Below are 72,089 nucleotides of genomic sequence, written 5' to 3'. Positions count from 1 at the left end.
CGCGGGCTCCGTTGAGCCCCCCGGGGATTGGGACGGCGCCGGGGGCAGCTACCGCCTGCTGCGGGGCGGGCTGCTGGGCCTCGGGCTCACCGTGTCCCTCTTGTCCCACTGCCTGGTGGCCCTGAACCGCTACCTGCTCATCACCCGGGCGCCCGCCACCTACCAGGCGCTGTACCAGCGGCGCCACACGGCGGGCATGCTGGCGCTGTCCTGGGCGCTAGCCCTGGGCCTCGTGCTGCTGCTCCCGCCCTGGGCGCCGCGTCCGGGCGCCGCGCCCCCGCGCGTCCACTACCCGGCGCTGCTGGCCGCCGGGGCGCTGTTGGCGCAGACGGCGCTGCTGCTGCACTGCTACCTGGGCATCGTGCGCCGCGTGCGCGTCAGCGTCAAGCGGGTCAGCGTCCTCAACTTCCACCTGCTGCACCAGCTGCCCGGCTGCGCCGCCGCCGCCGCCGCCTTCCCGGGCGCCCCGCACGCGCCGGGCCCGGGTGGTGCTCAGCTCCCGGCGCAGGCTCAGCCCCTGCCCGCGGCGTTGCACCCGCGGCGGGCGCAGCGGCGTCTCAGCGGCCTGTCGGTGCTGCTGCTCTGCTGCGTCTTCCTGCTGGCCACGCAGCCGCTGGTGTGGGTGAGCCTGGCCAGCGGCTTCTCGCTGCCCGTGCCCTGGGGCGTGCAGGCGGCCAGTTGGCTCCTGTGCTGTGCCCTGTCCGCGCTCAACCCGCTACTCTACACGTGGAGGAACGAAGAGTTCCGCCGCTCCGTGCGCTCTGTCCTGCCTGGCATCGGCGACGCGGCGGCCGCTGCTGCCGCCGCCACGGCCGTGCCCGCGGTGTCCCAAGCTCAGCTGGGCACTCGCGCCGCCGGCCAGCACTGGTGACCCGGGCAGGGCGCTCGGGAAGCGGAGATGCCCGCCTTCCAATGGCCTTGGTCACCACCGCCTCCTGCCCTTGGAAAGTATCCCCAGCCTGAACGAAGACTCCTGCGGGCGAAGCTCAATAATAAATCGGTGCGAAGATTTCGCCTTCGACCCCAGTGGGATACCTGAACCGAGGTTTCAGTGTACATATGGGCCGCGAAGTCATTTTCGACGGCCACCTGATTTTTACCCTTTGTTTCCGTGTATTAGAGAAATCCTAAAGTCAGAACACCGGAAACTTCAGGAACTTGCACACTGACTTTTCGAAAGAACCGGTTAATTTCTTTTAACAGTTTTGGAAAAAACAGCTTTGTGACCTTGATTACCATTCCCACCTTCATCGTCTTACGATGTATCTAAAGCGCCTTGAGTGCATTAGCCAAAGGGAATAATATTGATGAAGGAAATAATATTTATAAAGCATTTGAGAAAGTAACCTATCTTTAATGATGCTTCTGTTACAATTTAGCCTTTCTATATTGACCTGAAGAATGAAGCCACAGATATGCACACCAGTAAGTTGCCATTAAGACCTCAGGCCCTTTGTTCTTAAAAGGGTTTTTATAAAGTAAAATCATTCCCGGATGAGACAGAATCTTAGCCAGTGAGGAGGGAAACCCTCAGATTTATTATTTTACATTCCCCTTTGCACTTCTAAGACTGAAAATGGACATTAAGTGTTAAAGTGACAGGTTTCCATTGTGTTGATTGATGGTCTGGAATGTTGAAAACAATAAGGGCGCTATCTATTTTAGGTACCAGTGTCAGGTTTTCTGTGGCATGCACATTTGTTGTTACCCTCATTTTGTCATCGATTTACCTGCCTTGTGAGTGTGATTGCGGCTGTGAACTTTCTGTACTATAATGGTTGCTAAGGAGAATAAGTCCTTCTGTTTTCTCTTTAACATTTAAAATATCTCAATGCACCTGATTTAATTAAACACGACTAACACCATGATTGCATAGCTAATATTAACCTCTATTGCATGCTCCTAGATGCTAGAACTTACTGAGCATGTGGTATACTAAAGCAATACCCATTGGACAAGGACATTGTACTTCTTCCAGACACCAGAAGAAGCAGCCATCAATTATATGAAAAGAGACATAGAGACACCTCTGGCTATCAAGAATTCTCGTCTTGACTCAATTTATGAGAAAACTCTCAGGTGGGACTTTATCTTGCAAATGAACCACTCTGCAAAGCCACCTGTGCTTTTTTAGGGTTTAGACAAGCCACACGTTAGAAAGTAATAATTTTTTTATGTAGGTCATATGTATTACCATGACACTTAACATTGATATCATATATGTTAAAGAAGGTATAATGAACTCAGTTATAAAAAGGAACAGTTCAAGTGGGAATCTGTTCTAAAGTGTATAATTTGAGGCTTGCCATTTTCATCTCTTTTAGTAAATTTATTTAGGGATGTTCAATATTTGAAATGCAAAGCTGTGTGAAATCACTATAAAATTAAAATGAGAGAAAAGTAGTAAAATAATCAGTTACCAGCAATTCTGACTGCTGCTCACTACATCCAGTCTGGGGCTGAGCAGCCTCGACTGTGTAATTCAGGAACCAAATTGTTGGCCTCCTGGATGTTTGTAGGCCAGGAGAGTGGGAACACTTGTACATTTGAATAATTATGGGAGTGGCAGGAAACTTTGACATGTTTGCAGAAAAACAAAACAGATGTGTTCATCACCAGTAGTCAGCAGTCATTTTATTAATCTAATCCCTTTGTGCATGCATCATTTCTCTCTTACTAAGGTTTCATCTGCTCCCATTTTTCTGGATTTAAATACTTAATTAAAGTTCAGACAACTCTTCCTCTGTCTGTTTTTTTCTTGTCTCTGGTCTTCTTGAATAGCTCTTTGAGAGCACTGTAACAGATGACACTGTATCCCAAAGCACTGGTGATAAAAGCGACTTCTTGGTTCTGGCTTTATTTGATTCTACATTTAGTTTCTAAATTTATTTCTATCTTCTATAACTAAATAGGATACATATGCCAGCATTGAAAAGAAACAGCTATTATTTCCTTTCTGTAAGTGTAACTGATTTGGGGGAAAGGCTGCAACAACAGAGAACTGAATTTTACTTTTTTTGTGGGGAGGGGGCTGGGGGACACTTGTCTAAGTTCCTTATCGAAAGGTTTTCTTTTATTAGGCCTTTATCCTTGTTTCACACGGTAGATGCTACAAACGATTTTCCCCGCTATTCCTGCAAACAGTTGCCAAGCACATAAACTTAGCTTTTCAAGTATCCAATATCTTGGAGTGTTTCTGGCTAACACAGAACCGCCTTTGCTGGCTCAGTGCCATGTGGGAGACCTACTTCAGGTTGTATTTACTGGTAATTAACTCCAGAGGACTGATTCACTTTTAATTTAGAAGTAGAAATGACGTGTCTAAAAATGCCTTATTCAGGCAAGAGCTGGGAGTTGGAGTTACTGCTTTTACAAATTAAGTTAATGAAGATTGTGTTCTGTTTAAATGAAACTACATATTATCCACTCAGGAATGCAAAGTCCTAATTGCTGTTGTGGGCTGTCCTGCTTCGCTTTTTCTACTTTTTTTCTTTAGGTATATGCCTGTTAAGACATATAGCACACTCCCCACCCACCCATCCTTGCACTTTAATGGCTAAATTCTAGGATGTAATAGGTATTACTCCTAGTGCTTTCCTGCTTCCAAAATGAAAATATGTGCTTAAACAATAATTCTGTTTTGTACACAGGCATCCACGGATGTTTTTCTTTGTTTGTTTGTTTGTTTTTTTAATACTATAGAGCTTTAACTCTCTGATAGAGAAAACCCTTGAAAAGATCTGCTTACCAAAGAAACGTGGGTCTGCTCTGGCCTCCTGGTTCAATGCAAATCTGTTCTGACAACAGCTGAATTGGCCAGCTTCATTGTTTTCCACGTGGCCTTTATTCCATTCTCCCAGGGACTCAGACACTGCTCATCTGGCTCAATGGCAGTCCAGGGAGCTGACCTGACAAAAGGCGTCAGTGGCATAAACTTAAATTCAAGAACGCTGAGAAAAATTGTAGATGTCCCTCACTTTCAAAAGCCTGCCCTTAATGTTTCTGGGGTGTTGGGGGTAAGAATGGATCTCTGGGTAGGAGCTCTTGGCTTGCAGAAACAAGGCTGGGGGGACCCTTTCTTTCTGCCTTTCCTCTCCTAATCAGTATGCTGAGTGAGGGGACCCCCTGTGTGGACTCAGCCCAGGTCCTATCTCTGCACACCTCTGCCTCTCAACCAGCCATCTTGCCCAACTCCAGGATCTATGACACGATACAGGGAGTAGAGCAGAAGTGACCTCAAGCCATTTAGAAAGGGAATTCTGGGGGTCTGGGTACCAGGGCAAGGCACAGGCTCTGCCTGGGGGAGGGCACATTTCCTTGGCTCCCCTTTCTATGTGGTAAAGGAATTAGCCAGAGGAGGGTGGGAGCAGGTTCTTTAAAGCACAGGACCCAGACTGGGACCCTCAGTATCTCTAACCTAAGGGCAATTCTGCTTTCATATACTTCCTCCTTGGGTATCCTTTCCTAGCTCCTCCCACCTTAAACAGGTGCAGCATACACAGTTTCTCCAGGTACTTAATCACATCAAGCCTATTGCTGTCAGTAAGGAGGATGGTGGGGAGGGAGAGGGAAGGGTACCAATGAAACCAGGGAGGTCAGATGTTGATGGTTATTGAAAGGGCATAATGGGTAACTGGGATGTTTTGCACAGTTCTCTTTACTGTGTGTATCTTTGAAATTTTTCATAATGAAAAGTTTAAAGAAAAGTGAAGCCAAGGAAGAAGTAAGGAAGAAAGAGAAAAAGTCGGGAAAGAACAATAATTAAGGTACCTAAGGTTATGTGGCAACTTAAAAGGAGGAGCTGGGATTCAAAGTTTTGTCTGAATCCAGAGTGTGAGAGAGCATGCAAGCATGACAGCGCATAACTACTGTGCTGTCAGATACGATCAGAGTTTTTAATCAAGTGTGGCTCCCTCTCTGTGATGCGCTGTTGTTGTTCAATCACCCAGCTGCGTTCGACTCTTTTCGATCCCATGGACTGCAGCATGTCAGGCCTCTCTGTTCCTCACTATCTCCTGAAGTTTACCCAAGTTCATGTACATTGCATCACTGATTCCAGGATGTGACCATTCTCTAATCCCCCCGCCTCTCCTACTTGTACCTGTCACTATAGCCTACTTGTTCTCTGCACTGCCTTCTAAACGTGGCCCATGTTGTGTCTGTAACTTGTTCATTCAAGGACCTTGCTAGTGTCCCCTCGCATCTCATCACTTACCCAACCCTCATCCTTCCTTCCTGGAAGGTTCCCTTTGTTTCTCCCCATCGTCAGAGCTCCTAGTCATAATCTCTGCCCCTACAGACCTCCCACACCTCTCTGATCTTACCACATACTCCCTTGTATTACCTCTGCCATTATGTCTGTGACATCTCTGAAACTAGATAGGAAAGTTTTTTTTTTTTTGGTTTATTTTTTATTTCTTCATTTTTTAGAGCAAATACTGCCTTTTATCTTTTGCTGTTGTTGTTATTGTTCAGTCACTCAGTTGTGTCCAACTGTTTGTGACCTCCTTGTCCAGGCCTCCCTGTCCTTCCCCACCTCCTGGAGCTTGCCCAGACTCATGTCCATTGAGTCAGTGATGCCATCTAACCATCTTATCCCCTGTTGTCCCCTTTTCTTCCCATCTTTCCCAGCATCAGGGTCTTTTCTAATGAGTCAGTTCTTCCCATCAGGTGGCCAAAGTATTAGAGCTTCAGCTTCAGCATCAGTCCTTCCAATGAGTATTCAGGACTGATTTCCTTTAGGATGGACTGGTTGGATCTCCTAGCAGTCCAAGGGACTCTCTTGTAGTTGGTTTCTATGAAAGGAAACTCCTGCTGGTGTGGAGCAGACAGAGGTGAGAGCAGTCCTCAGGCTTCCTCAAACATCAGGACTCGAGTGGTGGGACTATTTCCATATTATGGTCAGAACATACTGGGGTCTGAAAGTGGCCAGGAAATAGCACCCCCTCTTCACTCACTGAGTTTTGGACCATGTGATACATAAGAACATGTATGTAAATGGTGACCCACAGTATCACCTGTATATTGATGAAGTTTCGTTTAGAGGACGTAACTAAATGTAAAGCCTGAGATGGGCTTACTAATGCCCTCCCTACCGTCTAGTCCTTGGAAGAAGCAAGTCAACTGGCTCTCACTGGTCCAGGTGAGAAGGAGGAAGACAGCACATCTCTTGGGCTCAAGACCTTGTTAAACTAGTTCTACTCTGAGAACTTGGCTGGTGGCTGTTGCCTATCCCCTTCACCTGCAAGGGATAGATGAACAGATGGGGCCATACTAGCAAAGGTGCCTTCTCTGGAGATCAGACGAATGAGAAAAAGGCATTCTCTTCTAGAAGACACTGAGAGAGGGTGCAGTCAGGAGGCACAGGCAGGCTTCCAGCGTGTATGTGTGTGTGTTAGCTGCTCAGTTGTGTCTGACTCTTTGAGACCCCCATGGGCAGTAGCTCACCAGGCTCCTTTGTCCATGGAATTCTCCAGGCAAGAATCCTGGAGTGGGTAGCCATTTCCTTCTCCACGGGATCTTCCTGATCCAGGGATTGAACCTGGATCTTCTCATTTCAGGTGGATTCTTCACCCGAGCCACCAAGGAAGCCCTGGCTTCCGGTAGATAAGCCATGGAGCTGTTCTTCTATCCAGATTTATCTGTTAAAGGAAATGCCTTACAGTTTCTGGGAATAGGTAAACTGACCATTGTGTTAGGAGTGTAAACCTAATATCACTGAAACTAGACCCTAAATGCAAATTTGAGCTATAAACAAATGTAGTATCCAGATCCAGGAAAGAATAAATTGTGCCATATTCTGAAGTACAATTGAAGGAGATCCTCGGTGTGGAGAAGAGAAGAATATATGAAAAAATAAAATTGCTTTCAAATATCTGAAAGGCTGTCAAATAAAATAATTCTGCCAGCTTCCATTTCTTGGTAACATACCATGTGTCAAGTACTATGTCATGCACTTTACATATATTACCTTTTCTGATTTTCAAACAACCCTATAAGGCAGTTATGATGACTCCAATATTGTAGTTGCAAATGCTGATTCTTTAAGAGTTAGACTTGCCTAACTTTACGCAACTGACAAGAGAAAGAGAGGACCACTGAATTCAAGTCCAGCTAATTCCAGATCTTGGCATTGCAAACACAACATCCAGCCGCAGATAAGGGAGGAAATGGGTGAAGGGTGTGGTTCTATGAGCAAAATTTGGCTCAGTGGGTGGGAGATAGATTTCAGCTTAATTTGAGACAGAACTTCGTCTCAATATGCGCTTAAAATAGAACAGGCTGTCTTAGGAAATTGCGACTTTCCTAATACTTGAGGAATTCAAGTACGGTGTGGAGGACTAGCTCTGGAAAGAATGTCTATTATGTGGGAAGTTTTATCAAATCAACTCCGAAATGCCTTTGAAACTGAATTTCTAAGATTATATAATATTTCTTCTTCTGCTTGGAGGTGACAAAATCTTTCTCGCTCTGAGCTTATAACATTTCAAATAATTAGTCCAAAGGACTCTGTTTGGCAAAAACCTTACCCACATCAGCCAACAGAGAAGCCAGCCTAGGTGACCAAGGGTGTTTCTCTCTGGACGTGAATATGCCACATTCTTGGTGATTTTGCATCATTTCTGCAGCTATTTTTGTTCATTTCCTTTTTGTTCCCACCTCATTCCCAAACTTTTTTTTTTTTTTAAATGGAAAGTGGGCTGAAAGAAGTGCATTGTATTTAAAATTTCTCAGGCTAAATATCAGGGCCTTACACGCCACCTAACTCACTTAAAAAGTTTCATAAACACAATACTTTGAAAGACCTTGAGAAGACTATTTGGATGAGAAATAAGCTATTATTGGCTACTGGGTAAAAGCTGCCTTTGTTGAAAGTTCCTGGCTGAGTTTTTCGCCTGTAATGAAGTCCCCAGCAGATCCGAACCAAAGTCTGCTTGTGTGTTCAGATTTGGTGCTGCGCTGTGACAGTCTGACTTCTGTCAAGGTTCTGACACAATGCAAGATGAATTGAAGCACTAAAAGCTACCAATATAAAAACTGAGTAAAGAGCTATTTTGGATTTGTTGGAGACAAATAACAGACCAATAAACCTAAAAAATAAACCTAAAATTTATAGATGCTGTGCTTTCTAATTCACTTGAACAAAAATGTGAAACTCCTCAATTTATAAGCACTGAAACTTCCTGGTGTTGGAATATGGAAACAATGCCACATGCTTTCTTGATTTACTGGAAGTGAATATGGCTTTCTTTAATCTTTGTCATTGTTATTATTGTCATTACCATCATTATGAGTACCATAAAAATTTTAGTCACTAATAGCTCAATGCAGAACACTGAGTTAAATGCATTAAATTTTGCTATTTAACAAAGTACCCTGGAATAGTGACTTTAAACAATAATCATTAATTTGCTCATGAATCTGAGAGTCAGAAATTTGGATGGAATTATCTGAGTGGTTCTTCTGCAGGTTTCAGCTAAACCCAGTCTGCAGTCAGTGGTGGTCCATGGTTCACACACCTGCCTGACATTTGATCAGCTCTTGGCTGGGCTAGCAGTTGGATAACTGCATTAGTCTTGGCTCATTCCTGTGATGGTGGTCTCAGCATCAAGTTTCTGCTTCTACATTGGCTAATGTACATTGATCAAAGCAAGTTATAGGACAAACCCTGCCTCAAAGAGGGGAGGAATGTAATCATCTTTTCATGGGGCTATCTTCGAAGTCACCTTGCAAGATTGTGGAAGGAAAGGAGTTCTGGCTATTTTTGCAATGGACTGAATATATTAATATATCATCCTTGTGCATAAGGTTCTGACAATCTCATTATGGAGATAGAACGTGAATAGGAGCAAACAACAAGTTGCCCCATATAAATATATACACCGTTAAATAGAATAGAGTAGGGAGTGAACTCAGGATGGCTTCACCAATGATTTGGAAGGGTATAGGAGAAGAAACTGAAGGGCGCTCAGTTCTGGCTGACTCTTTGTAACCCCATGGACTAGTTCTTGAGGCCAGATTACTGGAGTGGGTAGCTTTTTCCCTTCTCCAGCGGATCTTCCCAACCCAGGAATCTAACCAGGTCTCCCGAATTGCAGGCAGATTTTTTACTAACTGAGCTATTCTGCTTTATTGACTATGCCAAAGCCTTTGACTGTGTGGATCACAACAAACTGTCAAAAATTCTTAAAGAGATGGAAACACCAGACCACCTGACCTGCCTCCTGAGAAAGCTGTATGCAAGTCAAGAAGCAACAGTTAGAACTGGACCTGAAACAACAGACTGGTTCCAAATTGGGAAAGGAGTCCATCAAGGCTGTATATTGTCACCTTGCTTATTTAACTTATAGGCAGAGTGCATCATGTGAAATGCCAGGCTGGATGGAGTGTAAGCTGGAATCAAGATTGTCGGGAGAAATATCAATAACCTCAGATATGCAGATGACACCACACTTATGGCAGAAAGCAAATAAGAACCAAAGAGCCTCTTGATGAAAGTGAAAGAGGAGAGTGAAAAAGTTGGCTTAAAGCTCAACATTCAGAAAACTAAGATTATGGCATCTGGTCCCATCACTTCATGGCAAATAGATAGGGAAACAATGGAAACAGTGACAGACTTTATTTTTGGGGCTCTAAAATCACTGCAGATGGTGATTGCAGCCACGAAAGTAAAAGACGCTGCTCCTTGGCAGTAAAATTATGACCAACCTAGACAGCATATTAAGAAGCAAAGACATTCCTTTGGCAACAAAGGCCTGTCTAGTCAAAGCTATGGTTTTTCCAGTAGTCATGTATGGATGTGAGAGTTGGACTATAAAGAAAGCTGAGCACTAAAGAATTGATGCTTTTGAACTGTGGTGTTGGAGAAGACTCTTGATAGTCCCTTGGACTGCGAGGAGATCCAACCAGTCCATCCTAAAGGAAATCAGTCTTGAATATTCAGGACATGAGTCTGAGTAAGCTCCAGGAGTTGGTGATGGACAGGGAAGCCTGGCGTGCTGCAGTCCATGGGGTCACAAAGAGTCGGACACGACTGAGTGACTGAACTGAACTGAGGAGAGGAAGTGAAGTGAAGCTGCTCAGTCGTGTCCGACTCTTTGCAACCCCATGGACTGTAGCCTATCAGGCTCCTCTGTCCACGGGATTTTCCAGGCAAGAGTGCTGGAGTGGATTGCCATTTAAGGGCATTGTAAACACAGAGAGAGGTAGGAGCAAAGACAATGTATTAAGTTTTCACTGTTTTCATTACAAAATTCTGTGTCTTAAAGCAACACATATTTTTTATTTTCCAGTTCTGTAGGTTAGAAGTTCATACGATCTCACCAAACTAAAAGCAAAATGTTGGCAGGCTGTGTTCCCTTCTGGAGGTTGTAACGGATAATCTATTTCCTGCTCACTTAGATTGTGGCAGAATTCATCTCTGTGAGGGTGTAGAATGGAGGTCCACATTTTCTTGGAGCTTCCCTGGTGGCTCAGACAGTAAAGAATCTGCCTACAATGGTGGAGACCGGGGTTCAGTCCCTGGGTTGGAAAGATCCCCTGGAGAAGGAAATGACAACCCACTCCAGTATTCTTGCCTGGGAAATCCCATGGAGGCAAGAGCCTGGTGGACTACAGTCCATGGGGTCGGAAAGAATAGGACACAACTGAGTGACTGACCCTTTGTAAACTGAGGATGAGTCCCAGCCTGTTGCCCTCCCTGACTCATGGTCTCCTCCCTTCAGCTTCAAAGCCATCAGTGGGGAGTGGGGTGAATCCACTCATGTCTTCTGTCTTTCAGCCTTCTTGCACTTTTTAAGGATTTACGAGATTAGATTGGATCAATTCAATCTAATCTAATCCAGATAATCCAGGATTATTTCATCTCAAGGTCATTAACTTTAACCTTAGCACAAAGTCCCTTTTGTTACAGTAGGTAACATCATCCTAGGTTCTGGGAATTAGGACATGATGTCTTGGAGGGAGGCATTATTCTCCCTACCACAGACAGGGCAGCAGGGCTGTTTGACTGCAAAGAAAAAGTTAACATGAAGAAAAGAAGGAGGTAAGATTAAGTAGGAAGGGAAGATGATATTGATCCAAACATATTTTATGATTGGAGTTTTTAGGCTTAAACCTAAACATAAAGCTCACTCCTAGTGATTCTGAAACTTTTATCCATATCTTTATTAATCAAGAAATGTATACCAAATTTTTATTTTTAGTGATTGTATGGGTGGCTCAGTGGTAAAGAATCCACCTGCCAATGCAGCAGACCCGAGTTCGATTCCTGCGTCAGGAAGATCCCCTGGAGAAGGGAATGGCAACCCATGCCAGTACTCTTGGCTGGGAAAATCCCATGTCCAGAGAAGCCTGATGGGCTACAGTCCATAGGGTCACAAAAGAGTCGGACACGACTTAGTGACTAGACAACAACAATCACAAAACAATACTTTTTAAAATGTAAAATAATACCACAAATATACTTAAAAAGCTACACCTCCTTTCCCCACCTCAGCCTATCTGCTATTCAGGGCCACTGTTGTCTTCTACTCCTCCTCTCCCAATCACAAAACAGGATTCTCTCTCTGAGATCCCTCCTCTGTGTTGACAACATTTCTATAACATTTGTTGACCCAGGAAGCTGTCTGACCTTGAAGCACATCACCATCTCCAAGATATTATGTAAGCTGTATTTGTTGGCAGGAGCCTGTAGCTCATTTTTATATGACTTGACCTTTTTACAAATATAGTAAAAAAAAAAAAAAACAACTATACTTATACAATGTCAATTTCTTATTAACTAATTGGATAGGATTTCATGGAACACTATGTCTCTGACTAGACTCACAGTCCAATTTTCATTTTGTTTTCTTTGGACTGAGTTTCCCACACCCCAGTTTGAGTCTGCAGTGTCATTACTAAAAGTACGGAGGACCATCCTTGTTCTCAAGAATAGCAACAAGAAGCCCCCAAAAGGCTCTTTGAACTTCTAAATTGAGGTGGAGATGAAAGGAGAAGTGCTCTTTGTCTTAAAGACTATCTTCTTTCTTCATGAAAGAAGTCAGTCTTAATGCTGAAAAATGTAAGAACAAGACACCTCAGTTGCAGAGATGAACATCTAAAAGCATAAAAGAATGGTAATATGCTGTAGCTAAAAATAGACCCCTACCTTGATGCATTTGCACCATGTGGGTTGTTGGCAGTGTGGCCAGCCTTCATCTGTAAAGAGACAACGTCAGAGCCTGCAGTCAAAAATCAGATACAGTTGATTTTAATGTGCTTTGCTTCTAAGTGGGACACATTCCAGTGATTTCTTCTTCTGACTCTCCTCACACAGATTATCAGAGGCATAATTATTACCTTTCTGGTTCCAATCATTTATCACATGGCTACTCTGCAAACAATACAGTTGTGGTCCTTGCCTTTAGGGGTCTTAGGTCCAGTAGGGGAAGGAAACACAAAGCAAGTAATTACACACATTACTCATTCATTACAGTTGGGATAAGTGACAACAAGCAAAAATGGTCAGTGCTATGTACATTTATAAAGGAAAGCACTAAATTAGTTTTCTAAAATGATCAGTGCTCTCTGTAGCCTCCTGAACTTCATCAACTGTATCCTTTGTTTAGAAGTCAGGTGATTCCTTTCCTCAGATCAGATCAGATCAGTCGCTCAGTCGTGTCCGACTCTTTGCGACCCCATGAATCGCAGCACACCAGGCCTCCCTGTCCATCACCAACTCCCGGAGTTCACTCAGACTCAACGTCCATCGAGTCAGTGATGCCATCCAGCCATCTCATCCTCTGTCGTCCCCTTCTCTTCTTGCCCCCAATCCCTCCCAGCATCAGAGTCTTTTCCAATGAGTCAACTCTTTGCATGAGGTGGCCAAAGTACTGGAGTTTCAGCTTTAGCATCATTCCTTCCAAAGAAATCCCAGGGCTGATCTCCTTCAGAATGGACTGGTTGGATCTCCTTGCAGTCCAAGGGACTCTCAAGAGTCTTCTCCAACACCACAGTTCAAAAGCATCAATTCTTCGGCACTCAGCCTTCTTCACAGTCCAACCGTCACATCCATACATGACCACAGGAAAAACCATAGCCTTGACTAGATGGACCTTTGTTGGCAAAGTAACGTCTCTGCTTTTGAATATGCTATCTAGGTTGGTCATAACTTTCCTTCCAAGGAGTAAGCGTCTTTTAATTTCATGGCTGCAGTCACCATCTGCGGTGATTTTGGAGCCCCCAAAAATAAAGTCTGACACTGTTTCCACTGTTTCCCCATCTATTTCCCATGAAGTGATGGGACCGGATGCCATGATCTTCGTTTTCTGAATGTTGAGCTTTAAGCCAACTTTTTCACTCTCCACTTTCACTTGATCAAGAGGCTTTTTAGTTCCTCTTCACTTTCTGCCATAAGGGTGGTGTCATCAGCATGTCTGAGGTTATTGATATTTCTCCCGGCAATCTTGATTCCAGCTTGTGTTTCTTTCAGTCCAGCGTTCCTACTACCTTCGTTTTTCTGGCTTTTGGAAATTGTCTTTACTTCCTAAAACTGAACCTCCCTACATGCTCTTAGGGTACTTCTCTAGTGGCTCAGATGGCAAAGCATCTGCCTGCAATGCAGGAGACCTGACTTTGATCCCTGGGTGGGGAAGATCCCCTGGAGAAGTGAATGGCTACCCACTCCAATATTCTTGCCTGGGAAATCCCATGGACAGAGGAGCTTTGTGGGCTAGAGTCCATGAGGTTGTAAAGAGTCACACATAACTAAGCTAATAACATTTTCACTTCATTACATGCTCTCATAGCACTCTGTGATTGATCTGTAGCTCATATCTTGCATATATTTAGCAATTGTTTTATTTATTTATTGGCCTATATGTCCCTGTAGGCCATGAGCTTCTCGAAGGCAAGACTGTGTCTTATTCAGTGACATATTTCCTACTACATAATACACACCAGATAAATGCTGAGAGAGTGAAAGAGAGTCAGTTGACATTGGGACGCTGATCTCTTCGGTGAAGCCATTTATCAGTTAAGTTCCCTCTTTCCCTTTCTCACGTGTTTCTTCAATGTGGATCCTTCAAGTTAGCTCTTCAACATGTTCAAGCTCACTCCTCTGTAAAGAAATCCTCCCTTGATTAGCTATCTCATCCAGACACTGCCTTATTTCTCTTCTTATCTTTATAGCCCAGCTTCTTGAGAGAAGTATTTTCTCTTGCTGTCTCTACTTTCCTTTGTTCACCCAGTCCTCTGCCCCTCATTTTACCACACTCTCCAGCTTATCAGTGACAATGATCTCTTATCTAACTGACTTTACAACACAGTCATTCTTTGTTGCCATTCTTGCTGCCCCATCTTGGTCTCCATGGTGGGCTCCTCTTTCTCTGCCCTCTACTCCTCAAAGGCCAGTTTTCCTAGTATTTTCAGTCCTGGCTCTTTTCTATTCTCAATGCACATAATCTCTCTAAGGGATATTATCTGTTCCAGTGATTCAAACAACCAGCTGTATTCTGCTGATCCAGCCCAGATGTCTCTCCTGAACTTACATCTCTATTAACTCTTGATTGAATATACATACATGGATGTTCTTTAAACTCAATTCTTTAAACTCAAATTGTCCAAATCTGAACTAATGAACATTCCAAATTGGGGAAGGAGTATGTCAAGTCTGCATATTGTCAGCCTGCTTATTTAACTTATATGCAGAGTACATCATTCAAAATGCTGGGCTGGATGAAGCACAAGCTGGAGTCAAGATTGCCAGGAGAAAGATCAATAACCTCAGAAATGCAGTTGATACCACCCTTACGGCAGAAAGTGAAGAGGAACTAAAAAGTCTCTTGATGAAGGTGAAACAGGAGAGTGAAAAAGTTGGTCTAAAACTCAACATTCAAAAAACAAAGATCATGGCATCTGGTCCCATCACTTCATGGCAAATAGATAGGGAAACAATGGAAACAGTGACAGACTTTATTTTCTTAGGTTCCAGAATTACTGCAGATGGTGACTGCAGCCATGAAATTAAGAGACAGAGACATTACTTTGCCAACAAAGGTCCGTCTAGTCAAAGCTATGGTTTTTCTAGTCATAGTCATGTATGGATGTGAGAGTTGGGACTATAAAGAAAGCTGAGTGCTGAAGAATTGATGCTTTTGAACTGTGGTGTTGAAGACTCTTGAGAGTCCCTTGGACAGTAAGGGGATCCAACCAGTCAGTCCCAAAGGAAATCAATCCTGAATATTCATTGGAAGGACTGATACTGAAGCTGAAACTCCAATACTTTGGCCACATGATGCGAAGAACTGATTCATTTGAAGACCCTGATGCTGGGAAAGATTGAAGGCAGGAGAAGGGGATGACAGACGATGAGATGGTTGGATGGCATCACTGACTCAATGGACATGAGTTTGGGTAAACTCCAGGAGATGGTGATGGACAGGGAAGTCTGGCATGCTTCAGTCCATGGGGTTGCAAAGAGTCAGACATGACTGAGCAACTGAACTGAACTGAACTTCCCAAACTAGCCTTCCTATGCTTTCTACCTTGGTAAATAGTATCACAGTTAACTGACTCCTCATTATTCTTCACCTTTTACTTCTGTCACTACAAGCAATCCTCAGGATTTATCCCCTGCCCCCACCCTCCAGAATTCTCTCTTTTTTATTTTATTATGGTTTCCAGCCCCGAGGAAGTATCCATCTGATCTTGCATGTTGACCATCTTTTCTGGCAGAGGCTTTAACATCTTAATCATTAAATTTCAGTTCCAGTATTGCTTTGTCTCTTGGCAGCGTGTTGCTTTTTCTTGCCTTTTCTATAATTTTTTGTTTAAAGTTTTAAGACAGAGATGCTGAGGCAGAGAGTTTTACGCCTGGAAATGGGCACGTCTTCCCTTCTGCTGGGACTTTCGTGTGGGGATTTGAATTAATCTAGTTAGGAATTAAGGATTCAGGTTCACTTTTGCTATAGTTACCCTTGCATTAAGCTTCAAATGCCTCTAGGGATCCCTTGTGTTTCTGGTGGGACTAGTATGTCGGCGGGTTTTCACAATGTCTGCCCCAACCTCTGCTTTAGGTTTTCCCTTTGCACTGTATCAAAGAGGGCCTGTTTCTATGCTCCTGGAACGTTCCCAATGGTATCTTACTGTTCCTTATTATTCAGTGTTTTCCAACCTTGGAGGGGAGGTGAAGGGAGGTTTTTGTTCCTCTGATTCAGTTTCAGTCTCAGCAGGCACCATGCCCCTGGTCTTGGGACACTTCCTTTCCAGGGCTCCTACCCCTCCCACAGTTGCAGTTCTAGCTACATCATGTATTCCTTCCCTTCTCCCTGGAGTAGAGTTTTCCTACAACCTTCTCCAGCCGCAATGTATTTTCACCAGAGCTCTAAGAGCAACAGTCCCTCTCACCTCTTTGGACCCCAGGAAATGTCACAGCTATTTTTCTCCACTCCTTTACCTTTGCTTGCTGTCTCTTTCCTGGCTTCTGTTCTGCAGGCTTTCAATATGCTCAGGTCCTTCACAGCCTAACTGATTCATTAAATAGTTTATCTTCTATGAATCTACTTCCACAGTCCTCTCCTACTCCTCAGTCTTTTCCAGTCTGGCCTCCACTGTTCTTCAGATGTTGCTCTTGTCAAAGTTTCTATGGTCAGGATTGGGCCCTGTAGACCACGATCCTCAGAGACCAGATGACTGGATGCACCATGTGCAGATCATCTCTGCAAAATAATGACCGGGAAGTAGGAAAACAAATGCCAAAACACTAACCAAGCCAACCATGAACAAACATTACAGTCAATGATTTATAGTGGAGCTCTCAGAAAGTAGCATTGACATATACACACCATCATGTGGAAAAGAGATAGCTAGTGGGAAGCTGCTATGTAGCACAGGGAGCAGGGAGCTCAGCTCAGTGCTCTGTGATGACCTAGAGGAGTGGAATGAGGGGTAAGAGGGAGGCTCAAGAGGGAGGGGGGATATATATATATAGTTGTGACTGATGCACATTGTTGTAGAAACTGACACGACATTGTATCAATAAAGTATAACAGTGGAGAGAAAGTGATTTTGAAGTTTTCCCATTTCACACTGTAAAGTGGCCTATGTATCATTCATTTTAAAGGTTAAGAAGTTAAGAAATCAAAGCTCAGTGAGGTTGTCAAGAAGTTAGTAATTTCAAATTCGTGTTCGCTGACTGTAAACTCAGTGCTCTGAAACTTCAGTGAAATATCAGGGAAAGATCTGTCAAGTTTTTTTCACTTCTGGCTTCATTGTGTGATGTAAGAACACATTGGTTAATTTGTATGGACAGATTGTTTTCTCACTAAAACAACTAAAGGCTTCATAGCATTTTGGATAGGTCTAAGCCGGGAAAAGAAAATAATTCTGAGATTTGAACTCTGGATGAACTTCACATATTTTTAGCAAGCCTTTGTGGGTATTTAGTGGAGCCCGTTACTGTTTTTGATTAAGACTGGAATTTCAATTGTGCTTTGGATTTTCAAAATGTATTTCCATAATTTTGTCCTCCTCTCCCCTTCTCTCCCCACTGCTCCCCACCTTCGGCACAATAACTCCTTCAGGTACACGCTAGGGGTTACTCGACCAGGATCACATACCAGGCTGTGGCATCAGCTGACCTGGCGGTAATGCCAATTGGCCGGCCATCCCTCTGAAAGCTTCCCACACAGATTAGTTTCAGATGTAGCAATGTAAGTATGGGCTCTGGTTGGAGGGAAGTTGTAAATAAAAGTGACAGCCTGTAATTTCCTTGTGTCTTTTGTTTTGGAATTTGCAAGTAGATTATTTGAGCTATTAGTGGGACTCCTTAGACCTGTCCCTTTGAGGAAGAAACCCAGTTGACTTCCTTTTTACTGACTTCAAGGGTAGCTGTACTCTCCTTAACAATTACATGCATTTTTTTCCAACTGTGTTGTTTGTCACAGGTCCTATCTTATATACAACCTTAGCAGTAAAGTGCCTCTATTAATCTTCACACTTTAGGAAAAGAAAATTTGTGCATTTTACTGGTGTATAAACATAAGCATTAGCTTGCAACTTTGCAGGATGCAGAAGGTTAGGCAGATCCTCTGTGTAGAGGAAGAGTCTCTCTGTGCTAAACAGCAGCTTCCCACTAGCTATCTATTTCACACATGGTAGTGTATATATGGGACTTCTCAGGTGGTGCTAGTGGGAAAGAATCCACTTGTCAGTGCAGGAGACATAAGAGATGTGGGCTTGATCCCTGGGTTGGGAAGATCTTCTGGAGGAGGAAATGGCAACCCACTCCAGTATTCTTGCTTGGGAAATCCCATGGACAGAGGAGCCTGGCAGGCTTCAGTCTATAGGGTCACAAACAGTCAGATATGAATGAAGTGACTCAGCATGCACGCATGCACACATTTGTATGAGTACCAATAAAAAGAGTAATTCTTGGATGTAAATGTAACATGATAGATTCAAGATCTATATGAGGAAAATTACAAAACTCTGATAAAAAAAATTTAAAAAGATCTAAGTAAATGGAAAGATAGTCCACTCTCATGGATGTGAAAACTCAAGATGTCAGTTCTTCCCAGCTTGGTCTATAGATTCAATGCAATCCCAGTTGAAATCCCAGCAAGTGGTTTTGTGAATACTGACAACTAATTGTCAGGTTTACATGAAAATGCAAAAGACTCAGAATAGCCAACACAACATTGAAGCAGAAGAACAAAGTTGGACAACAGGTATAAACAAACATATGAAAAGAGATTCAGCAGCATGTCATTAGGAAATTACAAATTAAAACAGTGAGCTACCACTACACACTTATTAAAATGGCCCAAATCCAATCACGGACAATACCAAATGCTGACAAGTATGTAGAGCAATGGGAACTCTGATTCATTGCTGGTGTGACTACAAAATAGCACAGTCACTTTAGAAGACAGTTTGGTGATTTCTCAAAACACTAAGCAAATGCTTACCATATGATCCAGCAATCATACTCCTTGGTATTTACCTAAATGAGTTGGAAAATTATTTCCCCTCAGAAACCTGCATGTGAATGTTTAAGCAGCTTTCTTCATGATTTCCATAAACTGGAAGCCAGTAAGATGTCCCTCAGTAGGGGGGTTGATAAATAAACTGTGGTATATCCATACAATGGAATACTTGCTAAGTTGCTTCAGTCGTGTCCAACTCTGTGCGACGCCATAGATGGCAGCCCACCAGGCTCCCCCGTCCCTGGGATTCTCCAGGCAAGAACACTGGAGTGGGTTGCCATTTCCTTCTCCAACAATGGAATACTACTCAGCATTAAATAGAAATGAACTATCAAACCACAAAAAGATGGGAGGAAACTTAAGTGCATATGGCTAAGTGAAAGAAGCCAATCCCAGTAGGTGTAGTCCAAATACATGACATTTTTGAAAAGGCAAAATGATGGGCACGGTAAAATGCTCAATGTTTGCCAGTGGTTCACAGGAAAAGAGAAGGAATGATCAGGTAGAGTGCAGGGCATTTTTAGGAAAGTTAAATTATTCTGTAAGGTATTGTAATGGTAGGTACAAGTCACGATACTTTTGTCAAAATCCATTGAACTGTACAGTACCAAAACAAACTTTGATATAAACTCTGGACTATAGTTAATAATATTGGCTCATCAATTGTAATACATTTACTAGAGCTATATAAGAGAATAATAATAGGGGAAATTGTGTGTGTGTTTTTGTGTGTGTGTGTGTGTGTGCAGGCATAGAGGCCATATGAGAACTCAGTGTACATTTTGATCAATTTTTATGCAAACCTGAAACCTCTAAACAATAAAGTGCATTGATTAAAAAATTTTGAATTGAGAGTTGGCAGAGGACAAGACCAGGTGATTGGGAGGTGAACAAAGTTTGCGCTGCTGTGCTGTGCTTAGTTGCTCAGTTGTGTCCGGCTCTTTGCAACCCCATGGACTGATGTAGCCTGCCAGGCTCCTCTGTCCATGGGATTCTCCAGGCAAGAATACTGGGGTGGGTTGCCAGGCCCTTCTTCAGGAGATCTTCCCAACTTAGGGATCAAACACAAGTCTTCCACATTGTAGGTGGATTCTTTATTGTTTGCATTATCTAGAGGTTAATTAGCTCTGGAACTTTCTTGGAAACCAAAACACATGGGATTTGAATATGCTTTTCAAAATCTCATTGCAGATGGAAACTTTGGACACCTGGAGAAAGTATGACTAGAAGATGCTTTCTGAAGGAAGACAGAGTATTTGTAGAAGTGATGCATTCAGCTGACACTAACTCCTCTTTCCTCATAATCTCAGGTGATTGAGATGGCTAGTACTTGTGCCCAGGAAGTTGACCTGGCTGCCACCCACAGCCACCACAATTAATGCACCTCACCCTAGTGACTAATGACATTTCTCTAGTCCGGGGAGACTCCTTCCCCTGCAGGTACCACAATGCTGTTGGGCTCCTTTGAAGCTGGCCTCTGTCCTAATCCCCTCTTTTTAAACCCAGTACAAATTTCCCTAGAACTGGGGCAGAATGTTAAGATAACTCTAGTCAAGGGTGTTCCCAAGAGCCCCTGTCTTTTCTGAAATTCAACCACATTCCAGGAAATTCTTGTTATTGCCATCTTTTCCTCCCATCACCCATCCTCCAAAGTTTGGGTTTGTGCCTCCAGTACAAAGAGGATGCTATTTTTCTAGTAGCATTGAGGGATAGTTCATGTGAATTCACAGAAATTGCCCTTGGCCATTGAACTTTCTCATTTTACCTTTCTAGATGCTTCTGAGTCTCCCTTTCTCTCTATTATTTTTTGCTTCTGAGATTCTTTAAGATCCTGTTATGGATTTATTAGCCTTCAATTAACTTACACTCTTTTTGAATCAATGGCTCCCACTGTGCAGTTATAAACTCATTCAGCAATACAAATGGAAGTGTCATGATCTGGCTTTGATAAGCTTGGTTTACCTCTATGAATGTACCAAGCTAGGACTATCTTTCTATTTTGGACTTTCTCATGGGAGAATTTCTGATCCCTAAAAACCTGCCAGGGGTAAATTTAGAGGTGATCTATAGCAATATGACCAATGCTCCTAAAAACACAATTGATATTATGGACATATTTCCCACAGACTAGGAACCAGTATGTACAATACTGTGTTTATAAACTCACATATTTGTTTGAAATTCAAATATGCCTACAGAACCATGAAAGTATGAAGATGTAGGGTGACTTTTACGTGGCTGCAGATAGAATCGAACAATTAAGTGAAGCAGAAACAACCCAAACCCCGAGGCATGAGAGAGAAACATGAGGAAAGATGATGTAGAATAGTCATCAGAAGGAAAAGAGAAGGAGAGAGAGGTCTGGTGGTCCCAATAAAGCAGGCCAAGATTGCAGGGCCATGACGATCTGGAGACCAGGCTACCAGTCAGGTCCCAGGAGAGAAAAAGTACGAAAAAGAAGTGCTGTAAAAGCTGGGTAGCTTCTATATTAACCACCAGACTTTGTGTGAAGTATCTAGGCATCATGACTACATAATCTGAGGAAACCTCAGTCCTTAGGCTTATGGATTCTAGATTCGTGTTTCAGACTAATCTCGGGTGTTGCCTCCTAGATGCTGTGCTCCTCCTTTTCTTCACCCCTGCATGCTAGCCCTCACCCTTTCCTGAACCCCAGCTACCCACTGTTATCTCATGTCATAGCGAATATGTGTTTGCCTCTGTTTAAGAGGAAGAAAAAATGCTAAAGACAAATAGAATATAAATAGTTTCCCCTCTTTCATAAATCAGAGATTTGAAATGCAGACACATGGGCACGAAAATACTGCGCTGAAGAAAGACAGTAGGATTGCTTTGGTTCTGTGATTCTCTGGGCCCTTTCTCCAGAGATGGGGGAGATGATCCTGAGCCCCCTGTTTGTTTGGACATTAAAGATCCAGGGATATCTGCTGGACAGACTGTACTGGATTCTAGAACAAGACTGTCGAGGAAGCAAAGTTCTCACTTTAAAATAACATCTCTCTGGACAAGTGTCTCTCGACAGGGTGAAGGGCCTTGCATATTGGAATGAGACAAAAGGTAACTATGGGATTTTGAACTTTATTTCAAAAGAGAGCTTGTGGGTTCCAGGAAGTTGCTTGTTTAGTTTTCTTAAAATATTTTTGAAAGAAAACAATGGATAGTTTTTTATAAATTGATCAAGTTTTTACCAGGTTCTCAGTTACTATTCTCACTCGTGGGTAGTGTCTGGCATAATTGATTGATTAAAATTAGTGATTGCTGTGGGCTCTGGGCTCAAACTGTTTTTTCTTTCTCAATCACTTTTAATTATGCATAGAAACATTTCAATTAAGGTAATTGAAATGCTATTATAATCTGTGAAATCCTGAGCAAATTATTTGCATTTCTAAGTCCATTTCCTTCTTGTAAATTGGGGCTAAAGGAAATTTGAGGTGAGAAATAAATAAGCTCTTAAAGTGAAAACCTTAGAATGAACGAGGCAGTCAATAAATGTTAGTGACTTCCTTCCCCCATCTCAGATGTTTTAGTGAGCTTCTTGAATCCTTTCTCTTCGTAAAGACTTGTAAATAAGGATGACTTGAGGAATGTTTCCTACCAATCTGTTCTCATAAGAGAGAAAGATTTATTCCTTCAATGTTCACAGAGTGCTTTTCATGTGAAGGTGGATGCCGGCTGGTAGGGGAACGACGAAAGTCTACACTGCACATCCCACATCCTGAAGAAGCTTCTAGTGCCATGGAGAGTGGAGAGCAGGACATGATAGGCATTCTGTAAATAAGCAAATAATGTACACTCTGGGAGCCTGTGTGGGAAAAGTAGGGTTGTTTCTGGTTGGAGTGAGCATCATTTGGGGACAGAATGGAGCCAGAGTTGACTGAGTGCTAACCAAGTGCCAACAGGGTGAGACGACCTTGTACATGTTGTCATATGTAATCCACGTGGTAATCCTGTGAAGCATGGACTCACAGATCCATTTTATGGGTCAGAAAACTGAGGCTCTGAGATGATAAGGAACTTACCTGAAATTACCCAGTGAGTGAATGGTAGAGTTGGGACGCTAAGCCAGTTTTATTTTATCTGTTTGCTGTTTTCTCTAATCCATACTGCTTCAAGATACTGGGACAGATGATCATTCCATATCCATTCTTCATAGTGGATATGATAGGGATGCTAGAGGGGTCTTGCCTTCATAGGTGAGAAAAGAACAGGAGAAAATCATGGACAGGACAAGATAATCTCACTCCTGGTCATGGAATCTTCTCAAGGCACCACTGCCACGACGGAGACCCACCAAATAACTGGATCTATAATGCCTCTTAGTGGAGCAATCTAGAGCTTAAATAGGAAATGCCACCGATGAATTAAAAACAGAAAAGCAACATGAGGACACTTCCACCTGGCACGGTCACCTGAGAGCCCAGTCACACTTCTGGCTCTGCCATCCATGTCCTGCTGCTCAGAGAAGCCTCATGTGATTGTCCCCATGTATCTTGGCCACCCACTCTTTATAATCCTTTAGGCTTCTAGTGAAAGGGGCATTTAGGTTATTGTTTGTATGTGTTGTTTTTTTAAGAAATCGGGTTGGCTTTTCTCCTTGTTTAGACAGAGAGTCTCTCTGGACAATTTGGAGTATCTCCAGGAACACTAACCTTCTCTCAAGGGGGTTGCCCTGAAAAAGGAGAAATGCTTGCTCTTCAAAAATGACTCCTTAGGGAGGCTGTCAGCTGCTTCATTTTTGCACAGTCAGGGAAGTTTCATCCTCAGATAAGGGATTTGAGAAGAGTTGGCTGTGATTGCCTGAAAAACTCCCCAAGGACAAACGTCCAGAAGACAGTTGCCCCCACTACCCAGGGGCCAAGGTCTCCTTGTTTATTCCTCCTAGTAACTTTTCCTGCTTTCCTCTTCTATCTGTACCCATCTTATACCCGGTTTGGAGTCTGGAAGGAATCACAGCCCCTGGAACAACATCTGGAATGATCTATAGGGAATCAGTTTATAATGTGCCTTTTTCTTTCAGTCATTCATTAGTTCATTCATTATTTATTTATTCATCTGAGCAGAATTTTCTATTGTTAAGCAACACTTGTTACAGGATATCCTGTTTTTCTAACTACAAGTGGTGGAGAGGATGCTGACTTCCTTTGTTTTGTTCCTCTGAAGACCCTCTAAAGCAGGGTTTCTAAAGAATTACGTAGCTTGATAAACGGCACTTCTATTCTTCATCCGGTTGTCGGAGACTTCTTTCATTGAAAGTGAACCAGTTTTCCAGCTTAGACTTCCTTAAGGATCTGTGAACATTCAGACACAGAGAACCCAAAGCCTGTGCTCTGTGACAACCTAGAGGGGTGGGATGGAGGGGGAGGTGGGAGGGAGGTTCAAGAGAGAAGGGACTGATGGCTGATTCATGTTGATATATGGCAGAAACCAACACAATATTGTAAAGTAATTATCCTCCAACTAAAAAGAAAATTAAAATTAAAAAAAAGAGTATACGGCAAAAGACAACCAGTGGGTTTAGGCTCTTGTATGCTGGCTAGAATCCAAGTCCGTCCAGCACCCAACTAGGAATGGAGCCTTCCGCTCTGGCAAAGGCACACTCCCGAGGGTTGTGGTTTGGTCTGAAGATACAAGCCACTGGGTGTGTCTTTCTCATTCCCCACATCTCCATTAGTAAAATGGTAGCACCTTGTGGGGTTTACATGTTAACAAGAGTTTTGTTCTTAACTGTGTCCGATATGCATTGTCATGCGTCTCAAATGGTAAAGAATCTCCCTGCAGTGCAGGAGGCCTAGGTTCAATCCCTAGATCAGGAAGGTCCCCTGGAGAGGGGAATGGCTACCCACTCCAGTACTCTTGCCTGGATAATCCCATGGACAGAGGAACCTGGTAGGCTACAGTCCATGGGGTCACAGAGTCAGACACAACTGAGCGACTAACACTTTCACACTTTCAATGCATCGTCAGGGAGGATGGCAATATAAAGACGGTAAAGAACCTCATTATTAATGGTGTATCATATGTAAAAAGAACATCTGCTTATACCCTGAGGATATACTATGGAGATTTTTATACTCATTTATCAAACCAAATGTCAGCCAGAATACCATTTTGAAACAGAAGTGACTCAGTGCAGTGAGCAGGCCCCAGGCTAGATTTTGTGCTATTTGATGTCTCCCATCATTTTTGCCTTTTCCTCTCCCCAACTTTGACAGTCCCCTGTCTTCCCCCCTGGCACATCTCTCTTTCCTCTTCCATATCAAATCTCCTGTATCCAGAAATTATCCAAAACTTACTACCTTTTGGGGATAGAAATGATTCAATTTGATATTTCCCTGATGCGACTTTGAATGCAATAAAACAAAAAAATGAAGGCTTAAAATGCAGACTTTCCTATATGTGGGTACTGGATGGGAAGTTCTTTAACTGATGAGAGCTTCCTGGAGTCCCTGGCATGAAGTAGGTTTGGTAATCTAACCTCTGTTATTTGACTTCTCAGCAACATTTGACATATTAACAACTCCCTCTTTTATAAAACTCTCTCCTGTCTTGGGTTTTCTGTTACCATAATCAAAACAGTTTTTTTTTTTTTTTTTGCTGCACCTCATGGCATGTGGGATCTTAGTTCCCCAACTAGGAAGCAAACCTTCACCCACTGCCTTGGAAACAGAGTCTTAGCCACTTGACTCTCAGGGAAGTCCCTACTATCATACGTTATGGCTTCCCCCTTTCATTGTCTGAAGCATCTCAGATTCCTTTGATGGGTCCATCTCTAATCAAACTCTCCTCAGAGTCAGTCTCAGACCCTTTTTGTTCTTTCTCTCTGCTCTCCTCTAGGTTGGCTTGTCCATACTCATGGCTTTAAAAATCATCTTTGTGTAGATGACTGATTACATTTTTATATCCAGCCCCCTGAACTTTAGACTCATTCATTTACCAACTTAAGATAGCTAAATAAAAAACCTGGCCTTTTAACCTCTGAAACTTGTTTCACTGCTTTCCCAGTGTTCCTTGTCTAAATAAGTGATACAGCCCCAAAGCTATGACTTATGCTAGAAATTTTTAGAACCATCTTTGATTCCTCTCTTTTCCTCACTCCTTGTGTCCACTGCATCATCAAATCCTGTCAATTTTTTTACCAAGGTATATCTGAAACCCGTCAGCTTCTATTCACCTCCAGGGACACCATCCTGACTCATGCATCGTTATATCTCCCCATGGACCTCCCTGATGGTTCAGCAGTAAAGAACCTGCCTGCCAATGCAGGAGACAAGGGTTTGATCCCTGGGTCAGGAAGATCCCCTGGAGAAGGAAATGGCAACCCACTTCAGTATTCTTGCCTGGGAAATCCCATGGACAGAGGAACCTTGTGGGCTAGAGTCCATGGGGTCCCAAAGAATCAGGTATGACTTAGCAACTAAGCAACAACAACAGTCTCTCCCCTAGAATCCTGGAATAGCTCCCTAACCAATATCTCTGCCTCTTTTCTTGCCCTCTTCCCCATCTCACCAAATTATTATTCAACGAAACATGAAAACGTAGTTGTTAACAGTGAATACTCAGATGCGATTGTTTCCAGTGTACGGCAAAGTGATTCAGTTATATATTACATATATCTATTCTTTTTCAATTTCTTTTCCCATTTATGTTATTACATAATATTGAGTAGAGTCCCCTGTGTTATACAGTAGGTTCTTGTTGGTTATCCATTTTAAATATGGCAATGAGTACATGTTAATTCCAAGGTCCCTAACTATTCCTTCCCCATGGTAACCCTAAGTTCATTCTCTAAGTGTGTAAGTTTATTTCTGTTTTATAAAGAAGTTCATTTGTATCATCTCTTTTTAGATGTACTCCAATATAAAATAAAAAGTTAAAAAAGAGTGGATACTCAGGAATGGTATGATTTGGGTTTGAATCCTGGCTCTGCAGCTTACAAACTACAGGAACTCGGGCAATTTATTATTTTTTTTCTGTGCTGCAGTTGCTTCAGTTATAAAAGGATGATCCTAATAGCACCTACTGTACAGAGTTATGATGATTGAATCTTTTCCCCTTTTGAAGTGAGTAGAATTCTTATTGTTGTTCAGTCACTAAGTCATGTCCGACTCTGATCTGATGGACTGCAGTATGCCAGGCTGCGCTGTCCTTCACTATCTCCCAGAGTTTGCTCAGATTCATGTGTATTGAGAACTCATTAATATGTCAGTAAAATATGTCCCCCACACCCCCACCCATTCTTAAGATCCTTCAGCGGCTTCCTATGTACTTGATATAAAATTCAAGCTCCAGTGCACCCTGGCCCTGGCTCCACTCTGACCTCCTCTCAGTGCACTCTCTCCCTCCCTCACTGTGACCCAGACGCACAGTCTTCTCTGGGATCTCAGGCATGCCATGCTTTTTTTGCGACCTCAAGGGAATTTTCATTTCCCTCTGCCTAGAAACTTCAAGTGCCTGACTCCTTCCCCTACTTCAGGCCCAATCTCCGTGACACATCTTCTCAGCAGCTTCCTCTCGCCATGCTATTTAAGGTGGATTCCTTATCCACCTTATACCAAACACTTATTACAGTATTTGGTAATTTTATTTGTTTTTGTTTTCTCCCACCTCACCAACGTAAGCAGCTCTGTGAAGGCAGAACCATGACTTTCAAGTTCATTGTTGGATCAGTAGTGCCTGGCACATAGTAAGTGCTCAATAGTTACTGAATGAATGAAATGAACAACTGCTAAGCCAACACTGACCTTCAGTAGGAAGTCAGGTGTAAGCCAGAACCCAGGTTCTGCAGGATATATCAGATGATATACCTCTAAGTACTGGCCTCCCAACTTGCTTTGTTGTTCAATAAAGAAAACACTGCAGTGGAACTTCGTCAGCTAGTGAAGAAGGAGTCCCAGATATGGAGCCAGAGCTCTGGGCTCAGTCCAGGATCTGATATTAACTGGCTCTGTGACCTTGAACTGGCTCTATACATGCTCTATACATCTCAGAAACCCAGCCTCTTATTGGAGAATGAGAGTGATTGGAATGAACAACTCTTAAGATTCCTTCTAGCATACATATTCTGTTTTGGATGTCACGTTTTCTGCAGAGAACAGAAAACTGGTGCAGCATTTAGCATTCAAGGGGGAGATAAATCACACGCTGAGATTTAGAGAATCAAAGAATCATGAGTGAGTGCTTGGAAAGTTTCTCTTTGGGAGTATCTTATAATAAGTTGGTGCAACTTCATCCACTTGATAGTTATTTATTCATTACTGTGTATCCCCTGAGTCGTGCTCATTGTACCCTGTCTGGAAGCAGCTCCTCTCCATTTTCTTTGTTTCCATAGCTCACACACCCACCCACCCACCCACACCCACAAGCACACACACACACGTACACACACTCACTGACTCATGTACACACCCATCTTCTTTATTGCTAAGCTTTTTTCATTTTTGCCATCTAGCAAAATCTCTCTTCCATCACCTTATGAAGAAGAAACATCCCTAATTCCATCAGATAGAGACCACCAGCTCTACCTCCACCCAGAAAGGGAAGGCAGAGTCTCCATGTTTTCAACCAGCTCACCTGAAAGCCTTTGTGGGAGCCCTAGGTCTTGCCCAGGGCCTCCACAAATGTCTCCAGTCACTGCTTCTTCCCCATGCACTCAGTCACTTTTCCACAAGAACAACTATTTTCACAAGAACTATTTTTGACTGAATGAATAATTAATATTAATGCAATATTATTAAGATTAATATTGAAAGAATATAATTTTAATATATTTTTATAATATAATAGTACAATGTTTTATCTACTTTTAGGGATAATGGGATCTTCCAGGTTTTGTACAAAGGTAAGCTTCCATAAGTAAGGATCCATAAGGAGTTAAGTAGATCTACTTAAAAATTTCCTGTATACAATATTTTAAGTATACAATATTGCATTGTTTAAATATAGTCTCCATGCTGTACATTAGATCCTCAGAACTTACTCATTAAAAACAGATAAGCCTCTCTGTATCATCTTTTATTGCTTAAATTCTACCAGTTTTTGAAGGACACATTCACTTGCTGCCTCCACCCTAACTTTTCTTCATCCCTTTGTTAGGAAGCACTCTGCCCTTTCTTTGGGCTCCTGTAACATTTCATTCATTCATTTATTCATCTAGTCAACAAATATATACTATGTGTAGACAATAATCTCTGCTCTCATGATGGTTATAATCTAGTGGGGGATACAAAAATGAATACATATATATTATGTTATGCTCAGTTGTGTCTGACTCTTTGCCACCCCATGGACTGTAGCCTGCCAGGTCAGTTCAGTCCAGTTCAGTCGCTCATTCATGTCCGACTCTTTGTGACCCCATGAATCGCAGCACGCCAGGCCTCCCTGTCCATCACCAACTCCCGAAGTTCACCCAGACTCACATCCATCGAGTCAGTGATACCATCCAGCCATCTCATCCTCTGTCGTCCCCTTCTCCTCCTGCCCCCAATCCCTCCCAGCATCAGACTCTTTTCCAATGAGTCAACTCTTCGCATGAGGTGGCCAAAGTACTGGAGTTTCAGCTTTAGCATCATTCCTTCCAAAGAAATCCCAGGATGGACTGGTTGGATCTCCTTGCAGTCCAAGGGACTCTCAAGAATCTTCTCCAACACCACAGTTCAAAAGCATCAATTCTTTGGTGCTCAGCCTTCTTCACAGTCCAACTCTCACATCCATACATGACCACAGGAAAAACCATAGCCTGGACTAGACGAACTTTTGTTGGTAAAGTAATGTCTCTGCTTTTGAATATGCTATCTAGGTTGGTCATAACTTTCCTTCCAAGGAGTAAGCGTCTTTTAATTTCATGGCTGCAATCACCATCTGCAGTGATTTTGGAGCCCCCCAAAATAAAGTCTGACACTGTTTCCACTGTTTCCCCATCTATTTCCCATGAAGTGATGGGACCAGATGCCATGATCTTCGTTTTCTGAATGTTGAGCTTTAAGCCAACTTTTTCACTCTCCACTTTCACTTTCATCAAGAGGCTTTTTAGTTCCTCTTCACTTTCTGCCATAAGGGTGGTGTCATCTGCATATCTGAGGTTATTGATATTTCTCATGGCAATCTTGATTCCAGCTTGTGTTTCTTCCAGTCCAGCGTTTCTCATTATGTACTCTGCATATAAGTTAAATAAGCAGGTTTCCTATTTGGAACCAGTCTGTTGTTCCCTGTCCAGTTCTAACTGTTGCTTCCTGACCTGCATACAGATTTCTCAAGAGGCAGATCAGGTGCTCTGGTATTCCCATCTCTTTCAGAATTTTCCACAGTTTATTGTGATCCATACAGTCAAAGGCTTTGGCATAGTCAATAAAGCAGAAATAGATGTTTTTCTGGAACTCTCTTGCTTTTCCCATGATCCAGTGGATGTTGGCAATTTGATCTCTGGTTCCTCTGCCTTTTCTAAAACCAGCTTGAACATCAGGAAGTTCATGGTTCACGTATTGCTGAAGCCTGGCTTGGAGAATTTTGAGCATTACTTTACTAGCGTGTGAGATGAGTGCAATTGTGCGGTAGTTTGAGCATTCTTTGGCATTGCCTTTCTTTGGGATCAGATGGAGATAAATGTCATGGGAAAAAGGAGATACGAAAAGGGTATAGAGAGGTCCAGTGTTGGGGTGAGAATGGTGTCAATTTTGAGTAGAATGGCTAATGGGGAGATGATCTTCAACCAGAGACCTGCTGGAAGTAGGGGAGTAAGCCAGGAGGGTGCTCCAGAGGAGGAAATGACAAGTGGAAGGTCGTGCCAGGAGAGGTGTGAATGACAGAGTCTAACAGGTGAAGAGAGCAGATGCGTGATGGTGGGGGGATGGGCTGCATATCCTATAGCTATTTAAGGATTTGGCTTTTACTCAGAGAGTGATCAGAAGCCATTAACAGGGTTTGAGGAGAGAAGTGATGTTATCTGACTTAAATTTTGAAAGGATTGTTTTGGCTGCAAGGCTTCAAATAGGCTGGGATGAAAGTAAGAGTACTGTCAAAAGGATAAGACATTAGTGGTAATGGTGGAAGTGATGAGATCCAGTTAAATTCTGCAAATGTTTTGAAAGTAGATAGGTAGGAAAATACACTCAGATGTGGAGTATTAGAGAAAGATAGGAAAGATGGCAACCCACTCCAGTGTTCTTGCTTGGAGAATCCCAGAGACAGGGGAGCCTGGTTGGCTGCCGTCTATGGGGTCGCACAGAGTCGGACACGACTGAAGCGACTTAGCAGCAGCAGCAGCAGTAGCAGGAAAGATAGGGAAGGGAGTAGGTTTGGGGAAGATTAGAAGTTTAGTTGTGGACATGTTACTACAGAGGTTTCTCAGTGGTATTTAGGTCTAGATTTGGAGTAGGGAGTTGTATTTATGAGACTGGAGCAATTGGAGAAGTCCAGGCCGAAGATGTAAAAAGTCATTTGTGTATACTGCTACTGCTACTGCTAAGTCACTTCAGTCGTGTCCGACTCTGTGCGACCCCATAGATGGCAGCCCACCAGGCTCCCCTGTCTCTGGGATTCTCCAGGCAAGAACACTGGAGTGGGTTGCCATTTCCTTCTCCAGTGCATGAAAGTGAAAACTGAAAGTGAAGTCGCTCAGTAGTGTCCAACTCCTAGCGACCCCATGGACTGCAGCCTACCAGGCTCCTCCGTCCATGGGATTTTCCAGGCAAGAGTACTGGAGTGGGTTGCCATTGCATTCTCCCATTTGTGTATAAGTGATGTTTAAAGATCAAGACACTATCAGAAATTGATGCTTTTATCTGTGGCCCCTTTAAGCATGCTTTCTATATTTTATTATTAGTTGTAAATTTTCTCTCATCCATCATTAGATTATTTTCTTGGGGATAGATCCTCTGTGTGAACTCTCACAGAGCCTAGCCCAGAACCTAGCTCCAGGCAGATCTTAGTAAATGATTTCAGTTAATAGTGCAAGACAGCATGATTAGGAGTTTAAATTGTGGTAGAGTTAATGCTAAAGATTTCAACAAATGATGTGCTGAACATGGTCTGGGACGGTCTGGCCCAGAACATAATAATATAAGGAAAGCAAAGGAACCGGATAACAGGAGCAGAGACGGGAGAAAAGATCTAAGGGTTAGGGGAACATGAAAATGAGACTTGTTCTGGTTCTACAAAGATTATGTTAATTTAAGCAGAGACACCAAATCTGGAATTTGGAGACAGAGGATGAGATGGTTGGATGGCATCATCGATTCAATGGACATGAGTTTGAGCAAACTCCAGGAGATAGTGAAGGACAGGGAAGTCTAGCGTGCTGCAGTTCTTAGAGCTGCAAAGAGTCAGACACAACTGAGCATCTGAACAGCAACAATCAAAGACTGAACATTTGGCCCCCTTCCTCAAATTCATATGCTGAGAAGTAATCCCCAGTGTGATGGTATTTGGAAGTGGGACTTTGGAAGGTGATTAGGTCAGGAGAGTAAAGTCTTCAAGAATGGATTAGTGCCCTTGTAGAAGAGACTCCAGAGCTCCCGTGCCCTCTTTCCGCCATGTGTGGACACAGTGAGAAGGCAGCCATCTCTGAACCAGAAGGCGGGTTCCCAGACACCAGATCTGCTAGAACATTGACTGTGGACTTCCCAGCTTCCAGAATTGTGAGGAATAAATGTCTGCTGTTGAAACCACCCAGTCTATGGTATTTTTGTTAGAGCAGTTGAATGGACTAAAGTGATAAGAATAAGAGGAGGATTGAGGAAGGGGATGGCTTAAAGTGGTGATTCTCAAATGTGATCCTTCTTGGAGGGCTTGTTATTAATAACACACAAATTGCTGGCCCCATTCCCAGAATTTCTGACTTGGTTGGTCTGGAGCAGGGAGGACAATCTGTAATTCTAACAAATTTCTAGTGCTATTGTTGTTGCTCCTTTGAAGTCTGCATTTTGAGACTCACTGGCTTAGAAATAAGACAGTCTTTCTTTTCTTTTCCTTTTTAAAAAGTCAATAATATGATTATTAATCACCTGTAAAAGAGCAATAACTAGAAAATTATCTTTTCATAAGTCATTAAACCTAATTTTTATACACAGTGGGGTTATAACAGGGCAATGTTAGTTGGTTCATTTTATATTCAGTTTCCAAAGAAGTTAACTGACATTTAATAGTTTGGTAATTGATCTATGTCATCTTATATTGTTGGTATAACCTTTGATGAAGAAAAGGAAAGTATTTCTGAAAGCTCAAGGCACCTTCAGTCCCCCCCGCCACCAGTTTTACTGAGATATAATTGACATACAGCAGTGACTGTATTTAGGTTGTACAGCATAAATTACATATATTGTGAATAATTCCTACAAAAAGTTTAGTAAACATTCATCATCTTATGTAGACACAAAATTTTTTTTTCTTGTGATGAGAACTCTTAGGAGTTACTTAACAATTTTCACATATATCATATATTGATAGCTATAATCATCCTGTACATTATGTCCCTAGAAATATTTATAACTGGAAATTTGTATCTTTTACCACTTTTATCTAATTTCTTCTCCCTTCATCATCTTCAATGTTTAATTTCTGTCACTTGGGAATGAAAACTAGGTCATTGTAAATTCATGAAAGTTTTCATAAGATTATATCAAAAGTCTCCAGGGATAGCTCATGTAACTGGAAAACATGGGCATTTTAAAATAAGTTGGCAACATATACTTTGCAAAAACATACATAACAAAATCATATTATGATTTGTTAAGTACTCTTAGTACTCTTGCCTGGAAAATCCCATGGGCGGAGAAGCCTGGTGGGCTGTAGTCCATGGGGTCGCTAAGAGTAGGACACGACTTAGTGACTTCACTTTCACTTTTCACTTTCATGCATTGGAGAAGGAAATGGCAACCCACTCCAGTGTTCTTGCCTGGAGAATCCCAGGGACGGGGGAGCCTGGTGGGCTGCCGTCTATGGGGTCGCACAGAGTCGGACATGACTAAAGCGACAGCAGCAGCAGCTTCTCGAACTTTTGGCCTTTTAGGTTTTTATTTCAGTCTTACAGATTGCGTCACTTTTTAAACAAGTCAATTATTTTTGCTGGCTGTACTCAGTACCACCTCCAACTCTCAACAGACTTTCCTTTAAGCACTGGGACAAGACATGGCATACCTGGCAGCAACATACATCCTGAGATGTGAGGTTATAGAATTGCAGAGCTTGAAGAGAATACAGATTATTATCGAGTCCAAGGCCCTTCCTTTACATATTTATTTATTTAATAATTATTTATTGAGATCGTGATATGTTCCCAATGCTAAGATAGATGTTGGGGATATAACAATTATAGTAGTAACCATGCCATTTAATATTTATACTTCCTGTGTACTACACATATTCCGAAGTTTTACATCTTTTACTTTTTCAATAACCACAAGAAGCCGATGCAGTAGTACTCTATCTCTGAAAGTCAGGGGTAGTCAAACTATGTCCTATGGCCTATTTTTGTAGGGCCCATGAGTTAAGAATGGTTTTTACATTTTTTCAGTTCAGTTCAGTCGCTCAGTCATGTCTGACTCCGCGACCCCACGAATTGCAGCACACCAGGCCTCCTGTCCATCACCAACTCCCAGAGTTCACCCAAACCTATGTCCATTGAGTTGGTGATGCCATGCAGCCATCTCATCCTCTGTCATTCCCTTTTCCTCCTGCCCATAATCCCTCCCAGCATCAGAGTCTTTTCCAATGACTCAACTCTTCGCATGAGGTGGCCAAAGTATTGGAGTTTCAGCTTTAGTATCAGTCCTTCCAAAGAACACCCAGGACTGATCTCCTTTAGAATGGACTGGTTGGATCTCCTTGCAGTCCAAAGGACTCTCAAGAGTCTTCTCCAACACCACAGTTCAAAAGCATCAATTCTTCGGCGCTCAGCTTTCTTCACAGTCCAACTCTCACATCCATACATGACCACAGGAAAAACCATAGCCTTGACTAGATGGACCTTTGTTGGCAAAGGAGTGTCCCTACTTTTGAATATGCTATCTAGGTTGGTGATAACTTTCCTTCCAAGGAGTAAGCGTCTTTTAATTTCATGGCTGCAGTCACCATCTGCAGTGATTTTGGAGCCCAAAATATAAAGTCTGACACTGTTTCCACTGTTTCCCCATCTATTTCCCATGAAGTGGTGGGACCAGATACCATGATCTTCATTTTCTGAATGTTGAGCTTTAAGCCAACTTTTTCACTCTCCACTTTCACCTTCATCGTGAGGCTCTTAAGTTCCTTTTCACTTTCTGCCATAAGGGTGGTGTCATCTGCATATCTGAGGTTATTGATATTTCTCCTGGCAATCTTGATTCCAGCTTGTGCTTCATCCAGCCCAGCGTTTCTCATGATGTACTCTGCATATAAGTTAAATAAGCAGGGTGACAATATACAGCCTTGACATACTCCTTTCCCTATTTGGAACCAGTCTGTTGTTCCATGTCCAGTTCTAACTGTTGCTTCCTCACCTGCATATGGGTTTCTCAAGAGGCAGGTCAGGTAGTCTGGTATTCCCATCTCTTTCAGAATTTTCCACAGTTTATTGTGATCCACACAGTCAAAGGCTTTGGCATAGTCAATAAAGCAGAAATAGATGTTTTTCTGGAACTCTCTTACTTTTCCCATGATCCAGCGGATGTTGACAATTTGACCTCTGGTTCCTCTGCCTTTTCTAAAACCAGCTTGAACATCTGGAAGTTCACAGTTCACGTATTGCTGAAGCCTGGCTTGGAGAATTTTGAGCATTACTTTACTAGCGTGTGAGATGAGTGCAATTGTGCGGTAGTTTGAGCATTCTTTGGCATTGCCTTTCTTTTGGATTGGAATGAAAACTGACCTTTTCCAGTCCTGTGGCCACTGCTGAGTTTTCCAAATTTTCTGGCATATTGAGTACAGCACTTTCACAGTGTCATCTTCCAGGATTTGAAATTGCTCAACTGGAATTCCCTCACCTCCACTAGCTTTGTTCATAGTGATGCTTTCTAAGGCCCACTTAACTTCCCATTCCAGGATGTCTAGCTCTAGGTGAGTGATCACACCATCGTGATTATTTTGGTCGTGAAGATCTTTTTTGTACATTTTTTAGAACACTATACATACATTTTTTAGAACACTGTAAATAAAAGTGAGATGGAAGAATAAAATGCTACAGAAACTGTATTTGGCTTTGCAAAACCTAAAGCATTTACCATCTGGCCCTTTATCGAGAACTTTTACCGAGTCCTGTTAGAGATAAGGATCCTGAGTCAAAAGGAAGTGCATTGTACACAGCCAGTCTGTCTCTGGGGAAGACAAACTATTTCTGAATTGGTCACAATTAAGGCCCAGAGAGGTTAAAGAGACTTTTCCAAGTTGTATGGTCAGTTACTGGCAGTGCTGGGACTTTATGCCAAGATTTTCAGTTCAGTGTCATTTCTGATACATTTCTTAATACTTCCTTAGACTAGACCTTATAAATCATCAGTTTTCAACATTTCAAATACTTTAATTTCTTCTCTGATTTACCCAATGCAAAGTTATCTAATGAGGAGAACTCCAAGACAACTCAAACTCATTTTGGGATAGATTTAGTGCTTAGACATTCGTCAACAGATATCTGGACAGCTGATGTCCTTCATCTGAACGTTATCTTATGTTCTGGCCAGGCTTGTGCTGCTATGAAGAAGATGTAGCTCTAACTGCCTGGTTAAGTCTGAAAGCTTTTCCATGCTGACATCTTGTATTTTCTTCTCTCTCTTTTTCCTTCTATTGACTCTGCTACCACATGGTTCTGTAACAAGTTTTAGTTTCCATTTCTTAGGTTAAAATTATTTCTTGTGATAAGCTGAAAACTGTAAATAGAATGGATGATATACTTTGACGAGCTTCAAAGTAAACGTGGGGGACAGAGAGATGCTTAGGGCAGTACTCCATTACCAAAAGGAGTCTCTATACCAAAAACGTAAGTTCTTCATGTGCCTTAAAGAGAAATCAGCCAGGTCACATGTCTCTGCCCACATCTGGCATTACAATATCCTTGTTCATTGCTAAGGGAAATGCCATTTCATTTGGGCTCAGGAAACAGGATGCAATCATCAGTAACTGATTAGTACAGATACTCACTTTAGATATGGGTAGCCAAGAATCAAAACCATGGGAGGAGAAACTAGCATCATGAAGGAGAAGCTTCAAAATGGGGAAAAAATAGAGAATTTAATAAAATTCTGTTTATCTTCAGAAAGACTTGAGAAGCTCTTAGACTTACAAAATAAGAGTAATTTCTATGAAAAAAGAGACAATTAGAGATCACAAAGGAGTTTTAGGAAATTAATAACTTGATTTGGAAAATATCCCATACCTCTCCTTAAAAAAGTTGAATACAGTAGCTGACAACTGAATTTGCAGTGAAGAACAGGTCTAGCCAGTAGAAATACAACACAAGCCACATATACAATTTAAATTTTTCCAGTAGCCATCTTATGAAAGTGAAAAATAGGTGCAATTAACTTTAATGATATGTTTTATTTAACTCAAAATATTATCATTTCAAATGTAATTGATATCAAAAATTATTTACATAATATTTGCATTCTTGTTTCTTTTCAAAATGTTTGAGTGCCTGGTGTGTGTGTTATATTTACAGCACATCTCATTCAGGACCAGTCATGTTTCCAGCACCTGCAGCTGGTGGTTACCATATTAGCATAGATCTAGGAGGTGGAATTGAGGGAATTATCCCAGAACAGAGTAAAAATGGGAGAGAAAAATTAAGCACCAAGAGGGAGAGATATTCAACCAGGGATGAAAGAAGACAGGAAGAGTTAGAAGCTGCTGTAGAAGTTTAAGTGAGACATGAAGTTTGTTGACAGAAGAGGATGGCAGATGTGTAGTTCTTAGTTTCTGTCTTGAGCATTTTGTGAGCAAAAGTTCTTTGTTTTGAGGGTATACAACACAGAACATAGCCCCAGATTTGAACTAGAGATACAGTCCAGTGTTCTGCTAAGCCAGTCTTTCTAGTACCACATGGTAAGACATCTTTTGGACACAGGAAACCTTCCTTCTTACTATCATTTACTGCAATCTGAAAAATAACTTGGATATTTTATAAGTTATACTAGCAAAGAAAAGGGAGAGAAACTTGTCTTACTGTGACGACACAGTTATTTTTGTCAGTTTGCAAAGAGCATGAAAGCAAAGCACCAGAAACAGCAGTGACTGATGAAGGGAGAGCTCAGAACTTGATTCCAATGTTCTTTTATCAGGCACTGGGAATTCCCCCCTTCTCCTGCTCTCCCGTCTAGCACTTTTCAGGCAGTAAGTGCTTCCAGCATCTTTTAAACTATGGAAAATATGAAGCCTGAAGACCAAAATAATAATGTTCATTTCAGTTCTTTACATAGTGCCTGCTTCTCAGAAACTAGTTAAGGTTAAAAGAGGTCGATTCTTTAAAGTTCAGGGATAGGACAATCCTACCTTTGTTCTTTTTAAAAGCAAAGCACTGGTAAATTTGTGTTTATTATCTGAATGTTCTTTATAATCAGAATGTACAGAGGTGCAAACCAACACGTGCCTAATGTTATACAGTTTAGCACATGCTTTTCATATATAATCTCATCTAGTCTTCATAATTGTCCTACAAAGTAGGAGTTACCATCAGTTTTTTAAAAGGTAAAGAAGTATATTTTGGAAGACTCACTAACATGAGGTAATGTATATGAAGTGCTTAACAGAATGACTGGCACATAATACATATTGAAAACTATCTAATAATACTAATGGTAATGATAATTAATAATACTAATAATAATGATATTAACTTGCTCAATGTCACATAAGTGGTCGAGATTTGAACTCAGGAATTCCTGATAATTTTATGAGCAAATTAACTTGTCAAAGTGAATCTATCTTTATTCATTTTTTAAAAAAGTATACAAGTAATGTACTTACACAGAGTTTGATAGAGAAAAATAAGTCACTCACCCATAATTCTACCATTTCAATATAATAGGTATTATCATACAAAATGATTTTAGATTTATGAAGGCTCCTTTTAAAAAGCATTACTGATGCTTTAATTTGTTTTCTTCTTCCTAGAACCTTTATATATATATATTTTTTTTTCAGAGTAGGAAAAAAAAAACCACACTGGTTTTCCTCTTTTTCTTTCAATGGCATTAAAGTGTCTACATTGCACATCTAATAATTCTAAGTAGGAACTACTTTGGATATTAACCCTCCTTTAGACATTGGTTTGCAAATATTTCTCCTATTTCATAAGTTGCCTTTTCACTTGGCTGATTGTTTTCTTTGCATGCAGAAGCCTTTCGGATTGGTGTGCTCAGTTGCTCACTCAGTTGTCTGACTCTTTGCAGCCCATTGGAACCGTAGCCCACCAGGCTCTTCTGCCAATGGAATTTTCCAGGCAAGAATACTGGAGTGGGTTGCCATGCTCTCCTCCAGGGGATCTATCTGACCTAGGAATGGAAGCCGCATCTCTTGTGTCTCCTGCATTGGCAAGCGGATTCTTTATCACTAGCAGCACCTGGGAAATCCTTTAGATTGATGCTGTACTTTTTTTTTTCCTTTCCTGTTCCACTGATCTGTGAGTCTGTTTTTATTCCACTACCACGCTTTTTTTGGTTATTGTAGTTGTGTAATATAGTTTGAAATCAAGAGGTGTGATGCCTCTTTTTTCTCAAGTTTGCTTTGGCAATTTGGGGTCTTTTGTTGTTTCGTCTGAATTTTAGGATTTCCCCCCCTTTTTTTAGAGAAAAATGCTGTTGGAGTTTTGATAGAGATCACCTAAATCTCTGGATCTCTTTGGGTAGTACAGACATTTTAACAATATTTATCCTTCCAATCCATGAATATGGAATGTCTTTCCATTTCTTTGTGTCCTCTTCAATTTGTTTCATCAATGTCTTATAATTTTCAGTGTACAGGTCTTTTACAATAGCAAAACCCAAATGAACTGATTTAAAAGTGGGCAAATGATATGAATAGACATTTTCCCAAAGATTTTCCAAACAGATATATAGAAAGGTGCTCAACATCACTAATGATTAGATAAATGCAAATCAAATCCACAAGGAGATATTACCTGACACTTGTTAGGATGGCTATTCTCAAAAAGACAAGAGAGATGTGTAGCTGACAGTATGGAAAAAAAGAAGTCTTCTAGACTGTTGATGAGAATGTAAATTGGTTCAGCCACTATAGGAAACAGCATGGAGATTTTTAAGAATAAATGAAAAATAGAATAAACATATGGCCTAGCAATCCCACTATTGGGTATATATCCAAAGGAATTCAAACCAGGATCAGAGATATTGGACTCCCTTGCTCATTATAACATTATTCACAATAGCCACAATTTGAAACAACCTGCAACCTAAGTGTCTGTTCACAAACGAATAAGATAATATGGTATATATACATACTGGAATGTTATTCAGCCATAAAAAGGAAAGAAATCCTACCATTTGTGACAACAAGGATAAACCTAGAAGACTTTGTACTCCTGCTCAGTCACTTAGTCATTTCTGGCAAGAATACTGAAGTGGGTTTTCATTTCCTCTTCCAGGGGATCTTCCTCACCCAGGGATCGAAACTGCATCTCTTGTGTTGCCTGCATTGGCAGGCAGATTCTTTACCACCAAGCCATCTAAGAATCCCCAGAAGACATCATGTTAAGTAAGTCAGACAGAGAAAGACAAATACTGTATGATTTTACTTATATACAGAATCTAAAAAAGTCAAACTCATAGAACCATAGTAGAATAGTGGTTACCAGGGACTGGAGGGTGGGAAAAATGAGGAAATGTTGATCAAAGGGTATAGACTTTCACTTATAAAAGGAATAAATCCTGAGGACATAATGTACAGCATACTGCTACTGCTAAGTCACTTCAGTTGTGTCCGACTCTGTGTGACCCCATAGACGGCAGCCCACCAGGCTCCCCCATCCCTGGGATTCTCCAGGCAAGAACACCGGAGTGGGTTGCCATTTCCTTCTCCAGGGCATGAAAGTGAAAAGTGAAAGTGAAGTCGCTCAGTCGTGTCCGACTCTTAGCGACCCCATGGACTGCAGCCTACCAGGCTCCTCCTTCCATGGGATTTTCCAGGCAAGAGTACTGGAGTGGGGTGCCATTGCCTTCTCCAAATGTACAGCATAGTGACCAGTTAATAATACCGTATTTTGTACTTGGAATTTGCTAATGGAGTAGATCTTAAGTATTCTCACCATAGCAAATAAACAAATAAATAAAAATGGTACTTTGTGAAGTGGTAAATATGTTAATTAATTTAATTTTGGTAATTATGAATACATATGCCAAACTATCACATTGTATACCTTAAATATATATAATTTTTGTCAATTATACCTCAATAAAGCCAGAAAATTTTTTTAAAAAATTATAAAACATGGCTCCTCTCCCCCCCTGCCCCAAAATGAGAATTAATATTGTGGATCAGTAATGGTTCAGGGAAAAGTTTGTAATTATAAAGATAAAATGTAAAAATGGTAGTAGTTGTGGTTACAGAAACACCTAAAACTTAAGTTAATTGAACTGTGAAATTAATTTATCTGGCAGAGTTGAATACATTTTATAATGGACAAGTTATCCTTTCCATCTGTTCTTTGTTTAGAATCATATTGCCACAATGGGTGTTGGGAAGAGATGTTTATCAGTTTTTTTGCCCTCTTACACACCATCTCAAGGTAAGCAAAAGTTCACTCATACCTTTTACTTCCTACCCCCTACCCCCAAGTCATCTCTTAGAATTGATTGAAAATAACTTTATCTAATTTTTAACAATAAGCATTAAAAATACAATTAGAAATTTAATGAAAATGTGACTTTTCTAACCTCTATTAGTTGGTTTTCTAAACTCCAGGAGCTTTTAGCTCATCAAAGACAATAAACCTGCTCATGAGACTTCCCAGAAAAATACATAATTTAATAAGCACTATACAACTGCCATCTTTCCTCAATATTTCTTCTTATACTTCTGCAACAGCTTCCCATAAAATTATTTTGTCTCCTTTCTCTCTATCCCAAATTCATCTTCCATACAACCATTGGAATGATTTTTCAATAACACACATTTGATCATATTATTCTCCAACCCTTGCCTCTAATATCCTTCAATGGCTCCCTGTCACCTTTAGAGTGAGTCTGAACTCTTTGTCATGGCATACAGGGTCCTCCATGGTCTAGATTCTGCCTATTTTCTCAGCCTTATACCTTTTTATTTCACATTGTACAATCACAATGGATACAGCCTGACATTCCTAAAATGTGCTGTTATCTTTTCACACCTCTTTGCCTTTGTATCTGCTATTCCCTTCCCCTAGAACACTATTCAAGGGTTAAGTTTCTCATCCTTTGTACATAAGCTATGCCTTGCCTGCTGGTTACATGCCCACTATGCTATGTATTCACCAAACCCCACCTCCTTGTCCCTCTGGAATCAGGTAGACTGCTTTCCCAGGTTTCCTCAAAGTTAGATATGGCCATGTGAGTTCTGATGAAAGAAATGTGGGTAAAAGTGAGTTCCAGACCTGACCCTGAAAGCCTTCTGAATAATACTCTCTGCTCTCCTTAGTTTCTCCTTTTCTGATCAGATGCAAGGGATCCAGTGGAGGACTCTGAGGTCCTAGGGAACAGCAGAACCCCTAGATTGAAGGCGCCTGCTTGCTGGTTGGGCCATCTGACTAGGAACACCAATGAGGACTTACATCTGAGCAGAGAGTAAACTTTTACTGTGTGAAGTCCCTGAATGGGGAAGATAGGTAGTAAATAATACAAAAAATTGTAGTGTAATTTCAGGCAATGATAGTGCTGTTATGCAAGATAAATCTGGGTAAGAGGATGGAGAATTAAGGATGTGGGGTCCTTTCTTTGTCATGCGATCAGGGAAGGCCTTTCTGGGGATGTTATTTTAAGCACTGGGTTGAATGAAGTGACAGAGAGGTCACATGAAGTCTAGGGAAACAGAAAGTGTTAAGTATCTGATGTAGAAAATAGTGTGGCTATTTATACCTGGAATATCAATAGCATAAGGAAGAGGAAGACAGCCAGTGTGGCTGGAGTGGAGGAAGAGAGAGAGAGGAAGAGAAGCAAGAGGGAATTCAGGAGGGAGGAAGAGCCTTGGGTCATGCAGAGCCTTGAAGAGCCTGGGATTCTGCTCTCAAGGAAATAAGAAGTCACGGGAGGATTGTGAGCATTTGAATGGCGCTTTAAAATGATCCTTTGCCAACAAAGGTCCGTCTAGTCAAGGCTATGGTTTTTCCTGTGGTCATGTATGGATGTGAGAGTTGGACTGTGAAGAAGGCTGAGTGCCGAAGAATTGATGCTTTTGAACTGTGGTGTTGGAGAAGACTCTTGAGAGTCCCTTGAACTGCAAGGAGATCCAACCAGTCCATTCTGAAGGAGATCAGCCCTGGGATTTCTTTGGAAGGAATGATGCTAAAGCTGAAACTCCAGTACTTTGGCCACCTCATGCGAAGAATTGACTCATTGGAAAAGACTGATGCTGGGAGGGACTGGGGGCAGGAGGAGAAGGGGATGACAGAAGATGAGATGGCTGGATGGCATCACTGACTCGATGGACGTGAGTCTGAGTGAACTCCGGGAGTTGGTGATGGACAGGGAGGCCTGGCGTGCTGCGATTCACGGGGTCACAAAGAGTCGGACACGACTGGGAGACTGAACTGAACTGAACTTAAAATGATCACTCTGGCTGCTGGGTTGAGAATAGCCCATGTCTTGGATTTCTGCAGATAAGACTCCCACCTGCTCCCATGTGGGGGCCGCCATAGGCTTTATCTGCAGTCCCTTCCGAGCGGTGAAGCCAAAGGTCCGTGTGCAATGTTGCTTCATTTCTGTCCCTTCTTATTTCTTTCCTTACCTCACTTCCCTAATTTTCCTGCCAATTTCACTGATTATTTGTAAAGGGCTTTAAAAAGTACTTTATCGAGAGTTTTTAGATATTATTTAGGAGGCAGGTTTTGCAGTTTCTGGTCAACTACCCTGCCAGAAACCCTGACTGCTTCTACTTGTCAGTGAAGTAAGAAGCAAAGTCTTAGAACAGTTTTGTGGTTGCCAAAGGGAAGAGGAGGTGGGAGAGGGAAGGGTTGTGAATTTGAGAATAGCAGATGCAAAACTATAATATATAGAATGGATAAATAGCAAGGTCCTTCTGCATAGCACAGGGAACCATATTCAATATTGAAAAACCTTGAAAAAGAATATGAATAACTGAATCACTTTACTGTATAACAGAAATTAGCACAACGGTGTAAATCAGCTACGTGCTGTGTGGTGCTTAGTCGCTCAGTCGTGTCTGACTTTTTGTGACCCCATGAGCTGTAGCACGCCAGGTCCTCTGTCCATGGGGATTTGCCAGGCAAGAATACTGGAGTGTGTTGCCATGCCCTCCTCCAGGGGATCATCCTGACCCAGGGATCAAACCAGGGACTCCTGCCTTGCAGGTGGATTCTTTACCAGCTGAGCTACTAGGGAAGCCCAAATCAGCTATACTTCAATAAAATTTAAAAAGAAGTAAAGTCTTTAATTGGGAATGAGAATGGGAGTACTGATGAGATGAAAGAGGAGACCGCTTGCTTAGAGAGTGGGAGAGTCAGTTCACTAGGAAATTCAGGGTTTTTGTTTTTGATAAGGTCAAAAGGGATTGGGTGAGGATCAGTCATTGTGTTCAGGATTGTAGCAATGGAAAGTCTAAAAGACATAGTCTTTTCCCATAAATGTAGGCTAGTTGGAGAAACAGTGAGTAGTATCATAGGAAATAGTTAAAAGGCCTTATTTCATTCTTTCACCCATTTGTTAACTTGATGACAATGAATTAATGATTATTTTAAAGCAGAAGACTAAGACACAGTCCCAGCTTAGATTCTAACAGGGCAAGGAAAAAAGATGAATTCCCTAATAGAGGTATGTACACCAAGGCGACGATTCCCAGGTGGCTCGGTGGTAAAGAATCCGCCTGCAATTCAGGAGATGCAGTTTGATACCTGGATCAGGAAGATCCCCTGAAGAAGGAAATGGCAATCCATTTCAGTATTCTTGCCTGTGAAATTCCATGGACAGAGGAGCCTGGTGGGCTACAGTCCACTGGGTCGCAAGAAAGTCAGATATGACTTAGGGACCCAAACAAAAACAGCAAACACCATCAAGGAGGCAGCATCCCAGTTTGTCTGAAGGAGGGAGTGTGTGTGGTCAAGAACAGTGCAGGCAGCAATGCTGACCCTTGAGGGGTGAGCGGGAGGCTCCAGGCACACAACTGCAATGGGCAAAGAAATGCATGCAGAGCAACAAAAGACACAATGAAGAACTGAAAGCACAGTGTAACTCAGATACGGAATTATCATTGGAGTTTTGTGTAGTTAGGGAAGACTGCATAAAAGAATGAGATTAGAAGAATGGAAGGATTTCAAAGACAGAATTAATGTGGAGGAGACTTTAGTCTGGGAAAAGCATTTCCATCAAGGTGGGAATATTGTTGACATATGTTGAGGTTGTTAGGAGAAATACACGGTGTGGGCTGTCATCATCATAAACACTGTATATGCTACAATACCTAGTCTCCTCCTGCAGAATGTAAGGGTGATGCACTGGGAAAAGGCTAGATAGGGTGGTAGGACTTCTAAATTATAGAAGATCTTGCCCAAGTCCAGGGTCCACCTCTGATGGTCAGTTGCTTTTGCATGAGTCTGAAAGGAGAAATTTCTCCCTTTCTCTACTTTTGCCAAGTAAAGCCTTTGCACATTTCTGTACCCAGTCTGGTTTCTTCAGGTATTTAAGAACATCTAGTAATGGACAAATATCCCTCAGGAGGGAAGCTAGGTGGCACTATGTCACTGCCCAGCCACTGATCTTTCAAAGCCTAGGGCATCCTTGGTTTTAAAGGTTTTAATGAATACAAAACTATTAGTGGAGCTTTGAGACAGATGGTCTGGAAGCCTTCTAGAGAAAGAAAATGTGTTCCTTTCATGAATGTTTATGTAATGAACCCCTGTGATTTAGACCAGAATTAGCTAGCTGATCTGCCTAAATTCTGCTATGAATGACATAATTCTATTTGTAGATGAAGATCACATTATATTTTTCTATTTGAGAAATTATTGTGTTCTGTAAGTAAAGCATTATAGGGATCAAAGACATATCACTATCTTCTTCTAAGCTTTAATAGAGAAGAAAAAGCCCTTTTTGTTAATAAGAATTCAAAAGATGAAGTTGAGAAGTAAAGCTGCCTACTTTTGCCCTTTAGTAGTAGAATTAGAACTCCCACCAAGAGTTAATGACAGCTAAATAAGTATTTGCCTGGATAACCTGCTGCTGCTTTGATTTCCTCAAAGTTTTTCTTCCTGGGAAAAGTAGCATTGAGAGCTAGATTAATTTAATAACACTTTGTACCTGATGTAGCCAGTCAGCAGGCTTCAAAATATAAGGTGCTTACCTCTACAGCACAGTGAAACAGAAAATGTGTCTAGACATCCTCCATTAATAGAACATGTTGGTCTAAGACATAAATTTGCTGTGGAAGAAGTATGGCAGAGAGCACAGAACAAGTTTATCTAAGGTAGACTTCTTTTCCAGGGGCTTTGTAGTTTATATTAAATCTTGGTCTTCCTCCACTATCTTTCTCTCTTTCTCTTTTCTTCTCTTTTTCTTTTTGGCCTCGTGCATTTGCCTTGCAGGATCTTAGTTCTCAGACTAGGGATCAAACCAAGGTCACTGCAGTGAAAGAGCCAAGTCCTAACCACTGGACTTCCATGGCATTCATACCCCATCTTGCTCTTGACTTCTACTTAATATTGTATGCAATTATTATTGCCTGCAATGCAGGAGAGTTGCAGGAATCGCAGGTTTGATCCCTGGATCGGGAAGATCCCCTGAAGGAGGGCATGGAAACCCATTCTGGTATTCTTGCCTGGAGAATCCCAAGGATAGAGGATCCTGGTGGGTTACAGTCCATTGGGTCGCAAAGGATCGGACTTACTGAAGTGAACTATCGTTATCTGTATGTTGCCTGAATTAAAATTACATGAAACATTTAACTACAATCCTACCTAATGTTTCAGGATTCCCTGGTGGCTCAAATGGTAAAGAATCCGCCTGCAATGCAGGAGTCCCAAGTTCTATCCCTGGGTCTGTAAGATCCCCTGGAGAAGGGAATGGCATCCCACTCCAGTATTCTTGCCTGGGAAAGTCCATGAACAGAGGAACCTGGCAGGCTACAGTCCATGGGGTCAAGGACTTTTAACTGAGTCAGACTGAGTAGCTAACACTTTCACTTTCACCTAATACTTCAGTTTCAGAGTCACCCTTTGTAGGAAGTTAGGGGGCAGTATAGACCACGGATGATAGTGTGTTTTGGGTCAGTAGAAGCCAGCGGAGGTGGAGTATAAACTCAAATCAGCATACTTTCTGACTTGCCCTGCATCATATATATATACTACCCTCATGAATAGCTGCATTTTTTTTTTTTTACATTTCTAACGCTGTATTAAAATACATGCATTTGGCCCCTAGTACTATGAATAGGTTCAAGTGTCCAGTTCAAAAGTAATAGTATGAATAGTTATTAAAAACTCAGTAAGATGTCAGGACACATTAAAAAAAAATGCAGTTAGTGAAATAAATATGGTAGAGAAATATTCTGTGAGATAATCATGTTTTTAACTAACCTGATTTTGATGAACAAGAAAGGTGAAAAAAAGAGACAGAATGCTTTCTACTGTGCGTTTGTGTGCATATTTCAATTATCATGGGTTAAAATCCATCGACCGTGGTTTCAAAAAGTCCCCAATGTTTCTCCGCAGAATATGTTTAAGCAATGTAAACAAAGCTAAACAAAACGACCCCTTCCACCCAAACAAACACTAAATTCGGTTCTTTGTAAAAAGGATTGTTTCCATGTTTAATAAGACTTTTATTGTCAAAATATTTCTTTTCCCTTCAATCATTTTCTTTCTCTATTTTAGCCCACAAGGGAGAAAATTTCTTTACTTCACATAGTCATGAGAGTCACAGAGATTTGAACAAGCCTGCAAACCCTGTGGCTTTATAATAATATAAAATCATAGCAATAATTCCAAATTAAAACAGCAAACACATACAGAGCACTTAACTATGTGCTATGACCTTGGAGTACAGAATGAAGCAGGGCAAAGGCTAATAGAGTTTTGCCAAGAGAACGCACTGGTCATAGCAAACACCCTCTTCCAACAACACAAGAGAAGACTCTACACATGGACATCACCAGATGGCCAACACCAAAATCAGACTGATTATATTCTTTGCAACCAAAGATGGAGAAGCTGTATAGAGTCAGCAAAAACAAGACTGGGAGCTGATTGTGGCTCAGATCATAAACTCCTTTTGCTAAATTCAGACTTAAATTGAAGAAAGTGGGGAAAACCACTAGACCATTCAGGTTTAGACCTAAATCAAATTCCTTATGATTATACAGTGGAAGTGAGAAATAGATTTAAGGAACTAGATCTGATAGACAGAGTGCCTGATGAACTATGTATGGAGGTTTGTGACATTGTACAGAAGACAGGGATCAAGACCATCCTCAAGAAAAAGAAATGCAAAAAAGCAAAATGGCTGTCTGAGGAAACTTTACAAATAGCTGTGAACAGAAGAGAAATGAAAAGCAAAGGAGAAAAGGAAAGATATACCCATCTGAATGCAGAGTTCCAGAGAATAGCAAGGAGAGATAAGAAAGCTTTTCTCAGTGATCAATGCAAAGAAATAGTGGAAAACAATAGAATGGGAAAAACTAGAGATCTCTTCAAGAAAATTAGAGATACCAAGGGAACATTTCATGCAAAGATGGGCTCAATAAAGGACAGAAACGGTATGGACCTAACAGAAGCAGAAGGTAAGAAGAGGTGGTGACAACACACAGAAGAACTGTACAAAAAAGATCTTCATGACCCAGATAATCATGATGGTGTGATCACTCACCTAGAGCCAGACATCCTGGAATGTGAAGTCAAGTGGGCCTTAGGAAGCATCACTATGAACAAAGCTAGTAGAGGTGATGGAATTCCAGTTGAGCTCTTTCAAATCCTAAAAGATGATGCTGTGAAAGTGCTACACTCAAAATGCCAGCAAATTTGGAAAACAGCAGTGGCCACAGGACTGGAAAAGGTCAGTTTTCATTCCAATCCCAAAGAAAGGCAATGCCAAAGAATGCTCAAACTATTGCACAATTGTACTCATCTCACACTCTAGTAAAGTAATGCTCAAAATTCACCAAGCCAGGCTTCAGCAATATGTGAAACATGAACTTCCAGATGTTCAAGCTGGTTTTAGAAAAGGCAGAGGAACCAGCGGAGAAGTCAATGGCACCCCACTCCAGTACTCTTGCCTGGAAAGTCCCATGGATGGAGGAGCCTGGTAGGCTGCAGTCCATGGGGTCGTGAAGAGTCAGACATGACTGAATGACTTCACTTTCACTTTCAGGCATTGGAGAAGGAAATGGCAACCCATTCCAGTGTTCTTGCCTGGAGAATCCCAGGGACGGGGGAACCTGGTGGGCTGCCATCTATGGGGTCGCACAGAGTCGGACACAACTGAAGTGACTTAGCAGCAGCAGAGGAACCAGAAAAACATCTATTTCTGCCTTTGACTGTGCCAAAGCCTTTGACTGTGTGGATCACAATAAACTGTGGGAAATTCTGAAAGAGATGCGAATACCAGACCACCTGACCTGCCTCTTGAGAAACCTGTATGCAGGTCAGGAAGCAACAGTTAGAACTGGACCTGGAACAACAGACTGGTTCCAAATTGGGAAAGGAGTATGTCAAGGCTGTATATTGTCACCCTGCTTATTTAACTTATATGCAGAGTATATCATGAGAAATGCTGGGCTGGCTGGATGAAGCACAAGCTAGAATCAAGATTGCTGGGAGAAATATCAATAACCCTAAACATACAGATGATACCACTCTTATGGCAGAAAGTGAAGAAGAACTAAAGAGCCTCTTGAAGAAAGTGAAAGAGGAGAGTGAAAAAACTAGCTTAAAGCTCAACATTCAGAAAACTAAGATCATGGCATCTGGTCCTGTCGCTTCATGGCAAATTGATGGGGAAACGGTGGAAACAGTTTCAGACTTTATTTTTTTGGGCTCCAAAATCACTGCAGATGGTGATGGCAGCCATGAAATTAAAAGACGCTTATTCCTTGGAAGGAAAGTTATGACCAACCTAGACAGCATATTAAAAACCAGAGGCATTCCTTTGTCAACAAAGGTCTGTCTAGTCAAAGCTATGGTTTTTCCAGTAGTCACTTATGGATGTGAGAGCTGGGCTATAAAGAAAGCTGAGCGCCGAAGAATTGATGCTTTTGAACTGTGGTGTTGGAGAAGACTCTTGAGAGTCCTTTGGACAGCAAGGAGATCTTAGCAGCCCATCCTAAAGGAGATCAGTCCTGGGTGTTCATTGGAAGGACTGATGTTGAAGCTGAAACTCCAATACTTTGGCTTCCTGATGTGAAGAGCTGACTCATTTGAAAAGACCCTGATGTTGGGAAAGACTGAAGGCAGGAGGAGAAGGGGATGACAGAGGATGAGATGGTTGGATGGCATCACCGTCTCAATGGACATGAGTTTGGGTAAACTCTGGGAGTTGGTAATGATCGGGGAGGCCTGGTGTGCTGTGGTTCACGGGGTTGCAAAGAGTCAGACATGACTGAGCGATTGAACTGAACTTAGGGTCTGTATTAAGCTCTTTTATGTATTAATCAAATGAATCCTCATAACAATTCCAGGAAGTAAATTGTCAACTCAGTAAAATTCAAAGCAATTTTCTTATATTATGCAAAGATTACTGGAGTCTTCTGAATGTTCTGGAATTATTCTTAATCTGAAGTCTTCCTTTCAGATCTGCCTTGAAGAAAATGTTCTAAGGATTTCTGCTTCTCCTCAATGTCCCAATTTCCCCAAACAGAAAGCTGTTTGGAGACTTGAGAAGAGCATCTTATCCCTAGTTTTTCAGGTTAGCCATAAGATTACAAGATTACAGGTAGGGATTTATTGTCCTTCTCAGCAGCGTTATTGAAAAATGCATCACATTCTATTGGCTGGGAAAAGGAGGTTTGTTCTGTTTTTATTTTAAAAAAATGCAGAATTGTGCAATTTATTAAAGCCAAAGTCAAGGAATTCTTTCTTTCTCAGCAGACCAAAGGCAGGAAATGCTCTGACAACTTCCTGCTATCCCAAGAGTCCTGTTGGAAGCTTAGATTGTGTCTGTGAATTGCCCCCTTTGCATGTTCCTGAGGGTTAAGGGATGTGTTTAATGTCAGCCAAACTGCTCATCTTCTGCAGAAATAGGGGTAAAGCCAGCACCAACCTTATTAGGGCCATTAACTCTTTCCTCACCTTCAGCATGACCTTGGTTTCCTGTTTTGACAACCCAGTACAGTACATTCTCTTCCAATTTGGCAGAAGCGATGCCAAGATTGTTGTCAATTAGCTTTATTAGATGCTTGTGTCCTTTGGAGGATTGTTTCTGTATTTATTTCTAACATGGAGATTCTGGGTTTGAGATGGGCTGAAAATGTTCAGCCTCTGCAGTGTCCCGGGGCACACTCTGTCTGGTGTCAAAAGAGGGACCTGAAGCCCTGGGTCCATGTTGTCCCAGCTTCACTGGTCATGGGCTCTGGGACGTATGACAGTAAGTCAGTATCTTGGGGCCTCGGTTTGCTCAACTACTTTATGGGGTTATGACATGACAAAACTATGACAAACCTAGGTGGTGGTGGTGGTTTAGTCACTCAGTCATGTCTAACTCTTTGTGACCCCATGGACGGTAGCACACCAGGCTCCTCTGTCCATGGGATTTTCCAGGCAGGAATACTGGAATGGCTTGCCATCCCCTTCTCCAGGGGATCTTCCCAACCCAGAGATCAAACCCAGGTCTTCCGCATTGCAAGCAGAGTCTTTACTGACTGAGCCATCAGGGATTATATTAACTATCAAAACAATATTAATATTAATAATAATAACTGACAGTTACTGAGTGGTTTTTCAAGAGCCTTGATGGTGTCTCTCAGTTAATTCTAAAAGCAGCACTGGGAGGCAGGGACTATTATGACCCTGTCTCAAAGAGTTGACTGAGATGGGACAGGTGGGATTAGTACTTTCTCTTATTTGTAGTCGTGTAGTCAGTAGGTGGTGGGCACCACACTTGAGGCACTCTGATGGTTTATTCTGAAAGTGGGACCCACAGACCAGCATCACCAACAATATCTGTGAATTTATTAAAAATGTAAATTATTGGGCATTCTCTAGCTTCTTTGTGTGATTTCTATGAATATGACATGTTGAATATTCTAGTACAGTGGTACTAGAACCTATGGTCTCAATCCCTGTATAGAGGTTTTCTGCATTCAATGAATTTCTCAGATTGTCTGGAGCATTGCCCAGTTGACTCTGGTTGGTTATGTTGTTGTCTCCCCACTCCCTTGTCCCTACCCCACACTTCGTGCAAGCCCATCCCTCCTGTGCAAAATCATCCCCCAGAAAAAGAAATGCAAAACAGGCAAAATGGTTATCTGAGGAAGCCTTACAAAGAGCTGAGAAAAGAGAAGCTAAAGGCAAAGAAGAAAAGGAAAGATATACCCATCTGAATGCAGAGTTCCAAAGAATAGCAAAGAGAGATAAGAAAGCCTTCTTAAGTGAACAATGAAAAGAAACAGAGGAAAACAATAGAATGGGAAAGACTAGAGATAGGATAGACTCTTCAAGAAAATTAGAGATACCAAGGGAACATTTCATGCAAAGATGGGCTCAATAAAGGACAGAAACGATATGGACCTAACAGAAGCAGAAGATACTAAGAAGAGGTGGCAAGAATACACAGAATTATACAAAAAAGATCTTCATGACCCAGATAACCACAGTGGTGTAATAAGTCACCTAGAGCCAGACATCTTGGAGTCTGAAGTGAAATGGGCCTTAGGAAGCATCACTATGAACAAAGCTAGTGGAGGTGATGGAATTCCAGTTGACCTATTTCAAATCCTGAAAGATGATTCTGTTAAAGCACTGTACTCATTATTCCAGCAAACTTGGAAAACTCAGCAGTGGCCATAGGACTGGAAAAGGTCAGTTTTCATTCCAATTCCAAAGAAGGGCAGTGTCAAAGAATGTTCAAACTACCACACAATTGCACTCATTTCACATACTAGCAAAGTAATGCTCAAAATTCTCCAAGTTAGGCTTCAACACTACATGAACTGAGAACTTCCAGATGTTCAAGCTGGATTTCGAAAAGCCAGAGGAACCAGAGATCAAATTGCCAACATTCACTGGATCATAGAAAAGGCAAGAGAATTCCAGAAAAGAATCTACATCTGCTTTATTGCTTACCCTAAAGCATTTGACCATATAGATCACAACAAACTGTGGAAAATTCTTTAATGAGAATACCAGACCACCTTACCTGCCTCCTGAGAAACCTGTATGCAGGTTAAGAAGGTACAGTTAGAACTGGACATGAACAATGGACTGGTTCCAAATGGTTGGATGGCATCACCGACTCAATGGACATGAGTTTGAGCAAGCTCTGGAAGGTGAAAGGCAGGGAAGCCTGGCATGCTACAGCCCATGGGGTCTCAAAGAGTTGGATACAACTGAGAGACTGAACAACAACAATCCCTCCAGTAGCTGTGTGTCTGACTCCGGGAATGGTGTGTGCCCAGAGAAGAAGGGGTCAAGGGCTTATGAAGAATGTATTTTTCACTCATGACTGCCAGTATCCTTCCCGTGATTCATGTGCCATCAAAATCAATGCACATTAATGTTTTGTTGCCAGAATTTAAATTGTAAGTTAAATTTTACAATTTAAAAATATACTCTAATATGAGAACTTATGCCTGTAAAATGCATAAATTTCCCCTCATTTCTATAAGATGACTTCTGATAAATTTTATCAGTTCCAAGAGATTTCAAGGCATTTAGTTATGTGAATTAACTGGAAAACACGGCATAGTTTTCTTTCTGTTGGAAAAAATCAAGTTATGTTTATGACCTCCAATGATAACAGATACTGTAAATACAACAGTTTAATGTATAGCCAGATGTTACATAAACTTTAAAGGACCTTTAAAAATTCTTTTGGGAAAAAAATGGAATTTAAATTTTTTCTCTGTGGCTCTCAATCGATCCTTATTACCATTAGATTATCAAAACTTTTTTTTCCCAAAGAGTGTGAATTCCTTCCACTTAATTGCAAATAGTGAAGGGTAGGATAGTTTCCACAACAAACTCTGGAAAATTCTGAAAGAGATGGGAATACCTGACCACCTGACCTGCCTCTTGAGAAATCTGTATGCAGGTCAGGAAGCAACAGTTAGAACTGGACCTGGAACAACAGACTGGTTCCAAATAGGGAAAGGAGTATGTCAAGGCTGTATATTGTCACCCTGCTTATTTAACTTATATGCAGAGTACATCATGAGATATGCTGGGCTGAAGGAAGCACAAGTTGGAATCAAGATTGCTGGGAGAAATATCAATAATCTCAGATATGCAGATGACACCACCCTTATGGCAGAAAGAGAAGAACTAAAGAGCCTCTTGATTAAAGTGAAAGAGGAGAGTAAAAAAGTTGGCTTAAAGCTCAAAATTCAGAAAACGAAGATCATGGCATCTGGTCCCATCACTTCATGGCAAATAGAAGGGGAAACAGTGGAAAGAGTGACAGACTTTATTTTTGGGGCTCCAAAATCACTGCAGATGGTGATGGCAGCCATGAAATTAGAAGACACTTGCTCCTCGGAAGAAAAGTTATAACCAACCTAGATAGCATATTAAAAACCAGAGGCATTCCTTTGCCAACAAAGGTCTGTCTAGTCAAAGCTATGGTTTTTCCAGTAGTCACTTATGGATGTGAGAGCTGGAATATAAAGAAAGCTGAGCGCAGAAGAATTGATGCTTTTGAACTGTGGTGTTGGAGAAGACTCTTGAGAGTCCCTTGGACAGCAAGGAGATCCAACCAGTCCATCCTAAAGGAAATCAGTCCTGAATATTCATTGGAAGGACTGATACTGAAGCTGAAACTCCAATACTTTGGCTACCTGATGTGAAGAACTGACTTTTTTGAAAAGACCCTGATGCTGGGAAAGATTGACGGCGGGAGAAGGGGATGACAGAGGATGAGATGGTTGGATGGCATCACTGACTCAATGGACATGAGTTTGAGTAAACTCTGAGAGTTGTTGATGGACACAGAGGCCTGGCATGCTGTAGTCCATGGGGTCTCAAAGAGTCAGACATGACTGAGCAACTGAATTGAACTGAGGATAGTAAGTGCTACATTTATAGAGGGTATGCTTTTGAACTGTGGTGTTGGAGAAGGTTCTTGAGAGTCCCTTGGACTGCAAGGAGATCCAACCAGTCCATTCTGAAGGAGATCAGCCCTGGGTGTTCTTTGGAAGGAATGATGCTAAAGGTGAAACTCCAGTACTTTGGCCACCTCATGTGAAGAGTTGACTCATTGGAAAAGACTCTGATGCTGGGAGGGACTGGGGGCAAGAGGAGAAGGGGACAACAGAGGATGAGATGGCTGGATGGCATCACCAACTCGATGCACATGAGCTTGAGTGAACTCCAGGAGTTGGTGATGGACAGGGAGGCCTGGTGTGCTGCGATTCATGGGGTCGCAAAGAGTCGGACATGACTGAGCGACTGAACTGAACTGAACTGAAGAGAAATGTAAATGTAGAAAAGAAATGAAATTCCAGCAGGAAGAGAAAAAGTATGTTTATACTTTTAAAAGAGTTTAAAAAAGTACTATCAGAAAAATTCAGAAACTGTAATCAATCACATGAGGAAAATAAAAATCATTTACACTCTTACTATTCAGTAGTGTTAGCACTATAGTGTATATATCTTTCCAGAATATTTTGGCATATCAGGACAGTTATACTTAGCTCTATAATCTACCAAAAATTACGTCTTACTTTGTACACTGTTTTGTAAATATAGTAACTGTGGTTCTCCTTTAATATCAACCCATATGGATGTGTACAGCTTTCCAGGGTGACTCTTTTTGCTGGAAAGACTTCTCTGCAGGCACACACATATTTCTGGTGGTATTGATTCCTATGTCGCCTATGCTTGAGACGCACTCACAGCCACCTGTACAGAATATAAGGAAATAATTGGGTAGATATAATGTGTCTCTTATAGTTGGTCACTTAAAAATCAAATAAAATGAAGCTTCCACGTCACCCATTCTACTGCCAATGGCTTCCTTCCTTCCTTCCTTTCTTGTATTTTAAATTTATAAGTACCATGAAGTTCTGTTTTAGAGAGTTCAGGTTTCAGACATATTTTCTGTGATAAATTATCTCCCTTTCTTTACCAGTACAAAAATTCCAAAACGAAGCTTGACTTCATTTCTTTTGTTCTTTTATTTTCTCAGGGAAATTCTGCCCCAGGGAAATCACTTTTAGGGAGATTCCAGGGATCAAATTCAGGCCATTAGAAACATATCTTAACTGTTTAGTTATTGGAAGTACTTAGGGAAAGAAACTTTACTGTAAATCTAAAAAGATCTAGATTTAGGCCTTCTCTACACAAAAGTTAGCTTGGAAAAAAAAATCGTTGAATTCAGGGAAACTAGAGATAAGCTAGCTACTACTTAGTTCATTTTGTTGCATTTTTTTCTCAAGCTGATTTTTATGGGAGGCTAAAACCAGATTCTTTTTTGGTGGTAGGTTTTTCTGTTTTTCAGACACAAAGTTTCACAAACAAAAATGTTTTGCCAAGTGATGTTTACTCTAAAGATGCCAGTTCAAGAATACTCTGTCTGAATGTGAAAATAGACAGTGGCAATTCTTTATTTTGGTAAAGTATATTAACTGAAGAATATACAGGGCAGGCACTCAAATGAAAATCACCCTTTCCTGCTGTAAGTCATGATACACAAGTAACAATCCTTCGGGAACATAAGAACACATTCTTGAAAGTACCCTGAATTGTCCTTGTGTTAGTTGCTCAGTCATGTCTGACTCTTTGTGACCCCATGAACTGTAGCCCACTAGGCTCCTCTGTCCATGGGATTTTTCAGGCAAGAATAGTGGATTGGGTAGCCATTCCCTTCTCCAGGGGAATCTTCCCAATCTAGGGATCAAACTCAGGTTTCCTGCATTGCAGGCAAATTCTTCACCATCTGAGCCACAAGGGAAGCCCAATTGCCCATGGGTGGTGAGAAAGCATTTGTGCAACTTTAAGAATAAATGATTTTTTCTTAATTCACCAGAATTCTTCTACCAACTTTCCCTAGGCAGATATATGTAAAACAATAGTTGTCCAGTTTATCAATAATTTTCTCTTCCTGCTAACCTGAATCATGAATATTTCAAGTCTTTTGTTTCTTTTCCTTCTAAAGAATAGATAGTATTCTTTATTATTTGTAAAGATTAAAGATATAAATCATATATTTAAAATGTAACAAGTAATTCTAGTTTAAAAGCTAGGTCTTAGAAAGGAAATTAGAAAACTGAGCCATATACGTACTTTTTATCTTAATTCTGTGACTATCCAAAGTCAAAACAATCCACGAGAATAAGCCAAACTGGTTATTAGAAACCTGGGAGTAAAAATAGGTATCCAAGAGAACAAAATGTTCTTAAAAATCTAAATTGATAATTTATGCAGATGCTTCCTACTCAAGGAGGTGGAACATAATTCCCCAGTCCCTTGAGTATGAGCCGTGTGTAGTGATTCCCTTCCAAAAATTACAGTATGGAGAAGGTGCAGAGTAGCTTTACAAAGAGAGACCTGGAAAACACTGTCCCAGCCAGGTGGTCAAGGTGAACATTAAAAGCTATTTGATATTAACAGATACGCTGATACCTTTTATCCTTGATGTCAGGTAATGAGAGTGGTACTTGGTGGTCTTCCTCCTCAAAACTCATAACTCCAGTGTACCCATGAAGAAAGCAAAAGACAAATTCTAGTAGATGGGCATTGCACAAAATACTTGACCAGTGGTCCTCAAAACTGTCAAGGCCATCAAAAACTAGGAAAGTTTATGAAATTGTCATAACCTAGAGGAGCCTCAGGAGATACAATTAATAGTAAAGTGATAGCCGGGATAGGATCCTGGAACAGAAAAAAAGACATTATTAGTGAGAACTAAAGAAACTGGAATAAAGTATGGACTTTAGTTAATAATAAGTATCATAAAATAAACTTATTTACAAAGACAAATAGACATAAAAAACAAATTTATGATTGCCAAAGGGGATAGCCCGAGTAGGGGTGGGGTTCAGTTTAGTTCAGTCACTCAGTTGTGTCCGACTCTTTGCGAACCCATGAACCGCAGCACGCCAGGCCTCCCTGTCCATCACCAATTCCTGGAGTCCACCCAAACCCATGTCCATTGAGTCGGTGATGCCATCCAACCATCTCATCCTCTGTCGTCCCCTTCTCCTGCCCTCAATCTTTCCCAGCATCAGGGTCTTTTCAAATGAGTCAGCTCTTCACATCAGGTGGACAAAGTACTGGAGTTTCAGCTTCAGCATCAGTCCTTCCAATGATCACCCAGGACTGATCTCCTTTTCTATTGTGTTTGAACAAACACTGGTCTTGTTTCCTAGATGGGGAAGAAAGCCAGCCAGTTTCTGTAAGCTGCAGATGATGGTGCCAGGCAGCTGGTGGTGCCGATGTAGCTCAGGCAGTTGCAGGGATGTTCTGAGTGACACTTCTCCTACTCCCTGAAGACTTGGTGCTCAGATAATGACATAGATGACAGGTTTTCATTTTTCCCTCAGTTTTCCTGCCTACATGGTTAATCTAAGGATGCTGTATCTGAAGAAGAATATGCAATTCTAATAAAGATGTCTAAAATAAAATTTTCGTATCCAAGAATATATGTGTGTGTGTGTGTGTTGTCACTTCAGTCGTGTCCGACTCTTTGCAACCCCATGGACTGTAGTCCTCTGGGCTCCTCTGTTCATGGAATTCTCCAGACAAAAATGCTGGAGTGGGTAGCCATTCCCTTCTTCAGAGGATCTTCTCGACCCAGGGATCAAGCCAAAGTCTCCTGCTTGGCAGGTAGAGGTTTCTTTACTATCTGAGCCACCAGACACTCAGGCATATCAGGTGAACACAGTTGTAACATATATTAAGATTTTTAAGGAGTTGCATTCTGGGGCCAATAATTTGAGCTCTCATTATATTTAGACAAATTCAAATTGAAAAGAAATATAAGTGACTGCAGTTATTAAACATTAGAATGAGGTATTTAATGGAGAATAAATCCTTTCTCCAAGGTGATCTGAATAAATGACGCTGCCTAAAGGGTGGATGACATTAACAGGATGTACCAAGCTTTTTATCAGCCCTGTCTTCTTCAGTGCAGGTTCTTGTTGATGTGTTTTATCTTCTTAACTTGTTGCTAAGCTAAGTTGCTTCAATCGTGTCCGACTCTGTGCGACCCCATAGACGGCAGCCCACCAGGCTCTGCCGTCCCTGGGATTCTCCAGGCAAGAACACTGGAGTGGGTTGCCATTTCCTTCTCCAATGCATGAAAGGAAAAGTGAAAGTGAAGTCACTTAGTCATGTCCGACTCGTAGTGACCCCATGGACTGCAGCCTACCAAGCTCCTCTATCCATGGGATTTTCCAGGCAAGAGTACTTGGAGTAGGTGCCATCGCCTTCTCCGTTAGTTTTCCCATATAATTTAAAAAATTGATATGTTATATTTTCATTGCTATTTAGTTCAAGAAATTTTGCTTTTATCTTTTGGCTGCACTGCATGTGGGATCTTAGTTCCCCAAGCAAGGATAGAACCTGCGCCCCCTGCTGTGGAAGCATGGAGTCTTAACCACTGGACTGCCAGGGAAGTCCCTTGCTCATCATAAGCTTACATTAACCATTTTACATAGCAGCTCAGATTCAACTATACATTTTAAATCTTATCTTATTTTTAAGGCAGAAATATACCAGTATGCCAATATACAGTGTTACTAGATCTACCTCTGTCCACAGCTCTTATAATAATTGGAAATAATACTAAGCATTTATTATGCTTATAGGCATCAGGTCTAATGATCAGCAGTTCATGTATTTTGTAACCTCCAAGCTCTAAATTGCATAATTTACCTTTGTTGTTTAGTCACTAAATTGACCCCAACTCTTTTTGCGACCCCATGGGCTGTAGCTTGCCAGGCTCCTCTGTCCATGAAATTTCCTAGGCAAGAATACTGGAGTGGGTTACCATTTCCTTCTCCAAAGGAGAATATTTAACTTACTACTTGACAATACCACTTGGATATCTCATAGGCATTTCAAACTTAACAGAACCAAAATAAAACCTACAATTTATTCCTTTACTCCTATAATTCAGATATTTTCCATCTTAGTAAATACCATCAGCCACTCAGTTGTAGATATACATAGCAGTCATCCTTGGTTTTGTCTTTTATTCATATTTTATATCCAATCTCTCAGGCAGTTCTGTTGTTTCTATCCAACATGAACAGAATCTGCCTATTTCTATTTCCACTCTCACCACCACAGTCCAAGCTGCCGTCACTCTTCAGTTTGGCCACTGTAATAGCTTCCTTCCAGTTTGCACAGTTGTTCCCTAAATCCAGTATGCCCAGAGATCAAAGTGACTTTACCCCAACGTTTCACTATGAAAAATTCAGCAAGGTTGAAATAATTTTATAGTAAACATTCATATCTACCACCTAGATTTAACATTTAATATTTTAGTTATGTGAATTTAGTTTGCTAGGGCAACTATAACAAAATACCACAGGCTGAGTGGCTTAGACAACAAAAATGCATTTTCTCATAGTTTCAGAGGCCAGAGGTCTAAAATCTGAAAGTGTGGGCAGAGTTGGTTTGTTCTGAGGCCTCCCGCTTGGCTTGCACGTGGTTGTCTTTGCTGTGTCCTCACAGGGTTGGCCCTCGGTCTGTGTTGTCTGTTCCCCAATCTCCTTTTTTTGTAAGGCTACCTCTCATATTGGATTAGGCCCTCCTCCATATGCCAAAAAACTGATGCCTTTGAACTGTGGTGCTGGAGAAGACTCCTAAAAGTCCCTTGGACAGCAAGGAGATCAAACCAGTCAATCTTTTTTTGGGGGGGGCTTTTATTTTATTTATTTATTTTTTAATTTATTTATTTTAATTAGAGGCTAATTACTTTACAATATTGTATTGGTTTTGCCATACGTCAACATGAATCTGCCACGGGTGTACACGTGTTCCCAATCCTGAACCCCCCACCCACCACCCACCCCATACCATCCCTCTGGGTCATCCCAGTGCACCAGCCCCAAGCATCCTGTATCCTGCATCAAACCTGGACTGGCGATTCATTTCTTATATGATATTATACATGTTTCAATGCCCTTCTCCCAAATCATCCCACCCTCACCCTCTCCCACAGAGTCCAAAAGACTGTTCTATACATCTGTGTCTCTTTTGCTGTCTCGCATACAGGGCTATCGTTACCATCTTTCTAAATTCCATATATATGCGTTAGTATACTGTATTGGTGTTTTTCTTTCTGGCTTACTTCACTCTGTATAATCTGCTCCAGTTTCATCCACCTCATTAGAACTGATTCAAATGTATTCTTTTTAATGGCTGAGTAATACTCCATTGTGTATATTGTACCACAGCTTTCTTATCCATTCGTCTGCTGATGGACATCTAGGTTGCTTCCATGTCCTGGCTATTATAAACAGTGCTGCGATGAACATTGGGGTACACATGTCTCTTTCAATTCTGGTTTCCTTGGTGTGTATGCCCAGCAGTGGGATTGCTGGGTTGTATGGCAGTTCTATTTCCAGTTTTTTAAGGAATCTCCACACTGTTCTCCATAGTGGCTGTACTAGTTTGCATTCCCACCAACAGTGTAAGAGGGTTCCCTTTTCTCCACACCCTCTCCAGCATTTATTGCTTGTAGACTTTTGGATTGCAGCCATTCTGACTGGCGTGAAATGGTACCTCATTGTGGTTTTGATTTGCATTTCTCTGATAATAAGTGATGTTGAGTATCTTTTCATGTGTTTGTTAGCCATCTGTATGTCTTCTTTGGAGAAATGTCTATTTAGTTCTTTGGCCCATTTTTTGATTGGGTCGTTTATTTTTCTGGAATTGAGCTGCAGGAGTATCTTATATATTTTTGAGGTTAGTTCTTTGTCAGTTGCTTCATTTGCTATTATTTTCTCCCATTCTGAAGGCTCTCTTTTCACCTTGCTTATAGTTTCTTTTGTTGTGCAGAAGCTTTTAATTTTAATTAGATCCCATTTCAAACCAGTCAATCTTAAGGGAGATCAACCTTGAATATTCACTGGAAGGACTGATGCTGAAGCTGAAGCTCCGGGATTTTGGTCATCTGACGTGAACAGACGACTCATTGGAAAAGTCCTTGATGCTGGTAAAAATTGAGAGCAGAAGAGGGGGTCAGAGGATGAGACGGCTGGATGGCATCACCGATGCAATGAAGGTGAACTTGGGCAAACTCTGAGAGATGGTGAGGGACAGGGAGGCATGGCGTACTGTAGTCCATGGGGTCCAAAGAATTGGACTTCAATGTTGATACCATCTTATATCTGAATTGCCACTTTAAAGGTCCTATCTCCAAATACGCTCACAATCTGAGGTGCTAGGGCTTAGAACATCAACACATGAATTTTAAGCCCATAACATGTACTGGCTCACCTTTACAATTCAGCCCATAACACATATGCTTGCTTCAGGACATTTCTGTTTCTCCATCCATCCCTCCATTTATCCATTAGTCCATCTTAAGTTTGGTGCACTTCAAAGAAATTGCAGACATCAGTAGTCTTGCCTCTAAACACTTCAGCATACATATATAATAGTTAATTGGAATTCAATGTTTGTGTATTTCTTTAAAAATTTAATTCCTAAATTCACACCTGCTGAGTTTTGACTGTAACCCTAAACCTTATCAGGTATAATAGTAACGACTCCTTCAGAAAGTTCCCTTATACCCTGCCCAGGCAATCCTTGCTCCCGCTTCCATCTCTGAGGAAACCATGGTTCTGAGTTTTTTCTACTGTAGATTAGCTTTGCCTATTCCAGAATATCATATAAATGGAATCATACAATATGTTGTTGCAGTATCAGTAATTCATTTATTTTTATTGTTGAGTAATAATCCATTTAAGAATATATTGCAGTGTGTTTATAATTTTTTAAAATTGATGAATATATGGACTGTTTCCAGTCTGGGGCTATTATGAATAAAACTGCTATGAATATTCTGGATATGAGCCTTTTTTTAAACGCACATTTTCATTTGTTTTGGGTGAATATCTGGGAGTAGAATTGCTGGGTAGGTGTATGTTTACTTCCAAAGCAGAGTGATCTTTTTAAAATGTGTCAAATAATGTCACTCCTCTGTTTACAATATTCCAATGACTTCCATTGCTCTTAGAATAAAATTCCCCCCAAGGGTAAAGCCCTGAAACACAGACTCCTTTCTCCTTAGCTCAGTCTCCTACTACTCCCCTGACACCTCCTCTGACCACCTCCCTGGCCAGCGTGTCCCACTCCAGTGAGTTCGTCACACAAGCCAAGCATGCTCCCAGCTCACTCACACACTCCCTGTTACTCCAGTCAAGAACTTTATTCTCCCAACCCAGTACCTGACTGATTTCTGCTCATCCTTCTGGCATCAGCTTAAAAGTTACCTTTTCAGAGAAAATTGAGCTTTAGAAAGGTTAAGTTACACAGCAGGGAGAGTCAAAATGCCAATCCATGCAAACAGACAATTGGCCCCAAGACTCTTGCCCTAAGCATCTTAAAACACAAACCCCCCTTCAACTGTATGTCTTGTGATAGCTTCTTGCTGTCTCTGTCTCAGCAATCATTCACAGTTTATTCCACTTCAGTCTTTTATTTTTTTAAGATTTTTTAAAATTTGGACCATTTTTAAAGTCTTTAGGAGAAGGCAATGGCACCCCACTCCAGTACTCTTGCCTGGAAAATCCCATGGATGGAGGAGACTGGTAGGCTGCAGTCCATGGGGTCACTAGAGTCGGACACGACTGAGTGACTTCACTTCACTTTCACTTTAAAGTCTTTAACTTGCTATAATATTGTTTCTGTTTTATTTTTTGGCCACAAGACATGTGGGATCTCAGCTCCCCAGCTGGGGATTGAACCTGCACCCCTTACATTGGAAGGTGAAGTCCCAACCACTGGATTTCCAAGGAAGTTGTCAGTCTTTTATTTTTCCTTTGATTTTCCTATTCCCTGAAACTATTCTGATCAAGACCACCTAAATGTCAAATCTTGTGAAAATAGATTTCAGGCCCCACATGACTTTGCCTCTCTGTAGCATTTTGTACTATTGACTCCATCTTTTCCTTGCTATGTTGCATTTGGCTTACATATGCATATCTTTTCATGGTTTTTTCTGCTTCTGTGGCCCCACATTTTTTGGTCTCTTTTAGGAGACCAAGAATTGCTACTCCACTGATTACCCTTCAAATATTGGTGTTTCACAGGACTTCCTTGGGTCTTGTTCTTGTTGCACTCTGCATATCCTCTCTGGGAGATCGCAATGACATTGATGGCTTCAATCACCACCTACGTATTGGTTGTCTTCACAGCTACATCCCCAGCTCAGATCTGTCCCTGAACTAGAGAACTGTAGCTTGAATATCAGCTAAACTTCTCCAGTAGCATGTCCCGGAGAAACTGAGTTAATCTCCAAAGATGGGCCTGATGAAATATGCTGCTTCTTCAAGCCCCAAGAAGTCCCACTCCTTGAATCTGGGATGACCTGTGAGTCAATCTTAACCATGATATGATTCCCAAGGCTACGTCATTAGAAACCCTGCAGCTTTTGCGCAGGGTTGTTAAAAGACTTGCTCGTTGGACTCTATCTCTTGTTACCCAGCTATTCTGCTGTAAGAAGCTCAATCCACATGGAGAAGCCACATGTAGGTAGAAAAGCCCATCTGAACTCCTATCTAAAAGCCAGCACCAACTGCCACCCACATGAGTGAGCCTCCTTGTACAACCAGCTGAACTGAACCTTTGGAAGACTGCAGCTCAGCCAACATCTGACAGTAATTATCTGAAAGCCCTCAAGCAAGAATTACCCAGCTGAACCCAGTTGACACATAGACCCATGAGCAAAAATCACAAATTATTATTTTAAGCTACTGAGTTTTAGGATGGTTTGTTATGTAGCAATAGATAGCAGGAATAGGCTTTTCAGATGTAATATTCCCAAGCTGAACAAACTGTCCTTTTCTTCAACTGGGAGCTCCTTTTACATTCCCTGTTCTGGTTAATGTCTCAGCTTCTACACTAACCTGAACCTAGAAAGCATCCTTTCCTTTTCTTCTGGATCAACTTCTACATCCAACCAGCTTCTCTCCTAGTTCTATAAATTTTATCATTTAAATATTAATAGCTACTGTGGTTTTCCTTTCTCCCCTCCCTGTTCCTATTCCCTTAGGCCCCTCACCACTTATCGCCTGTACAGTTATCTAACTGTCTTCCCTAATCTCCTGCTCACTGCCCCCTCTGCAATCCATTCGCTTCTCTGCTATTGGTCATCTTCCTGAAATGTAGATCTGAGCTTGGGTATAAAGACTGTCATGGCTCCAACTGCTCTCAGGATCAAGTAAGAACTTTAGCAAGATACACAGACTCTTTATCATCCTATTATCTCTCTACTTTCATTTGCTCCCAATGCTCCCTCATGACAGTTCTGCCCCATTCATGGCGACTGCCATTTCCCCCAGAAGACCCTGTCCTCTCATCTCTGGATCTTTGCATATATCTTTCTGTATGCTATCCTATAATTGTTAAGAGCTCAGGCTCTGGTTCTCACTGTGGCTTTGATTTGGCCAGCTGTGTGATTTGGCCAACTATTTGGACTCTATTCATCAGCTGCCAGAATAGGAATAGAAATACAGACTCTCATCTGGTTCTTATGAGGATTAAGAAGACTAATGCAGGTAAAGAACGTAGTACAGTGCTTGGCACGTTTTAAACGCAGCAGTAAGTGTTGGCTGCTGCTAGTAGTTTTCCTTTCTCTAGAGTTGTCTTGGCCGCCTGATGCCGTCTCAATATTTATTTGACCAGAAAATCCCATATGTTTTGCAAGACTCCTTTCCAGTGTCTGACTTTTATGGACATTATCAGGAACAGCTCTAACAAAGTTCTTTACATATGTCTTTCCCTCCCTGTCTTTATGCTTTCCCTGCTCACTCAGTTGTGCCCAACTCTTCTGTGACCCCATGGGCTATAGCCCAGCAGGCTCCTCTGTCCATGGGATTCTCCAGGCAAGAATATTGGGGTGGGTTGCCATTTCCTACTCTAGGGGATCTTCCGAATCCAGGGATCAAATCTGTGTCTCTTGTGGTCTCCTGCATTGGCAGGTAGATTCTTTACCACTAGCGCCACCTGGGAAGCCCTTTCTAGATATATTCTTATTGTATGTATCACCCTATACTTTGTATGTTTAATTACTAGATAGAAACTCTGGAACCTGCTCTCAGCTCCTGGTATGTGACAACAGCTCAATATGTACTTGCTCAGTGAGTGATGGATGATCAAATGACCCAGTGGAAGAAACCAGGGCAGAAAATATTTCCGGTAAGCTCGAGGAGGTGAGAAGTAGGGGAAAGTGAATGAAAGAGATAAGTTTTGATAAAGAACATTTTTGTGAATAACACTTAGTTGTGGGGTATTGCAGCTCATTATTTTCTTTCTTTCTCAAGTCTGTATGTGTTGTACAGATGTAATAAACATTGTATGTTGAGCCCGTTACTGTATTGCCATTGAAGTTAGGTGAAGTGAAAGTTGCTCAGTCATGTCCGACTTTTTGCAACCCCATGGACTATACAGTCCATTGAATTCTCTAGGCCAGAACACTGGAGTGGGTAGCCTTTCCATTCTCCAGAGGATCTTTCCAACCCAGGGATTGAACCCAGGTCTCCCACACTGCAGGCAGATTCTTTACCAGCTGAGCCACAAGGGAAGCCCAAGCATACTGGCGTGGGTAGCCTTTCCCTACTCCAGTGTATCTTCCCGACCCAGGAATTGAACCCGTGTCTCTTGCATTGCAGGCAGATTCTTTACCAATTGAGCTTTCAGGGTACTGCCATTAAGTTAACCTTGTCTTCCTGCCCTGATTGCCCCATCACTAGGAGGGATTAATACTCACTGAGTGGTTGCAGGGCCCTTTTCATTTCTCTCACACACCCAGTTATCCACATTGATACCAAAATATGAGAAATGAAGTAGGTTTCTTCACCCAGGAAATAGGTAAGACATGACTGCAATTCATTTCAAAGAGACCCAAGGAAAGTGCCCTGGAAGCAAAATGGCTTGTTCACGGCTCACGGAACTCAAAATCCAGAGCTTCTGACAAGTGTTATCGAGGGCAATAAACAGGCTTCCTCAATGGGTCAGTTGGTAAAGAATCTGCCTGCAATGCAGGAAACATAGGCGACCTGGCTTTGGTCCCTGGGTCGGGAAGACCCCCAGGAGAAGGCAATGGCAACCCACTCCAGTATTCTTGCCTGGCAAATCCCATGGACAGAGGAACGTGGCAGGCTATAGTCCAAAGAGTCACGTTGGCAACAGCACCTAGTGCAGTACTTAGCCCATAATATGGGCCACGTGCTACATGCAACACTGTTTCCCTCAGCCTGGCCAGAGCTCAGGGCATCGCTGATGTGTGAGACTAGGGAATGCATCTTTCTTCTCTCCCTGAAGCTAAGGAAACTTTCCTGGGACTTGAAGCTCCTGATTTTGGCTTCCTTAATCAACCAAGTCAACTAAACTCAAGTCAGAGGGGCAGCAACTAATTGGATTGCCAAGATAACCATTCAATGACAATCTTTATGACTAAGCTCCCAAAGTTGAAAGTTAAGCAAGTAACTATGGTTAAAAAACTTTGTTGGATAAACATTGCCACTCCCTTGAAAATTCTGGGAGTTTCAGCTTGGGTGCTGACCTTTTTTTCGCTGTTTATCTATTTGTGTAGCACAAGCATTTCTTAACTTTCCAATGTGTACAGAATGCTGCCCTGGGTTCTGGGAAATATAGTGAGCCATGCTCCTCATCTGCAAGTTGGTCTCATTTTAAAGTGGGAGTGCATATTCAAACTGCTTAACCATTTTAAACATAGGAAACAACTTTTACGAGCAGCAGCTTTCAGCAACTCCAGACAGTCTTGCCCAATCATTTGGCCATGACATTGCCTTCTGTCGCAGAAAAAAAAAGAAATTGTAGGAAAAGTTGTCAAAACATTATGGAATTAATGGTATGTTCTTTCTAGCCTCTGGGCCTTTGCGCAGGATAGTTCCTCCTTTTCCCACCCCCACCCCTCTATATACTAACTAAAATTCATATTTAAAGTATCAGTGGCAATTTAATCCTATGAGCCCTTGCTGACCAGCCTCTGTACATACATTCACCCCTACACGCAGTAGTTATTCCTCCTTTGTGGTCTCAATAGTGACAATAATTCTTCCCTTTTGACAACATAAATACAAGCTATTGTGAATTTTCTCTCAGCTTCTCTGTACCCTTTCTCCTGCTGGATAGTACATTCTGTGATTGAGGGGACCACATCTATCTTGTTCATCACAATATTTCTAGTGGCCAGCACCTGGGAGCCATTCAACAGCTACTTGCTGAATGCATGAATAAATCAACAATTGAATGGTAGAGCCAACATTAGAGTACAGTTTTCATCTACTGTTCATTTACTTGGGGCAATAGCTTCCTAGATATTTTATAGATCTCCATTTCTGGGCTTATGCTGGCAGAAATTTGTTGCAGTGATGCAGTTTCTTAAATACCTCAGTTACCTATAGGATTTAGTGCTCCCTGGTGGCTCAGAGGTTAAAGCATCTGCCTCCAATGCAGAGACCTGGGTTCAATCCCTCGGTCGGGAAGATACCTTGGAGAAGGAAATGGCAACCCACTCCAGTATTCTTGCCTGGAGAATCCCATGGACAGAGGAGCCTGGTAGGCTACAGTCCACCATAGGCTACAGTCCACAGGGTTGCAAAGAGTCAGACACGACTGAGCGACTTCACTTCACTTCACTTCACTTCATGGGAAGAAGGAAAAGATGCTACTGATCAGAAGTCACAGGCTTAATCTGTGTCCAGACCGGCTGGCTCATCACCAGGAGCTTTCTGCCTTAAATTGAGTTTCCTCTGGACCAGCCATTTTCATTCATTACAATTGGCAAGTAGTCAAGAGGTATGTGACAGAGTAGGAGAGAGGATCTGAATAGCTTAGAGCAAACTACAGAAAGAATTCTAGGGATACAAGACCGGATTCCTTTTCCACTGCACATAAGACCAAAATCTATGGAAATAACATGGAATATATCCTAAAAATACAGCAATAGAGATGAAGGTGAAATAACCAGTAGCATTTAATCTTTGGTGGAAGAATTTCATTTCAAAAAGCAAAATAAGGTAAATTTATGACAAGTTTTGGTTCTGAAGTGTCTCTTCTGAAGGTCACTAAAATAAGTTTAAATTTGGCTTCCTAAATCCGATTTTTACTCTGTTAGTTCTTAGGGATTTTTTGAATAAACAAGCCATGCATAACTCCACTCTGTTATGCTGTTTTCTAAAGCGTGCTCATCCAGAAAAGATTTCTTCTTCGTATTACAGTCTAGAAGCTTAGAAATGTGATACCTCCTGCCTGATGTATCCTATACTTCCCAGAATTTTTAAGATTAAGATGAATCATTGTAAGTGAAATGACCCTCGATGGAGAACACAGAGGGCTGGTGCGTGTTTGCTGTAATCTTCTGAGAGAGCTCTTCATCTCGTTTACAAGTTCTTGAGAGGTTGCTTTCCGTGCTGTGATGAATGAGCCATCCGGACTGCCAGCCCTCCACTGCCTCACTCTGCAGGAGTTGTTTCCTCAGAGGTCCTGTGCATCTGGACTGCCTTTTTTTAAATTTTAAATTTATTAATTTTTTTATATGAAGGATAATTGCTTTAAGAATTGTGTTGGTTTCTGCCAAACATCAAATCAGCCAGAGGAAGGAGGCATATGCATTGCCTTTTAATCACAGGCCATGTTATCCGTTGCTGGTAAATAAAAACAAGCTGCCCCTTTCTGAATACGACTCTCTTGTTCCTTGTTCATTTTTTATTGTATGAAAATGACTCTACTTTTTAATCAAACACACCTGGATTGCTTGTTCACAATAACCATAAATTGGTAATTACTCAACTTTAATTTTTTTCCAGTTTTCAAATTGTGGTGAAGTAAAAAGAAGGCAAAAGGAGAAGGGGGAGGCAGAGGATGAGATGGTTAGATAGTATCACTGACTCAACGGACATGAATTTGAGCAGACTCCAGGAGGTGGTGAGGGACAGGGAAGCCTGGAGCGCTGCAGTCCTTGGAGTCGTAAAAAGTTGGACATGACTTAGAGACAAAATGCATAACATAAAATTGACCATCTTTACCATTTTTAAGTGTACAGTTCAGTGATATTAAATGTTTGTAATATTGTGCAACGATTACTACCACCCATCTCCAGAATTCTTCCATTTTGTGAAACTGAAACTCAATACCCAGTGAACAATAACTCTACATTTTCCCTTTCTACCTAGCCCCTGGCAATCTCTGTCCTACTTTCTGTCCCCATGATTTTGACTATTCTAAATGTCTCATATGAATGAAATTATACAGTATTTTTCTTTTTGTGATGGGCTTATTTCATTTAACATAATGTCTTCAAGAGTCATCCATGTTGTAGTGTATTCCAGAATTTCCCCCTTTTTTGAGGCTGAATAATATTCCATCATATGTTTAGACCATTCATCTGTCGATAGACATTTGGGTTGCTCCCACGTTTTTGCTACTGTGACTAATGCTGATATGAACATGGGTGCCACTTTGAGATGATGCTTTCAACACTCTGAGGATATACCCAAAAGTGAAATTGTTGGATTATACAGTAATCCAATTTTTAATTTTGGGGGGAAACTTTTCCCGTAGTGTCTGTACCATTAACATTCCCACCAACAGTACACAAGGGTTCCAGTTACTCCATATCCTCACCAACCCATGTTTTTTTGTTGTTGTTGTTTTTATACTAGCCATCCTAATGGATGTGATGTGTTATTTTATTGTAGTTTTGTATATTATTACAGGGAATATTAGAGTAAAAAATATCTTTACATAATTGAAGAATAAGTGTGAGGATGAGTTAAGCTTTTGATATTTCAGTCTGTAAATTGATCAATTATGTATTCAAAAGGAAATTGAGGCCATCTTCCATCGTTGTGAGGTCCGTCTGCCAATCAATATTGACAGAAACTCTATATGTATATGCATGTGTGCGTGCATGCTAAGTCGCTTCAGTCCTGTCTGACTGTTTGAGATGCTAGAGATTGTAGCCCACCAGGCTCCTCCGTCCATGGGATTCTCCAGGCAAGAATACTGGAGTGGGTTACCACACCCTCCTCCAGAGAATCTTCCCAACCCAAGAATTGAAACTGCATCTTTTAGGTCTCCTTATACAAATATGTATATGTAGTTGTTGAATTTCAAACTCAGAGAGATCTAGGATCAAATCTCACTCCTGCTACTTACTAGTTATGTGATCTCTAAGACTCAGTCTCCTTAACTATATTATTATTCTTACTAGGATAATAATATTCCCTATGCCAAGGGGTTCCTATAAAATAGTGAGATGTTAAATGAGTTATATGATTTAAGAGTTTAATGAAATAATGCATAAAATAATGCACACATTGGGAACTCCTTAAATATCTATGTTAATGATGAAGATTCTAGTATAAACATGCCCTGCATTCTAAAAATAAGGAGAAGCTTTCTGGTTGAAACCAACCCCTAAATGGTAACAGGGAAACCTCTTCCCACAGGGGTGCAAGGAAAAAAAAGAGTGGAGAAGATACTGTTTATAATCTTAGAATTCAGGAGAGATGCACTTTTTCATCATTTGGCAAATTAGAGATTTTTTTAGAGACATCAGAAGAAGGCACATTCAGAAAGAGTTAAAACAGCTTCTCTTAAAATGAATGAATTTCCCTCATAAACAATTTTGCTCCAAG

The 72,089-nt window shown here is 41.5% G+C and overlaps 1 protein-coding gene and 1 long non-coding RNA gene across 2 annotated transcripts in view; both read left to right on the top strand.

The window, feature by feature from the left end:
• Positions 1 to 2,740, top strand: part of GPR88 (G protein-coupled receptor 88) — a 6,964-nt gene extending 4,224 nt beyond the window's left edge. Inside the window, exon 2 of the mRNA XM_061411048.1 lies at positions 1 to 2,740. This exon is cut by the window's left edge and continues 350 nt beyond it. Within this exon, the coding sequence (XP_061267032.1) occupies positions 1 to 871 (871 nt within the window). The 3' untranslated portion in view covers positions 872 to 2,740.
• A 19,133-nt stretch (positions 2,741 to 21,873) lies between these two features.
• On the top strand, positions 21,874 to 41,827 carry LOC133245318 (uncharacterized). Its single transcript, XR_009735635.1, has 3 exons — positions 21,874 to 22,043; positions 40,549 to 40,658; positions 41,616 to 41,827. It is a non-coding gene; the product is annotated as an uncharacterized LOC133245318 (long non-coding RNA).
• Positions 41,828 to 72,089: the final 30,262 nt, after the last annotated feature.

This window comes from Bos javanicus, chromosome 3 (genome assembly GCF_032452875.1).
Source record: "Bos javanicus breed banteng chromosome 3, ARS-OSU_banteng_1.0, whole genome shotgun sequence".
Classification (NCBI taxonomy): Eukaryota; Metazoa; Chordata; class Mammalia; order Artiodactyla; family Bovidae; genus Bos; species Bos javanicus.
The sequence above is the reverse complement of the archived record's forward strand: the minus strand, read 5'-3'. Positions and strand labels throughout refer to the sequence as shown.